The sequence below is a fragment of the Leucopleurus acutus genome (genome assembly GCF_964270905.1).
Source record: "Leucopleurus acutus genome assembly, chromosome: 7".
Taxonomy (NCBI): Eukaryota; Metazoa; Chordata; class Mammalia; order Artiodactyla; family Delphinidae; genus Leucopleurus; species Leucopleurus acutus.
In genome coordinates, this window is record NC_139150.1 from 112,870,245 (window position 1) to 112,931,192 (window position 60,948).

Here is a 60,948-nt window from a genome sequence, read left to right on the forward strand (position 1 = left end):
GAAGATTTCGAATCATGCCCTAGACAAATCAAAGAAATTAAAAAAAAAAAAAGATTGGGAAGTTAGCTGAGACATCATTGCAGAAATGCTAAATACAGCAGGGTGTTAAGGGCAGGAAGACTTGACTCCCTTAAGGGAAGAAGAAACTAATGCAAAATTAAGCTTAACCTTTGGAAAAAAATTGCTGTACAACAATATCTGTGTAAATTAATACATATTTGAATATTATATACACTAAAGACAAATGACTGGGGCTTCCCTGGTGGTGCAGTGGTTGAGAGTCCACCTGCCGATGCAGGGGACACGGGTTCGTGCCCCGGTCCGGGAAGATCCCACATGCCGCGGAGCGGCTGGGCCCGTGAGCCGTGGCCGCTGAGCCTGCGCGTCCGGAGCCTGTGCTCCGCAACGGGAGAGGCCACAACAGTGAGAGGCCCGCGTACACCAAAAAAACAACAAAAAAAGACAAATGATCAATTACTTGTTTTCGTTCCATATGCAAAAAGAGATCTCTTAACTGCCTGCTGCTTTACCTACTCACTCAAATACCTGAGCTGTATTTTCTTCTTAGAGCAGGCTGACTGCCCGTGACACATGGGTGCTTCCCAACTGGATCCCCTAGACTTTTCCTTTCATCCACCACTGCTTACCCATTTCATTGGTTCACAAAATTATATGTGTCACTAGACCTTGTTATAACTAACATTTTATTAAACATTATGTGAACCGATAACATGAACATGTAAAAGGAAGGGGTTTCTTCTCTCATTGAAAGCCAAGCTGAGCATAAGAAAAATCAGTAGAATTGAAGCCCTAAACATGCTATTATTTGATACCTGGCGGAGACCACTGACAGGGGCTCCACTGCACTTCGCTGTACGGTAGAAAGTAACACAACACTGTAAAACAACTCTACCCCAACAAAAATCAATTAATTAACTAATTTTTTAAAAAGCCAAACCAAACAAGCAGGCTGCCAAGGTGCAGAAAGGGCAGGATTGCAGCCCTGCCCAGTCACAGTGCTGTGTTCAGGGTATTAACTCTGCCCCCATCCTCCACCAGCTGAGCTGTTCATGACTAATCTTTCAACTGCTCCCTCAAAAATATGCAAAACCTGCTCTGAGGGCCTCCTCACCTAATTTCCCATCAAAGAAATAGAACTCCAGCCACTTGACTAACTTCTCAATCTATTGAATCTTGAGACATCAGAGTTGCTTCACGTATCTGCAATACTCAGGGAAATAAAACAGCTCACACTCGGTCGTATTTGATATTTCTATTAACAGCCCTTCTATTTTTAACAGAATTCACGTCTTTGGTTGCTATTTGATTTCCTCCGGTCTTAATTCGGAGACCAGGATTTCTCTTTTTTTAACCTAAAATATTAACCCACTATGACAATTCCAAGTATATCAAAGTGTAAAATTAATGCCAACCTCATTTACTGGGGGGTGGGGGGAGGTGTACGTTTGTATATGTGTATTATGTTTCTGGTTCAAATTTGAATTTTGCTGGGTGTTGTTTTGACAGTTTTGGAATTTGTGGGGTTTCCCAGCGATTTCTGTGTAATTATGCTTATGAAAAAAACCTTAAAACACTGCAGATTCACAATCATAGATCCTGTTATTTCTGAAATGGAAGAAACCTACTATCCTTACACTTGGGGAAAAGGAACCAGATGGGACTTGGTGAGTACACGTCACTTGATGACATGGCTGTGGGAAAGAGGAACCAGGGCAGGAAGGGAATCATGGTCGACGGGGTCCGCATCACACATCCACAGTATTGAAAGAAGAGAGTGTGGCTTCCTTAACTTGGGTCTACGAAGCAATAATACATTTCTGATAACAGACTGGGCACATCTTATATAAATTGAAAGAGGTATGTGCCTAGAGACTCAATAATCTACTCAAGGAACTCAAGGTAGATTTTAAGATGAAAAAGGAGAAACAGAGACTGGGTCACAAAAGAGCTGGGATTTGTACTCAGACAACTCAGCTCCAGGGTCTGTGCCTGTAACCACGAAACTAAGCTGCACAGAAATATAGGGCCTGGTAAGTAACAAAGTAAGACCATAAGCGCCATTTCAGAAACCCCATAGTTCAAAGAGAAGAGGTATCAAGAATAACACCAGGAATCCAGACAGGCTTCTGAAATTACAGGCAGACCTTGTCTTGTTGTGCTTTTGCTTTACTGCACTTGACAGATACCGTGTCTTTTACAAACTGAAGGTTTGTGGCAACCCTGCATTGAGCAAGTCTATCTGCACCATTTTTCCAACAGCACTTGTTCACTTTCTGTCTCCGGGTCACACTTTGGTAATCCTTACAATATTTCATACTTTACCATTATTATTATTAAGTGTTATGGTATCTGTGATCAGTGATCTTTGATGTTACTACTACGACTCGCGGAAGGCTCAGATGATGGTTCGCATTGCTTAGCAAGAAAGTATAATTAAGGTCTATGTATTGTTTTTTGAGACATAATGCTGTTGCACACTTAGACTATGGTATAGTGTAAACGTGACTTTTATATGCATTGGGAAACCAACAATTGCATGTGACACGCTTTATTGCGATATTTGTTTTACTGCGGTGTCTGGCACTGAACCTGCAGTGTCTCTGAGGTCGGCCTGTACTAAGCCCACACCCACACCTGGCCCATCACAGAGCACTTACCTGGGCTCAGGAACATAAAGTAGCTGAACCCATGATGACTGCCATGGCTTGAGAAGAATGTTCAAAACCATAAATCCTGACGCCAGAATCTGGAGAGTTTTCAGGTAACAGTCCCCAGAAAGGTGGTACAGAACTTCTCTGACGTCACAGAGACCACACAGCAAGGCAGTTCCCAGCCGGAACCTGCAGTCCCGAGTGATCCCGGCACACAGCACACCGGGAAAAGGCTAAGGGTAGAAGTGGGAAAGCTCAGGCGCCCATTTCTTTGTTTCTCCAAACTCACGGAGAGAAGTGAGCATCACAGCCTGCCTGCAAGTCATAGCTGCACACGTACGTTATTTACTCCCAGCCTGCTTACCTTTGTGGATTTTCTTTTATCACCCTTTGCAAATTCTCTACGGCCTGCAACGCTCACCTTAACTGAGATCCTTACCTCTGGGAATCTGCTCTGGACACCCTCACCTAAACTTCCTACTTATATTCGTCTGTCCAATTCCCACCCAGCCTTCAAGGAGAGTTTCAAATTCTCTCCCATCTCAAAGTCGTTTATGATAATTCTGGAAGTGATTCTATGGACTTAGAATCAAATGGACTTAATCAAATTAGCGGTGGACCACATCTGACTCTATACGTGACTTATGACGTTTAATCACGTACCTCATAGGGTAGTTGTAAAAATTAAATGTGTTGGTTAAGATAATTCATGTAAACTGTTTAGCACAGTTTGTGGCATATAGCAAGTGTTCAGTGTTAGCTATTATTATGATTATTTCTGATTTTTTATCATTATTACATTATTTTATGCTATTATGAAACCATATTTTATTTAATTTCATTAAACGTATCCTTGGCCTTTCCAACAAGGATAAAGGCAATGTTATATCTAGTTTACCCCAAATTCCAGAAACTCCTAACCCTGTACTAAACATAGAATGTACTGCCAATAAATACTTAGATGATTAAAAACGAAGCCCTAAAATTGTTAACAAATACTGCCTTTTTACACTCTGCAGTTTCTGAATCACGTTCAGGTAGTAAAACAGGTGGGACCATTCTTACCAAAGATTTACAGGACAAATAGTTGTTAAAAATCTCTGTCAAGGCAATCTGTCACTCTGAGAAAAAAAAGAGGTGGTCTTGACCCCAAGATCTCAGGTGAGCTGTAAATTCTCGGGAGAAGGTGGCTTATAGCCGACCATCAATGTGCAGACACGTTTCCACATACATTTCAGAAGCTCGTGTCAGCTCACAGATCTCCTCGTCAGGTGCAGCCCAGAAGATTCCAAAACCCTAAGTTAGCAGATCCGTTTGACAATGTATGTATTTGTGTTTTAGAAACGTCACCCTGGAAGCAGCTGAGAAGGAATGAGTTGCATATGACGGGTGAAACAAGGGTCGAATTAGAGGCTGCAACCAGGGCTACAGGAGGAAACTGCAGACCTGATGGAAGCCACGCAGGGGAGGACCCAGAGGTCCGGTACAGCCGCCTGCTACGACTTCCCCAGGGCTAGCTTCTCTGTGCTCAGCCCCCTCCTGCATGAAGCCCTCCAGTCTCTGGATTCTTCAAATGCAGTGAATTCTACCACCATGGAGGTTGCATGCCTCCTATCACAGATCTCACAATTTTTCTCACAGCTTACAAATTAATTGCTCAAACCTAGAGTTCGTCGTTATTACGCAAAGCACAATTCAGCAGCCTGAGAATTTCCATCTGATCTCTTCTCTCTTTACATTTTCAGCCTAGATTTCTCTTTTATTTTCATTTATTCTTCCTCAGAAGGCAAGATGAAATTAATTTATAAATAAACGTACGAGGAAAATATTCCATGCTGCTAGTAATCGAACAATTTGAGGTATCATTTAGGTGTGGAGCAAAAAGACAATTCTCTTCCAAATGACAACCAGTACTTCCAAAGGTGAAGTAAAGCTGCTAAGTTCACAGCGGCTGAAGGCACTGCAAGTTGATATAAACATTTTGGAAAACAGGTTAGAAAAAGCTATTAGGAGCCCGCCGCCCCCCCCCCCAAAAAAAAGAACTAAGCAGCATGTCCTTTGACCTTGTAATCCCACCTGTAGAAAATTATCCTTAAGAAATAATCAAAATGGAGGGAAAACATTCACAGAATATGTTCACTGCAACATCATTTAAAATAGGCAAATATTGGGAGAAATTTTAATGATTAGTTGAATTACCTGTTTCATGATAAAATAGCACCTGTGTTTTCCCTGACATCTCTAACTAAATATCTATATAAAATTTTCAAAGTAAAAATGATCAAGACAATGAAAAAATAAGTAAAAACAGATGTGTAGTGAACAAGACGCATGTGAACCCAAGTGTAATTGCTGTTGCTGAAGATGACAGTGCACAATCAAAGATAAATTAATGGTAAGTGTAGAACCCAGAGCTATGCCGCAGCTTGTACGCTCCAGAGGCCGGGTGTTCAACCACTTCTTCCTACTGCCCACCCATTATATGCCCTTCAAATTGTTCCCTATTTTAAAACATGACAGCTCAGTGTGATGCCAGACAGAAATCCCCATATACTGAGGTGGAAGTACAAAGTTTAAAACGTTTCTAGAAAGTAATATTTATCAAGATCCATATTGTTCAAGCAGTGAACATTCGCCTCTAAAAATCTACTTTCTAAAAGAAGTATCACATACTGAGGAACTATGGCTAATTTTTTTAGGTGTGATATGGTACAGTTGCCACAATTTTTAAAGAGTCCTTACTTTTCAGAAGCACCTCCTGGCGCGTTAATGATGTCTGGGATTTGTTTCAAAACAACCCAGGGACGAGAGCGTGCAGATAAAACAGGATGGGCCGTGAGTTTTTAATTGCTGAAGCTGGTGATGGGAGAAGAAGATTCCTGTAGTCAAATATTCTCCCCTCTGTTGTATCTATTTGACACTTTGCATAATAAAATGTTAAAAACTCATCAGAGATGCACTGATGGTGCAAGGATGAGAACTGCTGGGCTACGTGAAATAGTCACTGTTGCCAGTAACTAAAATACCCAGCCATAGGGAAATCATCATATGAATTATAGCATATCTATAGGTTCAAATATTATGCATCCGTTAAGAATTCCTGTTTCCAAGGGCAAATTCATGATATTACAAAAATGTTCATGATATACTAAGTGGGAAAATCTTGTATGAACACTAAAAACCAAGTACAATATGGTTTTTGTAGGGAGGACCCCTCAAAATCTGGGGGGAAGACCTTTTCCCAGAGAAGAAAGTTGGAAAGAAATTGTTATTAGAATATTAGCAATGGTTATCCCTTTGTAGTCTTGGGTGGTTTTTATTTTCTTTAAATTTTTTTTTCCTTTTCCAGTATTTCTACCATGACAATGAATTATTTTTATATTCAGCAAAAAGTCAGCATTTTCAGGAACTTAAAAAGCAAAATGAAACCTGAGTTTGCGCAGAGAGTAAAAGACTCTTGACCGGTGACACCACATCTTGGGTCACTGGTCAACCACTAGAGCCCTTGCGGTGGAGGCCCATGACCTCCCTGGCTGACGGGGCTGGTAGCCACTCACCCATGGGCATTCTGGAAGCCGGGGCTCAGAGGCACAAATTGGACCCTCGTCCATATCCCTCCCGCATGTGGGAAGACATGCACAGTGGAGTAACTATAAAAAGAAGAACTGTAAAGAGAAATGAACAACTGAGCAAAGTCATGAAACACAGAGGGGTATTACATGCTGTGTACAGAGGTAACAGCAGAGGTAAGTCGTGCTGATTCCAGGTGTCCCCAGGTAAAATAGAAAAACAATTTGAAATGCACCAAAAAACCCCACAACTTAGGTAGAAGATTTAGTAATTGTCCAAGGGTCATTATGAATTTTCCATTAGTGTAAAAATTCTTGAAACAAACAAAATTAAAGAAGTCTCAAATAAATCGGAAGATATCTTGTGTTCATGGATCAGGAGAATTAATATTGTTAAAATAGCCATACTATCCAAAGCCATGTACAGAGACAATGCAATCCCTAGCAAAATTCCATGGCATTTCTCACAGAAACGGAAAAAAAGCAATCCTAAAATTCACATGGAACCACAAAAGACCCTGAATAGACAAAGCAGTCTTGAGAACAAAGCTGGAGGTACCACATGTCCTAATTACAAACTATGCTGCAGACTAACCCCTGTATTTACAGTCAACTAATATTTGATGCAGAAGCCAAGAATACTCAATGGGGAAAGAGTAATCTCTTCAATAAATGGTCTTGGGAAAGCTGGATAATCGCATGCAAAAGAATGAAGCTGGACCCCATCTTACGTCACCCCCAAAAAATAACTTGAAATGGATTAAAGACTTTAAATGAAGAACCTGAAACTGTAAAACTCCTAGAAGAAAGCATAGGAAAACAAATCTTTCTTGACTTTTTTTGGATAGAACACCAAAAGCACAGGCAACAAAATCAAACATCAACAAGTAGAACTACATCAACAAAAAAGCTTCTTCACAGAAAAAGAAACAACTGACAAATGAAAAGGAAACCTGTGGAATGGGAGAAAATATTTGCAAACCATATATCTGATCAGGGATTAATATCTAAAATGTATAAGGAACTCGTTTAACTCAGGAGCAAAAGGACAAGCTAATTTAAAAATGGACCGAGGACTTGAATAGATGTTTTCCTAAAAGAGACATTCAGATGGCCAACAGGTACATGAAAGCATGCTCAACCTCACTCATCACTAAGAAAATGCAAATCGAAACCACAATGAGACATCACCTCCCACCTGTCAGAATGGCTGTTATCAAAACAACAACAAATAACAAACGCTGGTGAGGGTGTGGAGAAAAGGGAACCCTGTGCACTGCTGATGGGAATGTAGATTGGTGCGGTCAGTGTGGAGAACAATATGGAGGTTCCTCAAAAAAAATTAAAAATAGAACTACTGTATGATCCAGCAATCCCATTTCTATATATATATATATATATATATATATATATATATATATATATACCATATACAATGAAATATTATCCAGCCATGAGAAAGAAGGAAATCCTGCCATTTGTGGCAACACAGGTAGATCTTGAGGGCATTATGCTGAGTGGAATAAGTCAGGCAGAAAAAGACAAATACTGAACGATCTCAGTTGTATGTGGAATCTAAACAAGCAGAACTCATAGAAACGGAGAATAGAGTGATGGTAACCAGGGGCTGGGGGTAGAAGAAATGGGGAGAGGCTGGTCAAAGGTTATGAACTTCCAGTTATAAGATGAATGAGTTCTGGGGATCTGATGTACCACATGGTGCCTCTAATCAATAATACTGCATTATCTACTTGATGGGGGCTAAGAGAGTAGATCTTAAAAGTTCTCACCATGAAAAATAATAATAATAATTATGTGAGTTATGGAGGTGTTAACTAACCCTCCCATAGTGATCATTTCACAATATATAAGTGTATCAACTTATCACATTGTATACCTTAAACTTATAAAATGTTGCATGTCAATTATATCTCAATAAAGCTGGGAAATAAGTAAATAAATAGGTCTCTAATGCCGGGGGAAAAAGACAGCTCAGGTTGAAGACAGTAACCGACACAAGAACAATGTCAGTTTCCTACTAGCTTAAAAATTCCCCGTCCAAAATCTTCGTCATTCATCTTCACTTACATTCATAAGCACATCAAACGGAAGCTCCTTGCCAGGGTCCAGGTGACGGGGCTCATCTGATTGTCGCGCTACCAGGAAGGACACCACGCACGGAGTTGTTCGCACGCACCCTTGCTTGGGCATTAACTCTCAGACAATGTGAGTATTTGCTAATGCTGGATGCATCCTTGGACTTAAAGTGCATGAAAAAGTCCTTGATCCAAATGATTCTCTGGCCTATGAACATGTGAACTCAGCCAAATGTTTTTCAAGTCTAATCTCAAAAAAGTAGCTTTCTTAAGAGCGTGGACTTCACAATCCGTCTCTTGCTAGGTGTTAAAAACTTCACAGTGTCCCCACCAAACAGAAACAGCTCCTCCTTGTATATCAGTGCCTCGGCCCCTTGGAACACACTCAAGTCACATGCACAAACCATCTGGAATCATGAGAGGTAAAAAGCATTCTTAGCTTTCCTGATTCCTCAGCTTACAATCTGATGTCTTATCATCTTTCTTTGATTTTTTGGTCAAAAACATGTAACATCCCTATGCATTTTTCTCACGTGCTTTATAAAACTTCTAGTTAAATAAATTCTGATCTTCAAGGAACATTTCCATCTCCTATGCTCCTCAGGGAGCTACTGTCCAACGGTGCACATGATAATACAAGCGTGCACACTTCTGAAGAATGAAGCTTTAACTCCCCTATTGGCTGCTGTCTGTATGCATCTGTAGCAAATATAGCCCCCAAATAGGTTTATTTTTACCAAATGTCTTCAAATGGAATAATCTCAGTTTGCAGGTGATGTTTTTAATCTTGAAGGCTTTCTACGAGAAGAAAAAAGAGAGGAAAAAACCTACCTAATTATGGTTAACCTTTGAAGTAAAAATGAGAATTCTAGAATTCTAAAATAAACGTCCTTCTTAGTCACATGTGTGAGTTCCAGGAAAATCTTAAAAAAGAAACAGATATCTGAATCAGTAAATGAGTCAGAAATGCCCAGAAATATGCTTCACGTCATAATACCCAGCACCTTTGGAAATCATGAACACCTGTGCCACAGAAGATTTATATATTAAAGTTCACACTGTAACTAGAGTTTCCCTACAATATCAGTTTCCAATGACAGCCTGAGGTTTTTTGCAACAGCATTTGTCGAAGAAGTCAGCTCATTTCTTATTATTAATTCCATCTGTACTATAGTGTATTCGCTGGAAACTTTATTGATCCCTGCTCCATCTAATTTTGGCTTTCACAACACAGGCGACAAAACTTTAGTTTGCAAGAGAAATCAGTATTATAACCTACTCACTGCTAACGGTGACGACATTGACAAAATCATGGCTGGAGAGCTGCGGAACTGAGGCCAGCTGAAAAGAATTCCTGTTTCAGAATTAAAATGTCATCTCTTAGGTACACATACTCACATCTCCATAGGCAAGTGGGGCGCTTGGGACACGTCAGTATACACGACTTGCAGGAGGCCCTGCCCTCGGTCAGCTTACAGTCTCCCGGACCTTTCTTTGGAAGTAACAGCCTCCCAAAATTGCCCAAAACTTAACAGCCTTCTCCGTCCAAATGTGAGAATGGCAGCCCACCTTCTACACCTAACTAAACAGAATCTGTATTCTTTGGACAATCCCATTAGCCCATTCTGCCTCCTGGCACGTGGTGGCCGACACCCCTGGTCCCAGTTCCATGGATGGTGTTGCTACTGAGTCTGACTTTGATGCTGGTCAGCTGAGCTGATACGTATTCAGTTCCCGCACAGACCCAGGGGGCTCTTAAGGAGGATAACCCAACTCCCTCCAAATTAGAACGAGCCAGGACAGCCTATCCACTGCCTGGACTCCCACTGTTGCCAACCTCAGCTTGCCCCAAGGGGGCAAACCCAGGAGTGCTAGGCTGAGGCTGAGGCCTCCTATAGACCTTGAGGCACCACCCCTCTGCCCTTCTAAGACATCCACATCCCCAGACACCAGGAAGCCGCTCCCTTTTCACCTGGGGACCCAGAGTCTGAGTATACCTCTCTACTTAGAAATCAGAAGGACCCTCTCCAATCTCTGGAAGGCATTACACTATTCATTCACTCTTTCATTCACTTTCCAAACACTCACTGACGACCTACTCTGTGTCAGGCTCTACCCTCAGCACCAACTGCCCCCAGGAAGGCTCTCTGTGGAGGAAGCTGCCTTCACACCTGCAAAGGGTGACAACATGACTTTCTGACAGTTCCCTCCCTAGAATAAAAGGGGGAAGAACCACCATAAATGGTACAGTCAGCTGGGCATCCTATTACATATCATACACACACACACACACACACACACACACACACACACACACACACACACATACACATATGTATTATAAATTTTTAAAAATCCAGGTGATAATGAACACAGTGATGATGGAAATTACCATCAATTCCTTTATAAGAAACATTTCCACTAAAATTATTTTAGAAAGAAAATACACCTGAATTCTGAAACAAGCCAGTTCTGCAGCTGTTTTGTTTTGTTATTTTCTTTTCTAAAATCCTTGGTAAATAATTTTCTACTGACATGATCTAATCAGGTATGTATGTCTTAAGAAAACTTTCTGCTTAGGACAAATCATTGACTCAGAAGGTTAGAAGAGTCCACCCCACTCTCAGCCCTCGACCCCGTGTCTCCCAAGTGGCCATCAGCCTATGAAGATGCCTCCAAGTTCACGGCACTCCCTCTTGAGTCACCCTTACCCGGGTCTCAGCAGCTCTGGCAGGAACGAGCACTCACGCTGCATCAGGCTATCTGTCTCCCTCTAGCTTCAAGCTGTTGGTACTGTTATATTTTTGAGTCATATAATTCCTCTTTGTGACAGACCCTGAAATATGTGAAGCTTTGAATCCCCATTTTTTTTCCTCTTGCAATGATTTTCAATTATTCTCTTGCAACTGTTCTCAAATGGCATTGTTTCTAGTCCCTTCAAGAAACAGTTACTCTCTTCTGAACACACTTCATTTGTCCGTGTACCTCTTAAAGAATGATAGCAAAACCCTTGTTATCTGGTATTTACACTTCTAAGAGTTTTCTTGAAGGAAATGATCAGGTATATGAACAAATATTTGTCTATCATAATGTTCATCACAGCACTACTTACAGTTTTCAAAAATTAGAGTATGTATAGTATACCTACATAATAAAATTTGAAAGTACGTTGAAGAAGTAACTGAATGGCATTCAAATGTTTACTATGTTGTCCAGTAGAAGGAAAAGGAGATTACCAAAAATCGTGTCATGAGATCACTTGTGTATACATTATCTGTGTATGTTCATAAACCAGGAAGAATATATGATGAAATATTAACTGTAGCTCCTTCCAGCCGATGGGATCATAGATGACTTTTACTTGATGTATTTTTCTGTACTTTCCAGATTTTCTGCAGTGAAAATATACTACTTTTTAATAAAAGCAAATAATAAATGTTATTTTTAAAAGAAGGTTGTATTGCTGAAAACTAAAATCAAAAAACTGAAAGGCGTGAACTGATCGACTCACAGGATATGGATTCCAACTCCCTCACTCTGATCCACTTCCATTAAAACCACGGGACACACAGGTGGGTCTGCAGCCACATTACACAGTCGATTTGTTGAGAAGATTCTTCTTGATAACCTGTGAAACATTTTCGCAAATATTATTGCTCTCTCATTTTGTAGTTAAACATTAGCTTGTTTTTTGTTTTCTTTTGTTGCAATTCATGAAAATTTTTATTCTTAAAATAAGTGACCTCCATTCCCACCGCCTTGTGCCCCACCTGTCCCATGGCCTCCGCCAAGCCCAGCACGGCTCAGCTCAGCAGCAGCTAAGCCAGGATCTGTCCCGGAAACTGGTGAAGAGGTGGGTCTGGGTCTGAGCAAGGTGACCACCAAGGAGTTCAGCAACCAAGTTGCCAGTGTAGAGACTGTGAAAGTGTAAGTGTAAGTTTAAGAAGCTGTGTGTGTCTCATGGAGTGACTATGAGGAAATGAGGATGACTCAGGGGAACCTCTCATCATAATCGACACTTCCAAAACTGCAAATATTTTCTCCCATTCAACAGAGGTTAACATCCAAAATATATAAACATCCAATACAGCTCAATATCAAAAAAAATAACCTGATTAAAAAATGGGCAGAAGACTTGAATAAACATTTTTCCAAACAAAATATACAGATGCTCAACATCACTACTCATCAGGGAAATGCAAATCAAAACCACAGTGAGATAACACCTCACACCTGTCAGAAAGACAATCCTCAAAAGAACACAAATAGCGAAAGTTGGAGAGGGTGTGGAGGAAAGGAAACCCTCATATACTACTGGTGGGAAGGTAAACTGATACAGCCACCATGGAAGACCGTGTGGAGGTTCCTCAAGAAACTAAAAATAGAACTACCACTGTCTGAGTGGAAATGAAATAAAGGAAAACACTAACTCAAAAAGATATAGGCACCCTCATGTTCATTGCAGCACTATTTACTATAAGCAAGATATGGAAGCAACGTAAGTGTCCATCAACAGATGAATGGATAAGGAAGATGTGGTGTACATACACACACACACACACACACACACACACACATATATATACACACACATACATATATATACACACATATATACATACATATATACACATATATACACACGCATACAGACACATATATACACATACATATATACACACATACATATATACACACACACATATACACACATATATATACACACACATACATATACACACATACACATATATACACACATGCATACATATATACACACATACATATACACACATACACATATATACACACACACATATACACATACATACATATATATACACACACATACATATATACACACACACATATATATACACACGTACACACACATATATATACATATATATATACACACACACATATACATGTACACACACACACACGCACATATATATATATATATATATACACGATGGAATACTACTCAGACAAAAAAGAGAATGAAATAATGCCATTTGCAACAACGTGGTCGGACCTAATTATGCTTAGTAAAATAACTGAGACAGAGAAAGACAAATACTCTGTTATCACTTATATGTGGAATCTAAAAAATACAACAAACCTGTGAATATAACGAAACAGAAGCAGACTCATAGATGTAGAGGACAAACTAGTGGTTACCAGCGGCAAGAGAGAAGGGGGAAGGGACAATGTGGAGGAAGGAGATTAAGAGATACAAACTACTATGTACAAGATAAATAAGCAGCAAAAATATATTGTACAGCACAGGGAAATATAATGATTATTCTGTGATAACTTTAAATGGAGTAAAATCTATAAAAATGTTGAATCACTATGTTGTACACCTGAAACTAATACCATATTGCAAATCAACCACACTTCAATTAAAAAAAAAAAAAGAACAAAGAAACAAACACCAAAACATGACCCATGCTCTAATTTCTACAAAACTCGTAACCAGTATGATTTCAGTGACCGGGGCAGATACACACTTCTCAGATACAGGTATTTTTAAAATGTTCCTGTGGAGAGTTTACATGCAGAACCTACAGTCTCCAGTGGATTTGAGAAACTATTGCACAGTGGAAGAAATGGATCATTGCATCCTCTCAGGCAAGTGGTTCCAGAAGTGTTACCTAACTGCAGATGGATTCAATGCTGAAGTTACTTTGATTCACAAAGAGAGAAAGAAAGTCAATGGCAGGGGCAGGGCAGTTTTGTTTGGTGACGTTTACAAGTGTGTGACTGTCCTCGTGAATGACAAGACTGACATTTGCAACTGTCATGCTGCTACAGACAAGCTACTCCAGGCTGGAAGCAGGGAAGTTTAAGATATTCTTACTCATGCAGGCTTCCCTGGCCAGCTATTTTCAGAACAAATAAGGCTGGTTTTGAGGCTGTCGTCACCAAAACACAATTCTCAAAGAGGACAAAATCCAATAGTCCTCCAAGATTCAGGCCGTTGCTATTTGAATGACTGGTGACCTAGAACACACAAAGGAGAATCAGTGTCTCATCTATTTAGCCATGTCCCTCTGCAAAATACTGTGTTTTGAACTATAATATTAATATAATTATACAATTATATGTGTTTTAATAGTATAGTTATATGTGTTCATAAATATATGTGTTTGAACTATTATGTCCTGGTATTTTTTTGCTTGTTTTTGTTTTATTATGCTTCTAAAGTTAAGATTCAACAATACTAAAGCAAAAAAAAAAAAAAAAAATCACATAGCGCTTGGTATTTATTCCTATCAAACTTCTGTAAAAGTTTGCTTCATCTCTCTGTCATATTAAGACCTCTTTCATCATCTGATTCTGTCATTTCGTTTCTTTATTAAGCCTCTTAACTCTGCATCATGATAAGTGTGTCCCCCATATCTTTATCCAAATCCCTGATGAATGTATCCAACAGAATATGATCCAGGATAAAGCCAGGATACTTACCAGCAGAAAGCTGTCATCAGATTAATACCTTCTGGGTGCAGGTGTTCAACTAGAAACCCATCAAGCTAGCAGCCCATAATTCTCCCTCTGTGTAATATCATATGATATCAACAAAAAAGACTTTACAGAGGATATCTGACTTTTCCAAGAAATTTAGAAAATGACCTTTTTGCTTCACACATATCCCAAGAGCTCAGACAGGTCAAAAATGTATTAAAACAGAGTTGAGCCCTGTCTGAAGAGGGAAGAGACCTGCAAAATCTTAGTTGCAACGATTGTCTCAAGCAGTGCATCCACTCCCTGACCTGACACTGCACTGTGAACCCACCCTACTTCTTCTGCCCCATAAACAGAAGTTAAACAGAAGGGTCAAGTCTTATTCCTCTCCTTTTATTCCACAGTGCCGAGCACACAGCTCACACATGATACTGTGGTGTCTGCTCCCGGCAAAACAGAAGCTCTTGTCGCCGTTCATCCCATAAGTCGAGGGGTCACACGACCTTCCTATCTCCCCCGGTGTTGTAGAGAGAAGCATGTGTAGAGGTTAGTCAAAATATGTGTCACACTCAAGGCGTGGGGCATAACACTGACTCCCCGCTAAACAGATGATGGAGTAATTGGCTCAAAACATCTCTAGGTGTACGCAGGGCGATGAAGCTCCAACATGCAGTCACCATCTTAGTTGTGGTCATTAGCTGTAGAGGGCTTGGGATGAAGCATAATAATGCCTCCATTTAGTTACTACAGTGACCCCTGCCCAGCCAGGTCATCCCAGAGCCACAGGCCTTGGACTCACGACTGGGATGTCCACTCCCGGTGACGGATCCCTCGGGGGAAGGACCCGGCACTGCCTAGCCAAGCCCATCCTTTGCTGACTTCTGTTCTCCTGCAGTGGTCTCTTGCTGCTCTGGCCACACTCCCATTCTCCCACACAAAAGTCCTCATTCTCCTTCTTTTTCTCTCTCAATAGATGTCAATGTGTCCCCACTCCCCAGAGCACTAGCAACACAGAATGCAGTTATCCTTTCCGAAGGTAGAGAAGGCATATTTTTTAAATTGTCCAGCATACACACTCTGGTGGGTAAAGAGATCCTTTCCTATGTCCTGGGGAATTTCCATTTTCTCCAGAGTCTTCTAAACACACCAGGAATAAAACCTTGTGTTTTCCCACCAACGCGTCAGAATGAGGCTAAGCCACACACAGAACACAAACTCGAGAAACGTTCGCTCAGTGAATGAGTCAGCGACTCAACGTGCATCCTATGAGATATTCTGGATGGAGCGGGTTAAGAGGACTGGGTGGACATCAAGGAATGAGACAGTGCAGGACGCTTCTTAGAAAAGAAGAGCAAACGTGTGGGAACCTGGAAAGCAGTGACCTGGAGAGAACCGGGGGGTTGAGGCAGGAAGGAGGTTGGAGCAGAGTCACGGGTCAGTGGGAGGCGGGCACAGACATCAGAGAAGAACGTTTCAGTGCAGGGGACAGACTCAGAAGAATCAGACATCAAGTGCAGGTCGCAGCCCAAAGCAGCCTGGTGAGTCCGGGCTGAAAGCCAGCGCGGGAGAGACGCCTCGTGGCCAGCGCTCAGCACGCACACCTCCATCACCACGCAGGGGTCTGGGGAAGTTACCACGGCACTTTCACCCACACCTCCGTGAACCGGGGCCAGTCAACTCACCCCCCCACAGCAACACGGACCGGGGGGCCTGGAGAAGGTGAGACGCCCCCAGGGAAAGCCCTAGTGCGGCAGACTGCACAGGACGGAGTAGAAAGCAGATCTGCCGGTCACTGAGTCCTTTGGACATGATGCACACTCCACCCAGGACCCTTACAGAAGCCCTGAAATTCAGACGTTATTATATGTACATAAATTCTGTGAAAGGAAACCTCAAAGCACGTGAGTCACTCACACAGACGCACGGCTAAACGGCAGACTGGAACCCAGGTCTGTCTCCCCAAAGCTCAGGGGCCTCCAGCTGTGCCCTACGGCCTGCCCCTCTGCCCTATTTCAGTGCAAGGGTGAAACTGGTGTAAAAGAAACATTTCACGACGAACACTGCATTATCTCTTTATACGAGAGGCGTGTTTGTCTCTGAGTCACTGCACTTATTCTTTTATTCTCCAAATCGGTACATATCAAACATCATTTTAACAACTGTTACAATTTTACGAGCATTTATTTTGATACTCACTTTCAAATAAAATACTCAGTATCTCTTCTCAGTGAAGACGCCCTAATTTTCCGAAGAGGAATTCATTCATTCACACCACCTGAAGTCACAAAGCCTGTAAGGTACGTGACCAGGCCAAAAATACAATTCACCCTGCACGCTGCTGCCCACGTCTTTCCACGGACCGTGACTCTCGGGTGACTTTTCTGTCTAAGGCTCTAAGTTTCTCTTTGATGGGGTCTGCCCTACCTATGTGACCCAGTTGTTATTTTACAGCGTAAAATAGTTATTCATTTATTCCAGAAGTGGTTATGTATTACTCAGAGGCCCCAAGCACCAAGAAAGCAGTCCGTTCTGGAAACAGGAAAGGAATAAGAAAAGGGTGGCTACCTTCAAGGAATTTCCCAGCTGCGGGAGCGAGGCAGACCTATAAGTAATGTAACAGACTCTGTGATAAACCTGCAAAGGTGAAGGGTAGGAGGTGGTAACTTCAACCCAGGAAGGACAGGAGGATAAGCTTCAAAGAGGTAGGTGAACTGTGAGATAAGTCATTATGCACGTGTCCTTTGCTCCAGTAAGCCATCTTTCCGGGTCACCTCCCCACACGTACTTCTCGTCCACCTCCTTACACAAGCATCTCCCTCCTCTCCTCCGGCTCACACACATCCTGCCCATCTGTGTGCAATGAACTGCCGCCGTCATACGGGATAGTCTAAGACATTCCCCAGCACCTCTGATCTCCATCTTCAACCCCACACTACTGAGGGAGAACCTGTTCCCATGGATGAACGCCACGCTCACACCACCCGTTTTAATCTCCGCTGTTGCTTACACACAAACTCACTGAGGAGATGCACAATATACAAACAGGTCATCCTGCCTTTTTTTAATTTTATGATAATAAAATTCACAATATGTACTTCTGTCCTGCTTCTCACAGATGTTCTTAAAGCATTACCTTTTTAAAATATTTTATTCCAGGTTTTAGCATTTTTTTTCCTACATTAGCTAAGCAAGCTGTTTTTCAGCATCGAACCTGAAAATTCAGCCAAACACTACGAATCCACGTGACCAAGTCTGGTATCTCGTAAAATAACAGAACTGTAAATGGTTAACTCAGATGTTGGCCAACCCTCTCCTAATCAGCACACAGCGTTTTCTTCTGCTAAAAAAAAGGGGCATGCCTCATAAATATCTTTTGCACACAGAATTCTATTTCTTCCCAACTTTATTTCGATAAAATTGGCACATGACATTGTATAAGTTTAAGGTGTACCGTGTCATTAATTGATATACATATATATTGCAGAATGATTACCACAGTTAGGTTAGTTATATCCGTCACCTCATGTAGTTACCTTTTGGGTTTTTTGTTTAGGTTTTGGGGTCTTTTTTGGTTTGGGGGGGGTTTTTTGATGAGAACTTTAAAGATCTATTCTCTTAGCAACTTTTAAGTATACAATACAGTATTGTTAACTGTAGTCACCCTGCTGTACACTACATCCCCAGATCTTATTCATTTAATAACTAGAAGTTGGTACATTTTAACCACTTCCACCCATTTCCACCAGTTCCACCCCTGGCAACCACCAATCTAATCTGTTCCTAGGAGTTCAATGTTTTTAGATTCTGCATGTAAATCATACAATATTTGTCTTTCTCAGTCTGACTTATTCCACTGAGCATAAAACCCACAAGTTTCACCCATGTTGTCACAAACAGCAGGATTTTCCTCTTTCTGTGGCTGAATAATATTCCATTGTGTACATATACCATGTTTTCTTTATCGATTCATCCATCAGTGGATAATTAGGTTGTTTCTGTATCTTGACCATATAAATAATGCTGCAATGAACATGGGGATGCAGGTATAATTTTTGTGTCCTTCAGATAAATACCAAGAAGTGGGATTGCTGGATCACATGACAGCTCTACTTTTAATTTTTTGAGGAACCTCAATAGTGTTTTCCATAGGGGCATTCCCACCAACAGTGCACAAGGGTTTCCTTTTCTTCACATCCTGGCCAACACTTTCCTTCTCTTGTCTTTTTGATAATAGCAGGTGTCAGGTGATCTCTCATTGTGGTTTTGACTTGCATTTCCCTGACAATTAGTGATATTGAGCACGTTTTCATGTACCTGTTGGCCATCTGAATGTCTTTTTTGGGAAAATGTCTATTCAAGTCCTTGACTTGTTTTTCTTTTTGTTTCTTTTTTAACGTCTTTATTGGAGTATAATTGCTTTACAATGGTGTGTTAGCTTCTGCTGTATAACAAAGTGAATCAGCTATACAAATACATATGTCCCCATATCTCTTCCCTCTTGTGTCTCCTCCCACCCTCCCTATCCCACCCCTCTAGGTGGACACAAAGCCCCGAGCTGATCTCCCTGTGCTATGCGGCTGCTTCCCACCAGCTATCTATTTTACATTTGGTGGTGTATATATGTCCATGCCACTCTCTCATTTCATCCCAGCTTACCCTTCTCCCTCCCCGTGTCCTCAAGTCCATTCTCTACGTCTGCATCTTTATTCCTGTACTGCCCCTAGGTTCTTCAGAACCTTTTTTTTTAGATTCCATATATATGTGTTAGCATACGGTATTTGTTTTTCTCTTTCTGACTTACTTCACTCTGTATGACAGACTCTAGGTCCATCCACCTCACAACAAATAACTCAATTTTGTTCCTTTTTATGGCTGAGTAATATTCCATTGTATACATGTGCCACATCTTCTTTATCCATTCATCTGCCTTGACCAGTTTTTTAATTGGCTTGTTCTTTTACTCCTGAGTTGCTTGAGTTCCTTATATATTTTGATATTAATCCCTTATCAAACATATGGTTTACAAATACTTTATCCCATTATGTAGGTCTTCTTTTCATTTTGTTGATTCTTTCTTTTTCTGTGCTGAAGCTTTTTCGTCAATGTAGTTCCACTTGCTGATTTTTGGTTTTGTTGCTTGTGCTTTTGTTGCCATATCTAAAAACTTGCTGCCAAGACCAAGTCAAGGAGCATTTTCACTTGTTTCCTTCTAGGAGTTTTAAAGTTTCAGGCCTTACAATCAGGTCTTTAATCCATTTCAAGTTATTTTTTGTGGGTGATATAAGACAGGGGTCCAGCTTCATTCTTCTGCATGTGATTATCCAGTTTTCCCAGCATCATTTATGGAAGAGACTATTCTTTCCCCATTGAGAGCAGTTGCCTCCCTTGTCTAATATTGGTTGACTGTTAATGCAGGGCCTTATTTCTGGGCTCTCTGTTCTGTTCCATTGGTCTATGTGTTTTTAAGCCAGTATACTATTTTGATTACTATAGCTTTGTAATATAGTTTGAAATCAGGACATGTGATGCCTCCAGCTTTGTTCTTCTTTCTCATGATTGCTTTGGTTGCTCAGGGTCTTTTGTGGTTCCATACAAATTTTAGGATTGTTTTTCTATTTTTGTGAAAAATGCCATTGGAATTTTGAAAGGGATTGCATTGACTCTATTGACAGCTTTGGGAAACTTGGGCATTTAAACAATATTAATTCTTCTGATCTATGAACACAGGATGTCTTTCCATTTATCTGTGTCTTCTTCAACTTCTTTCATCAGTGGCTTATACTTTTCAGTGGAGAGATATTTCACTTCCTTGGTTAAACTTATTCTTAAGTATTTCCTTGTTATTGATGCTATTGTGAATGGGACTGTTTTCTTTATTTCTTTGTCAGATGTTTCACTGTTAACATATAGGTAGACAATTGATTTCTGTATGTTTACTTTGTATCCTGCAGATATACTGAATGCATTTTTAGGTGTAAGAGTTTTTGGTGGAGTCTTTAGGGTTTTCTACAAGTAACACTTTGTCATCTGCAAATGGGAACAATTTATTTCACCTCTTTCATTTTTTTGGATGCCTCCTATTTCTTCTTCTCGCCTGATTGCTCTGGCTTGGAATTCCAGTACTATGTTGTGGTTACCCTCACTTACACAAAATACCTTATAGTTATAACATCCAATTGTAAGTTGATAACTACTTAACTTCAATAGCATACAGAACCCTTATGCTTTTACTTCTCCCCCTTCCTCACATTTTACGTTATTGATGTTACACTTTACATCTTGTTTACATTGTGTATCCAATAACAAACTATTATGATTATATTTTTTAATCCATTTGTTTTTTAACTTTTAAGCTAGAGTTGTAAGTGAATTATGAACCACCATTACAATATTAAAGAATCTGACTTTGACTATATTTTATCATTACTAATGTGTTTTACGCATTCATACATTTTTACAATGTTAATTAACTTTATTTACACTTGAAGAACACCCTTAGCATTTCCTGTAAGGTGGGTCTAGTGGTGAGGAGCTCCCTTAGCTTTTGTTTGCACAAGTATCTCTCACTCATTTCTGAAGGACAGCTTTGCTGGGTAGAGTATTCTCCATTGATGATGGTTACTCTATGGCCCTTTCTGTCTTTACCAGAGATTGATGGCTATTTTGTGCCCCCAAGTTAAATTCTGAGGTCTCTAATATATGTGCTTCTTCTGGTATATATTGCCCACGGGCAGGGCTGTCCACATTAACTCAAAGAATTTTTCCTGGAACAGATGCCATTTAAAGATGGAAATTTTTCAAGTTACTAAGTATGTGATCTCATGATTATTCCCAGGTGAGGTGTGGGCTAGCATTAAAACTCAAATAGTCTGAACAGCAATTGGGATTGACTCTTACTGGTTAGTGGGAAAATGACTTAATATGTTCCCATCCATCATCCCACCCCAGAAACGTAATGATGATGGTAGAGTCTTTGATTTTATCTGGGTTCCTGGCCACACCATCTCTCTCTTTGGTTACTCATCAAAGTAGAAAATTTACCCTGAACAGACGTTTCATCTCTACCCAGGCATCATCTGCTCCACGCTCATCATGATATCGACATATTGTGCTAGATACAGCAGCAACTCAGATTGATATCTCTGTGCAAGTTTACATACTGGAAAGTTTGCATTTGCCTAGACAAACACAAAAATTAATATGACAAAAGGTATCTGCCAGGGTGGTTAAGCACAGGCTCTGAATCAGACTGTCTGGATTCAAATCTCAGCTCTGTTACATGTGAGCTTCTATGTCCCAATTTCCCAGTTTATGAAATGATACTAATAATTGTACCTACCTCACAGAGTTGAGGCTTCAACCCTGATTTTTAACTGGGTCTAAATATTTCCGTCATCTAAACCATGTTCTTAGGAGCACCTCAACACATAAGGCAACCGCTAACAGCTATAAAAGAGGAAATCGACAGTAACACAATAATAGTGGGGGACTTTAACACCTCACTTACACCAATGGACAGATCATCCAAAATGAAAATAAATAAGGAAACAGAAACTTTAAATGACACAATAGACCAGATAGATTTAATTGATATCTATAGGACATTCCATCCAAAAACAGCAGATTACACTTTCTTCTCAAGTGCACATGGAACATTTTCCAGGATAGATCACATCTTGGGTCACAAATCAAGCCTCAGTAAATTTAAGAAAATTGAAATCATATCAAGCATCTTTTTGGACCACAACGCTATGAGATTATAAATGAATTACAGGGAAAAAAACGTAAAAAACACAAACACATGGAGGCTAAACAATACGTTACTAAATAACCAAGAGATCACTGAAGAAATTAAAGCGGAAATCAAAAAATACCTAGAGAAAAATGACAATGAAAACACGATGATCCAAAACCTATGGGATGCAGCAAAAGCAGTCCTAAGAGGGAAGTTTATAGCTATACAAGCCTACCTCAAGAAACAAGAAAAATCTCAAGTAAACAATCTAACCTTACACCTAAAGTAACTAGAGAAAGAAGAACAAGCAAAACCCAAAGTTAGCAGAAGGAAAGAAATCATAAAGATCAGAGCAGAAATAAATGAAACAGAAACAAAGAAAACAATAAAAAAGCTCAAAACTAAAAGCTGGTTCTTTGAGAAGATAAACAAAATTGATAAACCATTAGACAGACTTATCAAGAAAAAGAGGGAGAGGACTCAAATCAATAAAATTAGAAGTGAAAAAGGAGAAGTTACAACAGACACCGCGGAAATACAAAGCATCCTAAGAGACTACTACAAGCAACTCTATGCCAATAAAATGGACAACTTGGAAGAAATGGACAAATTCTTAGAAAGGTATAACCTTCCAAGACTGAACCAGGAAGAAACAGAAAATATGAACAGACCAATCACAAGTAATGAAATTGAAACTGTGATTAAAAATCTTCCAACAAGGGCTTCCCTGGTGGCGCAGTGGTTGAGAGTCTGCCTGCCGATGCAGGGGACACGGGTTCGTGCCCCAGTCCGGGAGGATCCCACGTGCCGCAGAGCGGCTGAGCCCGTGAGCCATGGCCACTGAGCCTGCGCGTCCGGAGCCTGTGCTCCACAACGGGAGAGGCCACAACAGTGAGAGGCCCGCGTACCGAAAAAAAAAAAAAAAATCTTCCAACAAACAAAAGTCCAGGACCAGATGGCTTCACAGGTGAATTCTATCAAACATTTAGAGAAGACCTAACACCCACCCTTCTCAAACTTCCAAAAAATTGCAGAGGAAGGAACACCCCCAACCTCATTCTATGAGGCCACCATCACCCTCATACCAAAACCAGACAAAGATACTACAAAAAAGAAAATTACAGGCCAATATCACTGATGAACATAGATGCAAAAATCCTCAACAAAATACTGGCAAACTGAATCCAACAACACATTAAAAGGATCATACACCATGATCAAGTGGGATTTATCCCAGGGATGCAAGGATTCTTCAATATCCGCAATTCAATCAGTGTGATAAACACATCAACAAATTAAAGAATAAAAACCATATGATCATTTCAATAGATGCAGTAAAAGCTTTTGACAAGGATGCCACCACCACAGAAGCTGGGGGGAGTAAGGAAAGCTTCTGCCTAAGCCTTTGGAGGGAGCGCAGCCCTGCTCACATCCTGATTTTGACCTCAAGCCTCCGGAACTGTGAGAGAATAAATTTCTGTTGTTTCTGCCCAGTTTGTGGTAATTTGTTATAGCAGCAACAGGAAATTAACACACTGATTCACCCACCATGGCTGCCCCCCTGCATGCCCATCCATCACAAACCCTGATTCTACCCTCTGAGTGACCCTCACACCCTATGTTTCCTCCCTTCCCCTCCCGCCTCTCATATCCTTACTGTGCAAGCACCTAACTGGCTCCCCCTGTTGGTTTTTGCTCTTCTCCCATGCATTCCTACTCAGTAGCAAGGGTGACCGTTAAAGACACGTATCTGAAGGGGCCACTTCCTTGAACAAAGCACAGCTACCACAAAGAGGATAAAGTCCAACAGCTTCAACGTGGGTGACAATCCCTTCAGGGACCTCCTGCCACCTTCCTCACTGCTCTCTCTGCCCCATGGTGGCTTCATCAGGTTCCTCCGCCCCGCCATGCTGCCCCCTCTCTGTACTCCCCTTCTGGTGCCCCACACGCTTAGTCATGTCTCTAACACGTAAATCCCTCCATCACATCCACCAGCACCTGTCCAGCACCAAATGTGTTCCTGGAAGATACCAAGTGCTCAGTAAACACTCTTTGAAATAATGATACAATGTAATCAAATTTCCTCAAGTCACATCAGACCAAATGTGATCAGATACATCTTTTCAGGAATCCAAGTTTCAATTCAGAATCCATTTTAAGAGAAATAATGTTTGAAACATCCAGTCACCATTCAGAACATTGTTTCCAGGGGGACAAAATGTTGTGTCGTTCAATCAGCCAAAAGATGAACTCCCGCCCACCATCTCTTTAAAATTAGGAACTTGCCCACCTCAAAGCTTGTTCGTTAATTACCACTTGCCTTTCCTCAAGCCAAATCTTCAAGCAAAACATGCACCCATATATGCTCTGGGGATGCCAGGGGGAACCACGGGTCCCAGCCCTTCCTGAGAGAGGCTGCCACACCCAGAGAGAGTAACGACAGGAAGGACAAGGGAAAGAAAATCAATGTTCTCTGCCTGCCCGGGGACCCCTCTACTCCATCCCCCCTTCCTCCCATTCAGCCGGGAGCTGCGCACAAGCCCAATGCCCACTGGTAGCTTCGAGGACAAGTTCATCTCTGCAGTTGAATGTGGTCACACTCCTCCTCTTCTTTACCACCCCCATTCTAGGACTTGCCCAAATTAGCAACAAAAACCAATGGAAATCCACTTCTACATTCTCCCCCAATCCATTCAATACATTTGGGATTGCAGTGTCCACCACCATTCTTTCCTCTGGGACACTGATTTATGTAAAACTAATAGGAGTCCTGTCATTCCTTCTAGACCCACAATCGTCCCACCTGAATCTAAGCCTCTTCCCATGATCCCTACCTCAGTAAACAGCACCACTGTCCACCTACCTCTGCCAACCAGAAACCTAGGAATCACTTTTGTCACTTCCTTCCCCCTGGAACCCATTTCCAATCCATCAAGTACTGTCAGTTTTACCTCCTAGTTTGTCCGTTCCTCTCAATTTCCACCATCATAATTAATTCTCATCTAGATTATTATCGTAATCTCCTAATTGGTCTCCCTTCACCCACTTTTGCTTCTTCTAATTCATCCTGCGTGTCAAAGGCAAAAGGCACTTTCTGCAGCCCCGCCCCACCGCCATCCTGACCTGTATCCTTCAACTTGAACCTTTCAATAGCTCCCTTATTCTTGGGATAAGAATGAAGATGTTGCCTGTAGCCAACAAGGACAGTATTATTTGGCCTCTGCTCTTTCCTAGTTTCATCTCTTCTCACTCAGCTCTTCAGCCTCTAGCCTCCCTTCCCCTCCGTGAATTCACCGTGTTTCCTTCATCTGGGAAATCTTTGCACATTCTGTTCCTGCTGCTGGGAGTGCTCTCCCCTCATCCACTCTGTCTGCACCGACTTCTACTCAGCCTTTCGACCTCAGTGGAAAGATATCTTCCTCGGAGGACTATACCCCCCAAGACTGCACTCCTGTGTCATCCTATATCCTCAGGCACTGAGTGCCTTTCTGCTCAGCTCTCACCACTGCATCTCAAAGCACCAAACATTGGAAACGTAAAACAAACCTTGTCCAATTCAGTCTTTGCCCTGGAGGCTTCAACTTGCCAAGAAGAATAATACCTTGCTGCCCATCTTGAATCTTGTTTCCACTGCCACCTGCATACTTCTTCTTGCCCTTTCAACCCCCCACCCCCCAAAAAAAAGGCAACGGTAGGTGAGATAGTATCACATACCGCCCTTTACTACAGATATTAAGCCCAGAATGCTCACCAATAAGCTTGGTTGTCTAAAACTTAAATCTCTCTCAGATCATGGATAGATTCTGGGATAAACATGTTGGTGAGAAACAAGGATCTCTTTTAAAATTAAGCACTTGATCTTTGTGCTTTATATGTGCACTATGCTCAGACAATTTATACATTTCACTTTGTTCTCTCATTATTTTTTGACTTTTGGAAACCACACATATATTTACTCATCAATAATAGGAACTGTGTGTTATTTGTCTTAGTAAAATCAGTCCACAGTTTGCACTTGGTAAACATTTAATTATCATTTTTAATATAATGGATTTAGTCCCCTTAAGCTTGAGGGAAGAATTTGAGATACATCCTTCTTAAGTAGGATTTCTCAGAATATTCTGAGTTTCCCCTTTTATCATTATTAATATTGCCGATAAGAATGAAAACACCTGACATTTATTAGCACTTATATATCAGACACTGCAAAGCATATTATGCATTTAATATTCATAATAAGCCTATGAAATAGGTAACATTTTTCACCTATTTCACAGCCTAGGTGATATAAAGAGGTTAAGTAATTTGTCCAAGGACACACAGAGTGTAAGTGATAAAGCTAAGATCTGAAACCAGGCAGTCTGATTCCAAAGCCGTGATCACTCACCACACCACACTGTCTTCTATCACTTTACAAAGGCCACCACCATAGTTTTCCACTTTGGATAAAACCAACTATGCTCTTCGCTGACCCAAACTTCCTACAGATAACAAATATGAGTACTGTCCAAAGTACAAAAGAGAAAGAAGGAAGGAAGGGAGGGAGGGAGGGAGGTGAATTCTACCAAACATTTAGAGAAGAGTTAACACTTATCCTTCTGAAATTATTCCAAAAACTGCAGAGGAAGAAGCACTTTCAAACTCATTCTATGAGGCCACCATCACCCTGACCCCATAATCAAACAAAGATATGAAAAAAAGAAGAAAACGACAGGCTAATATCACTGATGAACACAGATGCAAAAATTCTCAACAAAATACTAGCAAATCAACTCCAACAATACATTAAAAAGATTGTACATCATGATCAAGTGGATTTATCCCAGGGATCCTAGGATTTTCAATATCTGGAAATCAATCAATGTGATATATCACATTAACAAATTGAAGAATAAAAACCATACGATCACCTCAATAAATGCAGAAAAAGTTTTTGATAAAATTCAATATACATTTATGAGAAACACTCTTCAGAAAATGGACATAGAGTGAACACACCTCAACATAATAAAGGCCATATAGGACAAACCCACAGCTAACATCATACTCAATGCTGAAAAGCTGAAAGCATTTCCTCTAAGATCAGGAACAAGACAAGGATGCCCACTCTTGCCACATTTATTCAACATAGTTTTGGAAGTTTTAGCCACAGCAATCAGAGAAGAAAAAGAAATAAAAGGAATCCAAATTGGAAAAGAAGAAATAAACCTGTCACTCCTTGCAGCTGACATGTTACTATAAGTAGAAAATCCAAAAGATGCTACCAGAAAACTACTACAGTTCATCAATTAATTCAGCAAAGTTGATGGATACAAAATATACAAAAATCTGTTTAATTTCTATACACTAACAACAAAATATTATAAAGAGTAATTAAGAAAACAATCTCATTTACCACTCCATCAAAAAGATTAAGATACCTATGAATAAACCTACTAAGGAGACAAAAACCTCTACTCTGAACACTTTAAGATGCTGATGAAAGAAACTGAAGACGACACAAACAGATGGAAAGATACACCAGATTCTTGTTTTGGAAGCATCAATGTTATTAAAATGATCATACTATCCAAGGCAATCTACAGATTCAATGCAATCTCTATCAAATTACCAATGGCATTTTCACAGAACCAGAACAAAAAATTTTTTAATTTATATGGAAACACAAAAGACCTCAAATAGCCAAAAGAATCTTGAGAAAGAAGAAAGAAGCTGAAGGACTCACGCTCCCTGACTTCAAACTACATTACAAAGCTACAGTCATCAAAAAAGTATGGTACTGGCAGAAAAACAGACATATAGATCAATGGAACAGAATAGAAAACCAGAAATAAACCCACTCACTTATGGTCAATTAATCTATGACAAAGGAAGCAAGAATATAAAATGGAGAAAAGACAGTCTCTTCAACATGTGGTGCCGGGAAACCTGGACAGCTACATGTAAAAGAATGAAATTAGAGCATTCTCTAACACCATATACAGAAATAAACTCAAAGGCACATGAAAAGATGCTCAACATAGCTAATTATTAGAGAAATGCAAACCAAAACTACAATGAGGTATCACCTCACAACAGTCAGACTGGCCACCATAAAATGTCTACAAATAATAAATGCTGGAGAGGGTGTGGAGAAAAGGAAATCTCCTACACTGTTGGTGGGAATGTGAATTGGTGTAGCCACTATGGAGAACAGTATGGAGGTTCCTTAAGAAACTAAAAGTAGAGCTACCATATGATCCAGCAATCCCACTACTGGACATATATCCAGAGAAAACCTCATTTGGAAAGATACATGCATCCCAATCTTCACAACAACACAATTTCCAATAGCCAAAACATGGAGGCAACCTAAGTGTCCATTGATGGATGAATGGATAAAGAAGATATGATATATATATATATATATATATATATATATATATATATATATATATATATATACACACACACAATGGAATATTACTCGGTCATAAAAACGAATGGAATAATTCCATTTGCAGTAACACGGATGGACCTGGAGATTATCATACTAAGTGAAATAAGTCAGACAGTGGATGACAAATATTATACGATATCACTTTATGTGGAATCTTTAAAAATTACACAAATGAACTTATTTACAAAACTGAAATAGACTCAGAGACATGGAAAGCAAACTTATGCTTACCAAAGCAGATAGCAGGGGCATAGATTAGGAGTTTGGGATTAAAATATATACACTACTATATATAAAATAAGTTCCTACTGTATAGCACAAGGATCTATACTCAATATTTTTTAAAACCTATAATGGAAAAGAATCTGAAAAGAATATATATGTTTAACTGAATCACTTTGCTGCACACTTGAAACTACCCAAAATTGCAAATTAAGTATACTTCAATTTTAAAAAAAGATACTTTGGAGTCTTAACTCCCAGTACCTAGGAATGTGACCTTATTTGAAGATAGAGTCCTTGCAGAGGTAACCAAGTTAACATGAGGCAATGAAGGTGAGCCCTAGTCTAATGTGACTGGTGTTCTTATAAAAAAACAGAAGTTTGAAAACAGGGACCTGCACACAACAGGGAGATGCCAAGTGAAGATGAAGACAGAGATCAGGGTGATGCAACACAAGGCAAGGAACACTAAAAATTACCAATGGGCTTCCCTGGTGGCGCAGTGGTTAAGAATCCGCCTGCCAATGCTTCTTGAGCTAATTTCTAGGAAAATGCAGAGGCAACACTTTTTAAAATAGATAAACTCACAAAGATTCTTAATTGTGTACACGAATTAACTACGGACATAATTTGCCTTAAAAATTTCCATTTGGAGGCTGAGTCCTTAAGTTTTGCTAAGAACATTGTTACTATCTGTAACAACAGCTAACAGTCACTGAATGTTTTTACAGTGAGCAGGTCACTGTGCTGAGAAGCTTCAGAGATTCTCTGATTTAATCCTGCCCACGGCCCTGTAAGCAAACGGATGCCCAGAAAGATTAAGTACCTTGTGCAAAATACCCAGCTGGCAAATCATTAAGCGGGATTTAAAACTGCGGTCCCCAACCTTTTTGGCACCAGAGACAGGTTTCGTGGAAGACAGTTTTTCCACAGAGTGTGGAGTGGGGTGGGAATTGTTTGGGGATGAATCAAGTGCATTACATTTATTGTGCACTTTATTTCTACTATTATTACATTGTAATATATAATGAAATAATTATACAACTCACCATCATGCAGAATCAGTGGGAGCCCTGAGCTTGTTTTCCTGCAACTAGATGGTCCCACCTGGGGCTGATGGGAGACAGTGACACCCGAAGTGTGCTGTTTATGTCCAGTCTACTCCATGATCTCATTTTGGTTGCTGTCACTGCAGAAAACCCCGCTTCTCAAGGATAGGGTGCTGGAAATGGAAGCAGGCTTTTCAGTGCTTTTGTGGCCATCTCAGGATACCCCACCTTGACTTTAATCCAGAACATATGGAGATTTGACATTGTCTCAAACACACTTTTAAGGCCACCGTCACTTGCGATCTCAAGCAGTTGATCCTCTTCTAGCACGGACAAAGTCGATTCACCTGGCTTATTCACAAATGGGTCGCGGATCCATTCCTTCCCAGTTCAGGGGTCTTTTGTGGTTGGGAGGTAAGGCTCAAACTCTTCTGAAAGCTGAGATTGGTGACCATGCACCAGGTGGGAGAAAGAAGGCCCTGGCTCAGTCTCCTTCAAAATCTCTGCTAATGTTTGAAACATGTCAAAAATCCCAGTGTTCACTCGCTGCCCCCACAATTCCAGCTGGGCTTTGAATGCAGCCACTTTATCTGCTGACTTGAACACAGTTGTCGTTCTCCCCTGAAGTGACAGATTGATGTCGTTGAGCAGGTGGAATATGTCACACAAGTAAGCAAGTTTTGTGACCCATTCTGTGTCACTGAAATGTGCTGCCAGTGGTGACTGTTCTTCTAAAAGAAATCTCTGGAGTGGCTCTCGTAACTCAGAAACTCTGGCCAGTGATCTACCTTTAGAAACCATCTCACTTCTGTGTATAAGAGAAGACGTGTGTGTTCTGTGTTCAAATCCTCACAGAGCTGCGTGAACAGACATGAGTTAAGGGCATGTACTTTAACGTGGTTGATAATTTTAATCACATCCTGCAAAACGTTGTTAAATTAAGGTGACATTTTTTAGCTAGCCGGCATTTCTCTACGATGACACGGTGTGTGGACTCACATTCAGAAGTGACCTCTTTGACCCGAGTAGTGAAACCAGAAAGCTGTCCAGTCATGGCAGCCGCTCTGTCCATACATATACCGATGCAAAATGACCCAATCAGTTTTCCTGATATGTAATCATTCAAAGACTTGACTAGTTCTGCAGCTGTGCTGTGGTGTTGTTTGTCAACAAAAGCGCACATAACACATCCTCAGGCACATCCTCCTGAAAAACATATTACACAAAAGCAAGCACTGTTGCCTTGTTGTCAACAGCGGTAGACTCGTCAACCTGGATTGCGTACCACGGTGACTCATTGATCCTCTCTAACAATTGTGCCTTAATATCCTCTGCTATTTCATCAATTTGTCTAGTTACGGTGCTAGCTGAAAGAGGAACACGTGCCACCTTTTGAACTGCAGCCTCTCCTAAAAGTTCACGACAAATGCCCTTAGCAGCAGGCAGGATCGACTCTGCACCAACAGTAAGGGGCTTCTTAGCTTGAGCCATGTGGTTAGCCACTAAGAACGATGCTCTCAGGGCAGACACATGGGATGAAGGGGTGGCCTTCAGTAATTGCTTCTGTTCTTCATGTTCATGTTTTTTCCTTTTGAAAAACTCCAAAGCCTTGTCTTTTAATGCAGGGTTCTTGGTCTCCATGTGGCAAAGCAGTTTTGAAGGTTTCATGGCTTCATTGGATAGCAGGTCACCACATAATATATAAAGCGGGCTTGGAGAATGTGAATCACCTGTTGCGCTGAACCCGTAATGTAAGTAGGACTCTCGGTATTTTCTTTTAAATGCAGCTTTCTTTTCGTTGGCAGTCTTAGAGTCTTCTGCTGTCTCATCATCGGTTCCTTCCCCCTTTTCAAAGAAGCTCTCCCGCAACGTTTGTTTTTTACTCATTTTGGCTAGGATTCGCTTGTGGGCTTACCAAAACTGTGACTGAGACGAGTGCGCAGTGCAGGAAAGAGGCACGGATGGAAGTGGTAAATAAAATAATGGGCGGGCCACACACGGACTAAAATAAGTGTCGGTTTCTGACTTAAAGCCTGCCACCAGATGCAGCTGAACAACTGAAGTACATCAACTCACCTGCCACTATAAAGCCTGCCACCAGATGCAGCTTGTCACTTGCCACTCACTAATAGGGTTGTGACCGGAGTCTGCAGTTGATTTATGATGGTCTCTGTGCCGTCAGACCTCTCTGCTAAGGATAATCTGTATTTGCAGCTGCTCCCCAGCGCTAGCATCACCGCCTCAGCTCCACCTCAGATCATCAGGCATTAGATTCTCATAAGGAGCGCGCAACATACATCCCCCGCATGCGCAGTTCACAGTAGGGTTCGCGCTCCTGGGAGAATCTAGTGCCACCACTGATCTGACAGGAGGCGGAGCTCAGGCGGCAATGAGAGCAATGGGGAGCGGCTGTAAATACAGATGGAGCTTCACTCGCTGGCCCGCCGCTCACCTCCTGCTGTTCCTAACAGTCCATGGACCGGTACTGGCCCGTAGGGAGTTGGGGACCCCTGATTTAAACCACTTGAAGTCTCTGAATCCAGAACTCCATCCCCGCTTGGGTTTCTAGTAGCTTTACTAATGATATTCCCTGTGTTCCTCAGCTGGGGGCATAAAGATTTCCCTGGGTTATCTTATCCTGTGCTTGCCAGGACCTACTAAGGGCAGAAGTGTCTCCAAGACCAAATTATTTATGTCTAAGAAAGCCCTTGGCCGAGGGTCAATACTCACTCGTGCAGGACCGAACGAATGAATCCAGGGTGGAATTTGGTGAAAAGGAATGATTCTTTAATACCCATTTAAGAATTGAAAAAGAGAGACTGTCTCCAAATCTTCTCTCATTCAGGGCTCACGTGGAACGCTGTGCATTCCATTTGGATTCAGGAAGGAGAAATCACGGCTAAAACTGGTGGGAGTCTGAGGAAAAGGATTATTCTGTGAGAAACGGGGACAAGGCGCTATTAGCCCCAAAGACAGGCATCTTTTTGGATGGACGCTTGCAACCTAAATCTACACTGAGTGGTCAAAAAAACCCAAGCGGAGGAAAGACGCTAAAATGTGAGGAGAGCCTCAGAGTGATTCTCCCTAAATTTCTATCAGCACTCCATCCTCACTCTAAAACGCTCAGATCTTGAAACCAGGGGCGCTGGAAATCACCCGCGACGCTTTGGTGACTCCCCAGGAGACTGTCTATAGTTATCCTTCTGAGAGGAGAGTTTTGCGCCCTGTTGCTCAGGCACCCAGGCCGTGCGGCTGGCCCTCGAGGACCTGGGCACAGAGGACTCAGGCCCCTCCACCAGCTCCTCAGGGAGATCCCCGCCGGCGCCCCGGCCAACCCGACGCTTTCCTGCGGCGACTCCAGCTGCAGGGTCAGGAGTCAGACCGGGTTTTGAATTGCCTCAGGCCCTGGTTCAGGCAGGCGGCCAGCCTTCCCGCACCTCCTGTGCCAAGACGGATGGCCAGGTTGGAGGCTCGTGGCCAGGTCTCCAGGCGGAACCGAGGCCTGGGGCGGAGACCAGTCTGCAGGCGTGGAGGGCGGGGCGCGCCGTGAGGCGCTGCTGGGGGCGGGGACACGCTGGATGCCAGGCCGGGGGTGGGGATCGGCCAGGAGGGCCGAGGCCAGTGGGTGTGCTGAAGGGCCTTGGAGGCGTGGTCACAGGGCTGGAAACCCGCCGGAGGGGCGGCCGGTGGCCATAGGCCGCGTCGCGCAGGGCGGGAGGGGCACGCATCCTAACCTGCCAGTGGACTTTGCCAGTCCTGCTACGCGCCAGGCCGGATCCTAACCAGGCTCTCGCGCGGCCACCAGCCGGGCCTTCGGCGGCCTCTCCTAGCTCCGCGCGCCAGACTACACGCGGGGGACAGCAGAGGTGGCCTTTCCAGGGCAGGGATTAGGGGGCAGGATTGACGCGGATCCTTGGTTTTCCCAGGCTTCAACCACCTAAGGCGGGGCTTGCCGCTTGGAATCCGAGAATGAATTACACACGGTTCATCACGGCTGTGAGCGCGGCCAGAAAGCCTTCTGCCATTCGAGTCATGAGTGAGTCCGGGCCCTGCTCTCCCACTGGAGGGGGCGGTCCCCGCAGAGCTGCTCCGGGCGGCCTGAGCCCGGCTCTGCGCAGACCTGGCACAGAAGGCGCGCTGGAACGGGCACGAGTGTGGGCCATCAGCAGTAGAGAGAGGGCAGGCCGCTGTGGACACGTCCTGCTTAGGCTCCAGAGGGCTCTTCCGGCCACAGGAGTCGGGGTTCGGCTCAGCGTGCGGGCGCGTGCGGAGTGGGGAGGGCGGGTTCGCCGGAGAGAGAGGGGTGCGCGCGGAGCCGGGCACCGACGGGCCGAGTGGAAGCCCGTCTTCTCTTACTGTGACCCTTGGCTTGTCTGCCTGATCACTCCGCCTTCTTAGATGCACGTGTCTATTCCTTAGTTCCTCCACCGGTGAGGTCGGCCCACAAAAAAGGCATCTTCTGTGTTTCTTTCGGACTAGCATTCTATCACTAGAAGTCGTACACTTTAAAGTTTTACTGACTTTAATGCAGCATGCTGAACCATCTCTGTTTAGGAAAGTCTTCACTGAAAGTGTTTCTTCTTCTCCTCCTTATTTGTTGTAGCTGAGATATTGGGCAAGTCATCGAAATCTGTCCTCTCCCTGGCGACTGGAGCACCAAACCCCAACACGTTCCCTTTCAAGACTGCAGTTATCACCACAGACAACGGAGAGACCATCCAATTTGATGAAAAGATGATGAAGAGAGCACTGCAGTATTCTCAGAGTGCTGGGTACTGATCAGTAGATAATGTAACCTTGTTGGTTCATTTTCATAAGCAATATTCTACAACCCGCTGATAGAGTGACGTGTGTGTTTTTTAACTGGGTATTCAGCAGTGAGGAAGGTTTGGGGAAGAGCTTTAGAAGGAAAAATAATTGCAGCAATGATACTGAATGCCTAAGATGCCAGGGACTGCTTCTCAACCTTACACGACTAGGAGAGGGAGAGAAGGCTTTTGAAAGTAGGTACCATTTGAGCTGAGACTGGAATAAAAGAGAGAGAGAGAATATAGCTAGGTGAAGAAGCAGGGTAGGAGAAAGGAGGAAAAGGATGACCCAGGAAGCAGCCAGTTTAGGTCCTGGGGAATTTTTTTATTGATTATGTTCCCTTTCTAAACAGGCAGCTATGTAAGTGTGTTGCCCTCAGTTCAGATGTGTTTAATTTCATAAAGGCAACTGGAACACATATTCTAAGGCTTTCCTCAGCTGGTCTTCTTCCAGTGATAAAGGGTAACTTGCAGAGTGTCTATGAATTATACTTTATTAAAGCCTGTTTGCTCTGTGATTGAAGAATAATGCATGTTGGGTGCATAAAAATTGTATTGTATATAATGTATACCTAGGCTTTTCTTTCCATGATGCGAAGAACTTACTGAACCTGCGCTTCTAGGTATCCTACAGAAATCTCCCTAAGGGAAACAAAAAATGAATTACTCAGTGAGTGCTCTAATGTGAAAGAAAAAGTACAGGCTTTGGAATGAGAAAGCTCTTTTAATCACCAACTGATTAACTTATGTGGATTTCTTAATCTCTAAGTCTGTTGCCTTGTCTTTAAAGTAAAGATGTTAATATTGGCGAAAAGCATTTGAGGACCTTTGAAGCGCCTGCTATAAAGCCACCATCTAGTTCCTGTCTACTATTATCATGACTTTCACTACTGTCGATTTTTAAATGCATTTTATGCTTTAGCCTCCCAGAGCTGTTATCCTGGCTAAAACAGTTACAAGTAAAATTGCATAATCCTCCCACCATCCATTATCCACCCAGCCAAGGACAAATGGACATGTGTGTCACCTGTGGCAGCCAAGAAGGTCTCTGTAAGGTAAGACTGGAAGGAAGGGCACCCGTGGGAAGCATCCAATACTACGTTCACCCATACAGCCATCTCTCCCTTAGCCACAGAGCATCATGTTCTGTGGGTTATGAAGGCTTCCTTGTCTTCACCTAGAATCATAAGTGGAACTTAAAGACATTCACCAACCTGATTTCTCTTAAACAGAGATCCCACCATCAATGACCCGGAGCTCTGAGTCATTAGGACAAGATTCCCATTCAGGGAGAACTCAACCCCTACCTGCAGCTTAGTGAGCGCTGCTTACTTTCATCTGACTCAGAGATTCAGGCTACATTTCAGTTATGTTTGTGGTTACGACATTTCAACGCATGACTTTTAAATTCTTTGAGGGTGTATCCTGATACTCCTGAGATGAAACGTCATTCCTTTGTGTGTCTGCTGGTGTCATCGTCCGTGCCGGCTGCCCCTTGTACCCCGACTCCTTCTTGGCTGTGTTTCTCCACGTCTACGTATATGTCTGTGTCTGTGGCTGACTTCTCCTCTGGGTTACTTTCTCTCTCTCCTTCTCTCTCTCTCTCTCTCTCTCTCTCTGCCTCTCTCCTGGGTTCCAGGAACTCCACAGAGGTAACCACCACTGGGGGGGTCCCCCGATAAAGAGACTGCATATATGGTTCTCAGTTTCATCTATTTGTTTCTTTTCTTTTTCATGAATAATTAGTCCTGGATAAGGAGGCTCTACATTCAGTCCTCACACCTAGATGAAAGTATGACTCTTGTTTATCTCAAAGCAGAGTAGCTTTCTTGCTCTTCTTTTTTATGTAAATGTGAAAGCTAGTTAGTTTTCATGAATTTCCATTAAATTATTATTACATAATAATGTATTGAAGTAATAAGACTATAATTTTCCTCCCTCTTTTTGGACTTAATTAGGAAAAACAAAAGGATTAGCTGCTGTTTCAGTTTTATTGTTGAAGAGAAGTATTTGTGATGCCCCAGACAAGTAGGGAAAAAAAAGGACTTCAGTGAATTTCTTTGCTTAGGTGCCTTTTTTGTTTTTCCAGAAAGATGCACAAGAAGTTTCTTCTTTGTCTCTTGCAACATCAGTCATATCAAAGAGGAAGAGAGCATAGATGGCCAAATGCATCAGTAACTCACTGGCTTATAGCCATGCTTGTTCCAGAGGCCTCCTGGGAATCCGGTTTACTATTTCTCCCACTTTGTTCCCCAGGATGGATATTATTTTAGGTGTCCGTGTCTCAGATAATAAACAGCCCTCCCTCCTCATTTAGGATATTTGACTTTCTCATGTCCCCTAATTGACATGGGAAATGAATGTGATGAGGTTTTCATCTGATCCACAGATGATACACAAGCCACCTCAGTGATCTGTTTGGTCCTAGGATGTCCTGTAAATCCTGAACCAATGAACTTGTCAGAGGAAGATACTGTTTGTCATAAAAGGCCAAAAGCCCATAAGGAAAAGTAAATCGAACATCCTAGTCCAAATTGGAAAAAGATGTCACATCTTCTGTCTCAATGGATAATGGCCGTGCTGTGTGTCAAGAGCTCTAGTTTGTTAAAATGATACAGGGAGGAGAGGCTTGACCTGGGGATTGTGAGATGTCACAGGCTGGGAAAGGATTATTCTCTGACTCGTGTAAGATTTAGTCAGAATGGACCCCTCTGACTTAGGCTGGAAAAATCTCTTGTGTGGCTCTCCTGATGTCACGAGGCATCACACTGTCCTCAAGCTCCCCCGAGACTTGTGGGCCTTATCCTCCCTGACCTCTGAGTCTCCTTTACCCTTGCTGAGCCCCCCTCCTTTCTGGAATGCTCCCTTCCTCCTTGCCCTGCCCCACTTGCAGTGTCCCTTATGTATGGGAGCCCCGTGAGGCTGGGCCCCCAAACCTCTTTCCCCTTCACACACACACACCTTCCCTGGGCATCACACCTGGGCGATCACGTCCATGCCATTAACTCCAGGCTCCCTGCACATCCACACGTCCACCAATCCACCTGATCCATCCCAGGCTGTTTCAAAGGCCCCTCACACCAAAACACACTCATCTGCTTCTCCCTCAGAACAGACAGCGTTGGGGGTGTTTTTCAGTCAGTGGCACTCCTCCCACCACCTCCCCACCTGCACAGCCAGAAATCCAGGGGTCCCTCCTGACACCTCTCCTTCCTCGTGCCCCCTCAGTCCACAGTTAGGTCTGCTGGTTCTGATTTCCTAAATGCCGCTCAGTTCTCTCCAGCCCCACCACCATCAACCCATCCAGACCACCCTTACCTTTCCCAAGGACTGCAGCAAATACCTCCCAAATGAGCCTAAAAACTTCCCAGCCTCCACCTGTACTCTCATTCCTTTTTGATACTTTGAGTTTGCAGCCAGAATGACTTTCTCAGATGCCTGTCTGGTCACCTGACTCCCCGGTCCCGCCCTCTACTTAAAATTCTCCCTGGGCTCACTTGGCCCAAAGGCCTCCCTGGGATGCTCTCTGCCCACTTCCCTCTGAGCTGCTTCCACTCTCCTCTTCACACTCCACCTCAAGCCACAGGATTCTTTCAGTTTCTCAAACTGTGTACGTATTGTCACCCCTCCTCCTACTCGTCACTTCCTCAGGGAAGCCCTCCCTGAATGCTCTAAGTTCCCTGAGTGCCCAAGTCCTCCTACAATGAGCACGTAGAGCCTTGGCATCTATACGTAACAGCGCGTATCACCGATTTTACATATGCATTTATCTGAGTAGTTATTTGATTAGAATCTAGCTTTCAATGAACTAGCACCTCCACGAGGATAAAAACCATCCCACTATACTCATCAGTTTGTCTCCATAGGTCCTGGCTTATAGCAAAGATTTTTAAATTATTCAAAGAAGGAATACATGAATTTTAGGAGCCAAACCAGTTATGTGTATATATATATATATATATTTTTTAAACCCAGAACGGAGGTTTGCAAACTGTGGCTTGAGAGCCAAGCCAGCCCTTGTCTGATTCTGTAAATAGAGTTTTATTGGAACTCAGCCACACCATCGGCTGACGTATTGTCTACAGCTTTCTCACCATAGAGGCAGAGATGAGTAGTTGCAATGGAGACACCAGGGCTCACAACATACATCCCATCTGGCATTTACAGAAAACTTGCCAACTCCTTCTCTAGAATCCTAGTGAGCCCAAACTAAAAAAAAAAAGGGGGGGGGAGGTGTTTTCTAAGAATGGAAACCAGACTAACGAAGCTAACCTATGCTTCTTTTGTTAGGTATTTGAGATGATCGTTAATCCTGGAGATAATATCCTCGTAAATGAACCCATTTATTCAGGAACAATTCATGCTGTGAGTACACATGTCTACAAAAGGCAACTCTCTTTTCTTCTAACAAATAAGAAACCACTGCACCTTGAGAATTCTCTGCCCACTGAAACATAAAATAGCATCTTTCTTCTTAAACAGGAGAATCATTAATATATGCAAAATATGTGAAATGTACCCTCTGCTTTATACATTTCTCCTTACAAAGTCTAAATGTAGAGGTGCTAAAATTGGGTTGTGCAAAATCATGTCCAGATTTGTTAATATTCCACCTGAAATGTGACTTAATTGACAAAGACATTTTTTCACTACCATCTATATTACCACATGCCTGCTCTGCTGTGCCCTGGTCAGAACACACCACTGTCGGGGGCACAATACTTTTGGGTCGATGTGAATACAGGCTGGAGCACAGTCGGAGAAAAGCGACCAGAGTGAACAAAGAAATGGAAATAATACCATAGGTTGAATTGTTTTAGGAACTATGCTCTTTTCCGCAGAGAGAGAAGACTCCACAGGGGCATGAGAATTGTCCTCAAGTACATTAAAGCTAGCCACGTGACAGAGGAGTTAGATTTGTCTGTGCATGTCCTCAGGTTCATAGAACTTGAACCAAAGGGTGGAAACTACAGGGAAACAGTTTCAACTCAATGTAACAACTGTCTAACCATCAGCCTTACCAGCTCTCTGAGGAGTAAAGCCCTGCCCATCACTGCAGGGGCCCAAAGAAAGAAGCCAGACACAAAAGGACAAATATCGTATGACTCCACTTGTACTAAATATCAAAAATAGGCAAATTCATAGAGACAGGAAGTTGATGAGAGGTTACCAGGGCCTGGGGGAGGGGGAAATGGGGAGTTGTTGCTTAATGACTACAGGGTTTCTGTTTAGAGTGATGAAAAGGTTTTGGAAATTGATAGTGAGAGATGCACACATTATGAACGTAATTAATGCCACTGAATCCCACACGTGAAAATGGCAGATTTTTTGTTATATACATTTTACCACAATTTTAAAAACTAAAGTAAAATAATGGCCTTAATCATTGGATACTAATTATTATTTTCCTGAACTCCAAAGATGTAAGATTACACAATGCCTGTAAATGTAGAACTTGTATCTGTGTAAACAGCACGATTAACACACGTTGTCACATGCCCAAACAGAAACCAGTGCCACGCTGTGAGGGAATATGCCGACGGTCTTGTGTGTTTATCTCGTGGCCCAATATGAACTTGCTTTATTCAAGTACCTGTGTTTTTAAAGCCTAAGGCCTTTTAGATTTGCCATAAGTAGGGTCTGGATTATTCTCACTTAGTGCATAAGTCTACGTTTGACGACTAATATGTGTGTTTGCATATCCTTTGAAAAATTTTTTTCTGAGAACTTCACTCAATTATTGGTTTTTTTTTCTTAATTTTTATTGAAATATAGTTTATTTACAATGTCATGTTAGTTTCAGGTATACAGTAAAGTGATTCAGATATATATATATATCTGTTCTTTTTCACATTTTTTTCCATGATAGTTTATTACAGGATATTGAGTATACACTTCCCTGTGCTATACAGTAGGAACGTGCTGTTTATCTATTTTATATATTGTAGTGTGTATATGTTAATCCCAAACTCCTAATTTATCCCTCCCCACCTTTCCCCTTTAGTAACCGTAAGTTTGTTTTCTATGTCTGTGAGTCTGTTTGTTTTGTAAATAAGTTCATTTCTATCCTTGTCTTAGACTCCACATATAAGTGCTGTTTGTCTTTGTCTGACTTACTTCACTTAGTATGATAATCTCTAGGTCCATCCATGTTGCTGCAAATGGCATTATTTCATTCTTTTTTATGTCTGAGTAATATTCCATTGTATATATGGACCATATTTTCTTTATCCATTCATCTGTTGATGGACATTTTAAGTTGCTTCCATGTCTTAACTATTGTCAATAGTGCTGCTATGAACATTAGGGTGCATGTATCTTTTTGAATTATACTTTTCTCCATATATATGCCCAGGAGTGGGATCACTGAATCATATGGTAACTCTACTTCTGGTCTTTTAAGAACCTCCATACTGTCTGTTCTCCATAGTGGCTACACCAATTTACATTCCCACCAACAATGTCAGAGGCCCTTTCCTCCATACCCTCTCCAGCATTTATTATTTGTAGACTTTCTGATGATGGGCATTCTGACTCATTTGAGGTGGTACCTCATTGTAGTTTTCATTTGCATTTCTCTAGTAATTAGGGATGTTGAACATCTTGTCATGTGCCTGTTGGCCATCTGTATGTCTTCTTTGGAGAAATGTCTACTTCAGTCTTCTGTCCATTTTTTGATTGGGTTGTTTTTTTTGTTTTTTGATATTGAGCTGTATGAGCTGTTTGTATACTTTGGAAATTAATCCCTTGTCAGTTGCACTGTTGGCAAATATCTTCTCCCAGGCTGTAGGTTGTCTTTTCATTTTGTTGATGGTTTCCTTTGCTTGTTATTAATAAGTCCCAATTTTTTCTTTATGAACATAAAACATAAAAATACAAGACTTTTATAAAACTATGTCTATAAGCAAGGCCACTACTTTCAACTTCAGCCTCTGCAGTTGGTACAGTATTGAAACACTTCCACATGCCTTGATGAGCCACTGCCACTATGCTCCCTGGCTCCCCTGGCTCCTCTCCTAAGACCACCCTGACCCCCCCATGGTACAGAGCTAATGCTGACCTGGCATGGGGCCCACAGGATGCACCTGAAGTGCCCATGCTACACCACCTGTCCAATATTTTGAATATCACCTCTGCTTATAACTATTTTATGTATTAGCATCACAGATGCTTTATGTGATGAATTTACTTTGTAAAATAATTCCTTAATAAACTCCTATTTTATGAAGCAGTTCTAACCATAATTATAAAGATGATACAGTCAGAAGAGGCTGGGTTATGCTGTGGAATAGCTGACTCCTTCTCTCGCTGGCCTATGGCTTCAAAGTCCTGTCTTTCTCTCACACGCCGTGTCCACGGTCAGGCCACCAAGCTCTGTGCCATGCCATCTTCATCCCAGGCCCCAGAGTGACAGAAGCAGCCTCATCTGGACCGCTGCCAGTCTTAGAGCAGAGGGAACAGGGAACGAGAAACCCAAGCTGGGATTTAAAGCTTCTGCTTGGAAGGAACACCCATCACTTCTGCACGCAATTTATTGACCAAAGCCAGACCCCTGGCCAAGCCTGACATATATGAGCAGGGATGTCTACCCTTCCTCTAGGAATTGACAGGGAATATTTTTGAACCATAATGGAAGCTTAACTGGGGCAACAGTGGAATCAGAAAATACCACCTCAGCCCTTGGGTGTAGGGCTGAGTGCAGGTTTGTGTTTAAAGGTATAAATGGTAACATTTTCGTTACTGTAAGAACCAGTGACTATGATATTTGGTATCATGTCTGAGTCTTGGGTTTTCTTTTCTCCTGTCCTCCACAGGTGCAACCACTGGGCTGCAACATTATTAACATTTCCAGTGACGAGCACGGGATTATTCCAGACTCCCTCAGAGAAATACTTTCCAAATGGAAACCAGAAGATTCAAAGAACCCCAAGAAAAACACCCCCAAATTTCTTTATACTGTCCCAAATGGCAACAACCCTGCCGGAAACTCATTAACAGCTAACCGCAAAAAGGAAATCTACGAGGTATTTTCAAAGATTGTGTTCCGTGGCTGTGTTCTTGTTTCTTTCTGACCCTTTAGAAGAGTGCTCTCAAGTTCCTTCTCTGATTAGCCTCTTGCTCTCAAGGAAGATGATTTTTTTATTTTATTTCATTTTTTGCGGTACGCGGGCGTCTCACTGTTGTGGCCTCTCCCGTTGCGGAGCACAGGCTCCGGACGCGCAGGCCCAGCGGCCATGGCTCACGGGCCCAGCCGCTCTGTGGCATGTGGGATCTTCCCGGACCGGGACACGAACCCGTGTCCCCTGCATCGGCAGGCGGACTCTCAACCATTCGCTACCAGGGAAGCCCAAGGAAGATGATTTTTAATAAAAGGGTCCCCATAAATTTAAACTCAAGAAACTATTACGCTCTTGCTATGAGGTTTTCCTTTCCCTTTAATTGATATTTTGGTTGAAAGAGACGTTACTGTTGGTGTAGTGTTAAACTCACCTCTTCCTCCCCTCTCTTCCTTCTGTCTTCCCCTCACCCCCACCTCCAATGCATCCCGTGGCTCCCACCACCAACGTTATCCAAACCCACCGTCTCCTTGGCCGCCCGCCCGCCCTCCCGGACCCCGTGACTGCCCCCCTCCTCACAGCTCCCGCCCCCCGGCTCGTGGCGTCCTTCCTGCTCAAGTGTAGATCTACAACCCCTCCTCCAGCTGCTTCCCTGCACTTAAAACAAGATCAGAGTCCTTCACCTGCCACACACAGTTATGCGACCTGGGCCTCGGTTCTCAGGTCTCTCACATCCTTCTTGTTGCAGCTACAGAGCCTTCCTTCTGTCCCTGACACACCTATGCCTTCTATAAACGTCTATCCCTTAAACATGCCAAGTATTTTCTCACCCCCAGGGCCTTTGCTTCTGGTCCCTCAGTCTAAAATCTTCTGCCCTGTCATCTGCACGCCTGGTCCTTCCTGCCGGCCTGAGCTCTCCTGGAGCTTCCATGTCACTCTCTCTCTCTCAGACATCCACCCTCTTTAACCTTCTGCCCAGCCCTCTAAACCTCCCTCCTGACCCTCTGTTCACTATCCACTGGCTCACGTTCCTTCTGTCTTTCCCACCAGATCGTAAGTTCCCTGAGGACAGAGCTTTTAGGGCTGGCTCCTGTCCTCCTAGGACACGGAGCCCTCAGTAGCTTCTTGGATGAATGAATGAATGAGTACAAAGAACTATGATTCCAAGTGACTTTCATCTTCGAGTGCTCTGAAGAAATAAATATGCTCCTTTAACCTTTTTTAGCTCGCAAGAAAATACGACTTCCTCATCATAGAAGACGATCCTTACTATTTTATGCAGTTCAACAAGGTAAGTGCAGTGTCAACTCAGCCCACAATCAGTAGACAAGTGGCTGTAAGTTACTGTGCTGATGTGAGTTTAGCCGGGCTGCCGAGCATTTTCATCTCTGGTATTACTTACTGCTCTTTCCAGAAATTCCTTTCCTTTAGAATAGCGGCTGGCTCTCTGTGCCAGGCACGTGGAGGGTCGAGTGAGTCAAGGGTGAGGGTCGTCTGGACTCCAAATCCAGGTCGTGGCTCCTTAGACATCGTGCCAGGGTTACGGAGTGGGTGTCTCCTTGGGTGTCAACCTCAGTCTCTCGGGGGTGGCTGACGGGCGGAGGACTTGGGAGGCGTGTCCAGGCGGAAGGAGAAGGACGGCCGCGCTCGGTCATGAGGCGGTGGTGGGCAGAGGAGGGGCGTGCCTAGCATCATGCTGCCCGCTCGCCATCCCTGTCACTTAGGGTCGGGGACTTTCCTGCAGAATCATGGGCTTTCAGATCCTTTCCCACTATATATGTACACCACTGTCCACGAGCACGGTTTCCTAGGAGACAACAGTAGTGGCACAGACTCCCAATGCCCAATTCCGCAAAATCCAACACTGTATTTGCTCTCAGGGCTGCACAGAACAAACACATGCACTCAGTCCCCACTCTATATCTACGGAGAAGAAACAGAACTCTTGGCTTTTTATCTAGTTTGCCTGAATACCATGTCTGCCTGCCGCGCACCTTCAACACGACCATGGCCCCCTTTCTTGTTGGCATTTACGTTTGAAGTAAATATGGAAGTTGCAGCATTGCAGACCCACTACACTGCTCGTCTTCCCTTGCACCTTTGTTGTGTTTCTAGTTGGTCTAAGGCTCAGCATCTCTTCCTAAACAGCCCTGAATGCTGACGGCCCTCTTCGCTTTGGTCTTTTCCAAACTAGTTTTTCTTGAATCCTTCCTCGAAATCTGTTCATCCTGGATCTCAAGCCTTGGGACGAGGAGGTCCTGTGTGAGGTTCCTCTAAACTCACGGGAGTGGCAGCGTGAGCAAGTGCGAGGACGTGTGTGTTTGGCAGAAAAGCCGTGAAGATCGGCAGATACGAATAGAAGAACGTGCATCTCTGGTTCTTACTCCATTTCAAAGGGCTGAGATGAAGACAAGGAAAAGGATGTTTGTCCTACTGTTCTCCAAATCCATTCCTGCCCAGTCTCTGCACAAAGTAGGGATACGGTCTCTAACAGACTTCCCAAACCAACAGTATTTTTCTTCCATTTCAAGCCCTGGGCACCGACTTTTCTCTCCATGGACGTTGATGGGCGTGTCATCCGAGCTGACTCTTTTTCCAAAGTCCTGTCCTCTGGGTAAGGCCCTGGCTGTGCCTGCAGGCTGCATCTAAAGGTGACAGAGGCTGCACCTCAGCATCTTTTACTGCAAACAGTTCTCATTTAAGATACCTGTATTCCCGTTTGATTTTATCTATTAATACCGGGCTTTTCTCCCCATCTGTCCCCAGTGGTCAAAGATAGTTGGCCATTAAATTTATAGCTGTAGGGGGACTGGTCAGGTTTTTGGTTACATATACGAAAGAGCACATTTAGAAATATGTGGTCTATTTTAAGTGTACAATTAAGTTTAAATGTGTATTTTAAATAAGTAGTTTTATTAGAATGTGTTAACTGTGTGTTTGTCCCCAGGTCACAACTTTCTTCCCCATGAAATCACTAACAAGGTATTAATTGTTAATGCAGGGTTGGTATTGTGCCTTTTCTCTCTTTGTGCAGGTTGCGAATAGGGTTTATAACTGGTCCAAAGCCCTTGATCGAGAGAATTGTTTTACACATACAAGTTTCAACAATGCACCCCAGCACTTTTGCCCAGGTATGGACAACTTAGGAAATAGGAATTTTTTTGAATCAGATCATAAAACAAAATAGATGTTGGCAAATAAGACTGAGTGAACATGACAGGGAGAGAAATCACTGATTGCATCTCTAGTTCCGCATGGACTGAATTAGGAGAGCACGCACAGCAGATGTTTGCTCTAAAAGCCAAGAGAGATTTGAATGGACCTGGTACTGTTTCACAGTGTAGACCAAACTCCTTGAGGGTCAGAGTTCTTATTCAGCTGTGTCCTGGCATCTAGCCCAGGAATCCCATAAAAACTGCGTTGGACTCAACAGGGCGGAAGAGGTTTGGTGAAGTAACGCACCGTTAGCTTCGCTGTCCTGGAATCTGAGAGCAAGGGTTCCAAACCCACATCGTGGCCCGATGTCTGCCTTCACTGCCCATGTGCTAAGCTCCCTACAGACACCAGCTGGAATGTATTTTAATTAAATACAGTAAAATTATTTGTGGCGAATGTATAAATTTCTTCACAAGCTTTGAGAAATGATTGGAGCCATCCCTAAGGCAATCTTGAGAACCAACCGTAAGGACAGGACTGCTACCTAACAACTCAGAAGGTGTAGTTTATGTAGAATGGACATTTCTTTGACATTATACATTCCACAAAGTGCACGTGTCCCCGTGTTTTATCAAGTTGGGGACTTTTCCATATTTTCTGTATCTGTTATCAAACAAATTTCACTATCCATTTACATTTAGAACTTCCATTTTGGATAGAAAATCTCTGAATATATTGTATAACTTCATGTATCGACTGTACATGGGGGGGGTTGTTTATTTTTTTGTCAATTTATCTCTTTATTTTGATCATAACGTTTGTTCAATTTCTGGAACTAATTTTTTTTTAATATCTTTATTGAAGTATACTTGCTTTACAATGTTGTATTAGTTTCCGCTGTATAGCAAAGTGAATCGGCTATATGCATACGTGTATCCCCATATCCCCTTCCTCTTATATCTCCCTCCCACCCTCCCTATCCCACCCCTCTAGGTGGACACAAAGCACCGAGCTGATCTCCCTGTGCTATTCGGCTGCTTCCCATTAGCTATCTATTTTACATTTGGTAGTGTATATATGTCCAAGCCTCTCTCTCACTTTGTCCCAGCTTACCCTTCCCCCTCCCCACGTCCTCATGTCCATTCTCTATGTCTCCATCTTTATTCCTGTCTTGCCCCAAGGTTCTTCAGAGCCTTTTTTTTTTTTTAGATTCCATATATATGTGTTAGCATACGATATTTGTTTTTCTCTTTCTGACTTACTTCACTCTGTATGACAGACGCTAGGTCCATCCATCTCACTACAAACAACTCAATTTCATTTCTTTTCATGGCTGAGTAATATTCCATTGTATATATGTGCCATGTCTTCTTTATCCAGTCATCTGTTGATGGACACTTAGGTTGCTTCCATGTCCTGGCTATTGTAAACAGAGCTGCAATGAACATTGTGGTACATGTCTTTTTGAATTATGGTTTTCTCAGGATATATGCCCAGTAGTGGGATTGCTGGGTCATGTGGTAGTTCTATTTTTAGTTTTTTAAAGAACCTCCCTACTGTTCTCCATAGTGGCTGTATCAATTTACATTCCCACCAACAGTGCAAGAGGGCTCCCTTTTCTCCACACCCTCTCCAGCATTTGTTGTTTGGAGATTTTTTGATGATGGCCATTCTCACTGGTGTGAGGTGATACCTCATTATAGTTTTGATTTGCATTTCTCTAATGCAAATGTGTTTGTTGGCAATCTGTATATCTTCTTTGGAGAAATGTCTATTTAGGTCTTCAGCCCATTTTTGGATTGGGTTGTTTGTGGGGTTTTTTTGATATTGAGCTGCATTAGCTGCTTGTATATTTGGAGATGAATCCTTTGTCAGTTGCTTCATTTGCCAATATTTTCTCCCATTCTGAGGGTTGTCTTTTTGTCTTGTTTATGATTTCCTTTGCTGTGCAAAAGCTTTAAGTTTCATTAGGTCCCATTTGTTTATTTTTGTTTTTATTTCCATTCCTCTAGGAGGTGGGTCAAAAAGGATCTTGCTGTGATTTATGTCAAACAGTGTTCTGCCTATGTTTTCCTCTAAGAGTTTTATAGTGTCTGGCCTTACATTTCGGTCTTTAATCCATTTTGAGTTTATTTTTGTGTATGGTGTTAGGGAGTGTTCTAATTTCATTCTTTTACATGTAGCTGTCCAGTTTTCCCAGCACCACTTATTGAAGAAGCTGTCTTTTCTCCATTGTATATTCTTGCCTCCTTTGTCAAAGATAAGGTGTCATATGTGCATAGGTTTATCTCTGGGCTTTCTATCCTGGTCCATTGATCTATATTTCTGTTTTTGTGCCAGTAATATACTATCTTCATTACTGTAGTTTTGTAGTAGAGTCTGAAGTCAGGGAGCCTGATTCCTCCAGCTCCGTTTTTCGTTCTCAAGATTGCTTTGGCTATTCAGGGTCTTTCGTATTTCCATACACATTGTGAAATATTTTGTTCTAGTTCTGTGAAAAATGCCAGTGGTACTTTGATAGGGATTGCATTGAATCTGTAGATTGCTTTGGGTAGTGTAGTCACTTTCACAATGTTGATTCTTCCAATCCAAGAACATGGTATATCTCTCCATCTGTTTGTATCATCTTTAATGTCTTTCATCAGTGTCTTATAGCTTTCTGCATACAGGTCTTTTGTCTCCTTAGGTTGGTTTATTCCTAGGAGTGTAAATTGGAGTGTTTCTTTAATTTCTCTTTCAAATTTTTTATCATTAGTGCATAGGAATGCAAGAGATTTCTGTGCATTAACTTTTTATCCTGCTATTTTACCAAATTCATTGATTAGCTCTGGTAGTTTTTTGGTAGCATCTTTAGGATTCTCTATGTATAGTATCATGTCATCTGCAAACAGTGACAGCTTTACTTCTTCTTTTCCAATTTGGATTCTTTTTATTTCTTTTTCTTCTCTGCTTGCTGTGGCTAAAACTTCCAAAACTATGTTGAATAATAGTGGTGAGAGTGGGCAACCTTGTCTTGTTCCTGATTTTAGAGGAAATGGTTTTAGTTTTTCACCATTGAGAATGATGTTGGCTGTGGGTTTGTCATATATGGGCTTTATTATGTTGAGGAAAGTTCCCTCTATGCCTACTTTCTGAAGAGTTTTTATCATAAATCGGTGTTGAATTTTGTCAAAAGCTTTTTCTGCATCTATTGAGATGATCATGTGGTTTTTCTCCTTCAGTTTGTTAATATGGTGTATCACATTGATTGATTTGCGTATATTGAAGAATCCTTGCATTCCTGTTATAAACCCCACTTGATCATGGTGTATGATCATTTTAATGTGCTGTTGGGTTCTGTTTGCTAGTATTTTGTTGAGGATTTTTGCATCTATGTTCATCAGTGATATTGACCTTTAGTTTTCTTTCTTTGTGACGTCCTTGTCTTGTTTTGGTATCAGGGTGATGGTGGCCTCGTAGAATGAGTTTGGGAGTGTTCCTCCCTCTGCTATATTTTGGAAGAGTTTGAGAAGGACAGGTGTTAGCTCTTCTCTAAATGTTTGAAAGAAGTCGCCTGTGAAGCCATCTGGTCCTGGGCTTTTGTTTGTTGGAAGATTTTTTATCACAGTTTCAATTTCAGTGCTTGTGATTAGTCTGTTTATATTTTCTATTTCTTCCTGGTTCAGTCTCGGAAGGTGGTGCTTTTCTAAGAATTTGTCCATTTCTTCCAGGTTGTCCATTTTATTGGCATAGAATTGCTTGTAGTAGTCTGTTAGGATGCTTGTATGTCTGCGCTGTCTGTTATAACTTCTTTTTCATTTCTAATTTTATTGATTTGAGTCCTCTCCCTCTTCTTCTTGATAAGTCTGGCTAATGGTTTATGAATTTTGTTTATCTTCTCAAAGAACCAGCTTTTAGTTTTATTGATCTTTGCTATTCTTTTCTTCTTGTTTACTTGAGATTTTTCTCATTTCTTGAGGTGAGACTGAACTTAGTATTATTTTAGGCAACCTCTCTGCTAATGGGAGGGGCTTTGCCCCTGTCTTTCTAGTTGTTTGGCATGGGGCATCCAGCACTAGAGCTTGCTGGCCATTGGGTAGAGGTGGGTCTTAGCATTGAGACAGAGATCTCTGAGAGAGCTCTTGCCAGTTGATATTACGTGCAGCCAGGAAGTCTCTGGTGGTCCAATGACCTGAACTTGACTCTCCCACCTCAGAGGCTCAGGCCTGACAACAGGCCAGAGCACCAAGACCCTGTCAGCCACACGGCTTAGGGAAGCCTTCAGCCAAACAGAAACATGGTGAATGGAGCACATGCCTGTAGAAACCCTCCGCGACTGTATGTGTTTTATATTTAGAGACCATCCAGGGCGGCAGTTATTGGGTGGATCTCGGACTGGACAGTCTGACTTAAGTCCAGGCTCTTTGAGGAGCAGTGACCTCAGGAAAGTTAACTTCATCTCGTGCCTCAGTCTCTTCCTCAGTATATTAGAAATCATGACCTGCCTAATAAGGGTATTACGAAGATCAACTTAGCTTAAATACGTTCATATGGTACAGCAGTTTCCGGCACATAGGAAGGACCACATAAATACTTTGTTATTTTTACTATTATTCTTGTCATTGTTCATAATCAATCTCATTATAAATCGCTGGCTCTACAAAGCTTGGTACAGCCTGTAGCATCCTCTTAGGGTGGTTTGCACATGATCAAGAGTGGTTTGCTTTTATGTTTGGGCAAAAAACACATTTCAGAGGATGAATGATGACCTTATTACTGTCTCATCCCGTTTAGCTCCTGGTATCACAGCTTCTGTACCAGTGGGGAGAAGAGGGCTTCCTGGCTCATGTAGACAGGTATTGTATTTTAGGTTCCATACTTCACATAGAAATGGACTTCACTCTATTAATTTTCATTTTTGAATTATTCCAAAATAATGGAAAAACCACAATGGTAAAAAGTTAACCACCCAACAGGTCAAATAAATATGCTCTATTCCCTCATCAAGAATTCAACATTTTCATCAAGATAGAAAATAGATTCTTACAGACTGGACTTCAGAGCCTTTTAATTTCTTCAATCAATGTACTAAACACATCCTTTGCATTTTATTGTTCTTCTAGGGTTATTGATTTCTATAGGAAGCAGAGGGATGCATTATTGGCAGCTGCAGACAAGTGGTTAAGTGGTGAGTGGAACTTACATCCTGTCCTGGGATGAACAGTAGCCCTTATATGAGTGAGTGATACACACCAGAGTATTGTTAATAACCCTGGGGAAGGAAACAGGGTCCAGGAGTATTCTTGTCAAGAAAATGTTACCCTATGAATGATCTCAGAAGTAAGAGCATAAACCCTGGCACAATTCTATGCATTTCTACTATAACTGACTGCTGCAAAGAATCTGTGGTTTGAAGAAAAACGGCCAATTAGTCTAACAATCAACCAGCAATAACCTACTTAAAGCTAAATAATATCTGTACTCTAAAGGTTTTCAAAATTTTGCTCCAAGTAGAAGAGGAATTGTGACATAACATATTCCTTTTCTAACTAGACTCTATAAAGACAAAACAGTACAATAGTACAAACTAAGTACAGTCTAAGGTGGATTTCTCATTACAGATGATTTGCCTTTTAATCATTAACCTCATTAATCAGTAGTATTTCTATTGCTAATTTGATTTCAAAATGCTTTAGATTTTTTTTTGCCATTTGTTTTTTTTAATTTTTAAATTACTCTTTTTTTTTGTTAGTTTCTGCTTTATAACAAAGTGAATCAGTTATACATATACATACGTTCCCATAACTCCTCCCTCTTGCATCTCCCTCCCTCTCATCCTCCCTATCCCACCCCTCCAGGCGGTCACAAAGCACCGAGCTGATCTCCCTGTGCTATGCGGCTGCTTCCCACTAGCTATCTACCTTACGTTTGGTAGTGTATATATGTCCATGCCTCTCTCTCGCTTTGTCACAGCTTACCCTTCTATTAAGGAAGAAAGTAAAATGAATTACCCGGCTTTAATTACACCACTAAAAATGCCTTTTGTAGGAATAATAGTAAATACAAAGTATTCACTTATTTCCCTCATATCTTGTTCCCTATGTAGTCCTGGTAAAAACACAATTACTATCTTTTTGATAAGAGTACTATACTACCATTTCCTATAGTGAAGTTGAAAAACAGGTTTTAATCAACATCAAGGTTTTTTTTTTTAAAGGTAAAAATCAAAATAACTCTTGTTCCTTCTTGGTTTCTCTATCCTTATGTTCAATGAAATATAAAGTCTACAAATACACCAGGAATTCCTGAATTTTAAGTACTTCTTAATTACATTGCAATAAAAAGTTCAATTCATTGGACTTTTGAACGATTATGTAAACGACAGGATTTATTGAAACACTAGAAGGCTCTAGAAAGGGTTGAGGAATCCTCTTCTAAAATTGAAAGAGCCGCGTTTGGCTTAGGGACAGTTCTAAGAAAGGGAGGTGGGCATGGCACTGGATTTCCTGCACTGCCCTGAGACCCACTAAAATCAGAAATATACACGAGTCCCCTCTCTCCCTTTCAAACCCTCCTCTCACTTTTTAAAATGAAACTCAGAACACCAATTTTCATGACTCCTAAAACTATATTTTTAAAAAATGCTATCACCAAAGGAACTTTTTTGGAAATACTAGTTAACTGCAATTTGTCATTTCAGCGATATAGCTGACATCATCAAAAATGGTCTCGGGAAACATTTCTTCTCTTCTTTTGTTTGTAGGTTTGGCAGAATGGCATGTTCCTACTGCTGGAATGTTTTTATGGATTAAAATTAAGGGCCTTCATGATGTAAGAAAACTGATTGAAGAGAAAGCCTTTAAGAAAGAGGTAAAACAGGAAGAAAAGCTATATTTTTTCTTTAAAGTAATAATAAAAATGGCAAGAGATGTTTATCACTGCCCGCCAACCCAAGGCATAATGTTTGCCTATCAGATACATTATCTCCTTACTAAGAACATAATAGATTTTGGGTTACGGAATTAGTCTCCTGGTCTAAACCAGGGGAAATACAGTCATTCAGCTCAGCTACTGATTAGCTTAGTGGCTAAGAGCACAGTCTCTGGAGCCACGTCCTTGGGTGTGAATCCCAGCTCCAGCCCTGCCCCGATATGTGGCACTGGATGAGCTGCCCTTCCTGAGTTTCATCTGGAAAATGCAGATAATAAGAATCCCTCCCTCTTAGGGTTGGTATGATGAAAGCAGTCAATATGGATAAAGCACTTAGACTAATACCTGGCACATAGTAAATGCTTGATAAATATAAGCCATTAGTATTTACAATAGAAGGATTTTTTTTCCTGATTATGAAAGTAAAGCATACTCATGATAGCATTATACTTCATTAAAGCATAATGAAAAAATTTTAAATAGCCCATAATTTTACCACCCAGATTTTATGACCACTTGTGAAACATTTTCTTGAAGAGGTTGTATACATCTAGTATTTTGGCTATGAAATTATTTTTTTATTAAAGCATAGTTGATTTACAGTATTACATTAGTTTCAGGTATATAACATAGTGATTCAGTATTTTTAAAGATTAGACTCCATTTAAAGTTATTATAAAATATTGGCTGTATTCCCTGTGCTGTATAATAAATCCTGTATCTTCTTTATTTTATACATAATAGTTTGTACCTCTTAATCCTCTACCCTTATTTTGTCCTTCCTCCCTTCCCTCTTCCCACTGGTAACAACCAGTTTGTTCTGTATTATCTGTGAGCCTGTTTCTTTTTGTTGTATTTATTCATTTTATTTTTTTAGATTTTGCATATATGTGATAACATGTTATTTCTCTTTTTCTGACTTATTTCACGAGGCATAATACCCCTCAAGTCCATTCATGTCACAAATGGCAGGACTTCATTCTTTTTTATGGCTGAGTAGTATTCCATTGTGTGTGTGTGTGCGCACGCGTGTGTGTGTGTGTGTGTGTGTGTGTGTATACACACATACCACATCTTCTTTATCCATTCATCTGTTGATGGACACTTCGGTTGTTTCTATATCTTGGCTATTATAAATAATGCTGAAATGCATATTGGGGTGCATGTATCTGTTCAAATTAGTGTTTTCTTTTTTCCGGATATATACCAGGAGTGGATTGCTGCATCATATGGTAGCTCTAGTTTTAGATTTTTAGGAACCTCAATATTGTTTTCAATAGTGGCTGCACCAATTTGCACTCCCACCAACAGCGGAGGAGGGTTCCCTATTCTCCACATCCTTGCCAACACTTGCTATTTGTGTTCTTTTTGTTAATACCCATACTTACAGGTGAGAGGTGATATCTCTTTGTTTTGATTTGCATTCCCCTGTTGATTAGTGATGTTTAGCATCTTTTCATATACCTGTTGTTCATCTGCATTTCTTCTCTGGAAAAACATCTATTCAGGTCTTCTGCCCATTTTTTAGTCTGGGTTTTTTTTAAATAATGCTCTGCAATTATGTTACATGATTAAAATTACACAGAAAAGTTTATATCCTGTTTTTTTCACTTAAAATTAATCCGCAAGGATTTCTTCTAGGTTTTTTTTCTCCTTTTGTACTTAAATCATGTCTACTTAGATTTCATTCAGAGGCACTAATTAAGCTGAGACGTCTAAATATGCTTCTGTGTCGCTTTCCAATTTAGCAAATCAATCAACCGTTCTCCATTAATTAATTCCTTTATCATGTTCGTCACTCTTTTGTAAACACCAAGTTCTGTTTCTAGTACCACTTCTGTCTTGAGGCAGTGAGTACAAAGAACAGATCCTGTTGTTGGCAAACTCCTGTGCTAGAGCATAAGAGACAGTCTAGAGGTCAGAGCTGAGAACTGGCTGCCTGGACCCAAGAGCCAATCCACTCCCCTGGGAAAGTCACTCATTCCCTGTAATCATCATACTTGACCGCGGGACTCATGCTTTATTAATTGTTTTAATGCTAATAACAGCACATAGAAAGTGCTTAATAAATACTTAAATGACTTAACTCATATAAGTGCATTTTAGTACAATAAATCAATTTTATTACTTTTTTTTTTTTGCTTTCTTATCAATGCCATTATTCTCCAGAACATTTGATGTGTGTATCCCTGAACTAGGAGCTAAGGATACAGACTTCATATTTATTGTCATTTTTTTTCAGTCCCTTTCTTTTATTCCATATACCCTGTTGCACATACCTTTCTTTACCTTTTCTAAGTAATCTCTAACACTGCTGCCTTAGCCCAAATTTTGGTTATCTTGCCAGGAGATTATTACCATCCCCTCCTTCTCTACAGAAACTTGCTTCTGGCACATCCCTAAGCTGTTCCACAATATTGGTAGAAATTATGGTTTTCATTTCATTGTTAATCAGGACAAAAAAAAAAAAAAACTCATCTTCTGCCTTGAAATTTTCTCCCCAGAATGCCCCCAAATCATTTCATTCCCAGTTCATCTAACTTCAACAACCAGGGGCCAGATTTACACCATGAAAAAAGAAGCAGTTTCTTAAAGTTCTGAATGTCATGATTTAACTAGACAACAATCTCAAAGATTTAACACAACCCAGCTTAGTTCTGACTCATGCACAGTTTTCAAAGACGTGGTCTATAACCTCTTCTGCTCCTGCCGTGAGTCAGAGACCCAAGTTCCATTTTAGTTTCATTGATCTTTTCTATTGTCTTCTTAGTCTCTATTTATTTCTGCTCTGATCTTTATGATTTCTTTCCTTCTACTAACTATGGGTTTGGTTTGTTCTTCTTTCTCTATTTGCTTTAGGTATAAGGTTAGGTTATTTATTTGAGATTTTTTGTTTCCCAAGGTATGACTGTATTACTATAAACTTCCCTCTTAGAACTGCTTTAGCTGCATCCCACAGGTTTTGGATCATCATGTTTTCATTTTCATTTCTCTCTAGGTATTTTTTGATTTTCTCTTTAATTTCTTCCATGATTCATTGGTTGTTTAGTAGCATATTGTTTAGCCTCCACGTTTGTATTTTTTGCAGTTTTTTTCAATATCCACAAATCAATCTGTGTGACACACCACGTTAACAAATTGAAGAATAAAAACCATATGATCATCTCAATAGAGACAAAAAAGCTTTTGATAAAATTCAACATCCATTTATGATAAAAACTCTCCAGATAGCGGGTATAGAGGGAATACACCTTAACATAATAATGGCTATATATGAAAAACCCACAGCTAACATCATACTCAACAGCGAAAATCTGAAAGTATTTCCTCTAAGATTGGGAGCAAGACAAGGATGCCCACACTCACCACTTTTATTCAACAAAGTTTTGGAAGACCTAGACACAGCAATCACAGAAGAAAAAGAAATAGAAGGAATCGAAAGTGGAAAAGAAGAAGTAAAACTGTCACTGTTTGCAGATGATGCTATACATAGAAAATCCTAAAGATACTACCAGAAAACTACTAGAGCTCATCAATGAATTCAGTAAAGTTGCATGATACAAAATAAATACACAGAAATTTGTTGCATTTCTATACACTAACAACAAAAGAGCAGAAAGAGAAATTAAGGAAAAAATCCCATTTACCGTCACATCTAAAAGAATAAAATACCTAGGAATAAACCTACCTAAAAAGGCAAAAGACCTGCAATCGGAAACCTATAAAATGCCGATGACAGAAATTGAAGACAACACAAACTGATGGAAAGATACACCGTGTTCTTGGATTGGAAGAATCAATTTTGTCAAAATGACTTTACTATCCAAGGCCAATTACAGGTTCAGTGCAATCCCTACCAAATTACCAAGGTCATTTTTCACAGAACTAGAACAAATAATTTTAAAATTTGTATGGAAACACAAAAGTCCCCTAACAGCCAAAGCAGTCTTGAGAAAGAAGAACAGAGCTGGAGGAATCACATTCCCTGACTTCAGACTACACTACAAAGCTGCAGTAATCCAAACAGTATTGTAGTGGCACAAAAACAGAAATATAGATCAATGGAACAGTACAGACAGCCCAGAAATAAACCCACACACCTATGGTCAATTAATCTACGACAAAGGAGCAAGAATATACCATGGAGAAAAGACAGTCTCTACAATAAAGGATGCTAGGAAAACAGTACAGCTACATATCAAAGAATGAAATTAGAACATTCTCAAAGATCATATACAACAATAAACTCAAAATGGTTTACAGACCTAAATATAAGACTGGATATTATAAAACTCCTAGAGTAAAACAGTCAGAACACTCTTTGACATAAATCATAGCAATATCATTTTTGCTCTGTCTCCTAGAGTGATGGAAATAAGAACAAAAATAAAGAAATGGGACCTAGTTAAACTTAAAAGCTTTTGCACAGCAAATGAAACCATAAAGAAAACAAAAAGGCAACCTACAGAATGGGAACAAATATTTGCAAATGATGTGACAGACAAAGGATTAATTTCCAAAGTATAGAAACAGCTCATACAGCGCAATATAAAGAAAAAAAAATACAAATAACCCAATCCAAAATTGGGCAGAAGACCTAAAAAGACATTTCTCCAAAGAAGACATACAGATGGTCAACAGGCGCATGAAAGGATTTTCAATATCGCTAATTATTAGAGAAAATCAAATCAAAACTACAACGAGGTATCACCTCATAGCAGACAGAATGCCCATCATCAAAAAGTCTACAAATAATAAATGCTGGAGAGGGTGTGGAGAAAAGGGAACCCTCGTACACTATTGGTGGGAATTTTAATTGGTGCAACCAGTATGGAGGTTCATTAAGAAACTAAAAATAGAGTTACCATATGATCCAGGGATCCCACTCCTGGGAATATATATATGGAGAAAGGTATAATTCAAAAAGATACATGCACCCCAATGTTTCATTGCAGCACTATTTACAATAGCCAAGACATGGAAGCAAACTAAATGTTCATCGAAAAATGAATAGATAAAGAAGATGTGGTACATATATCCAATGGAATATTATTCAGCCATAAACAAAGAATGAAATAATACCATTTGCAGCAACATGGATAGACCTAGAGATTATCACACAAAGTGAAGTCAGACAGAGAAAAAACAAATATCATATGACATCACTATATGTGGAATCTAAAAAAATTATACAGATGAACTTATTGACAAAATGGAAATAGACCCACAGACATAGAAAACAAACTTATGGTTACCAAAGGGGAAGGGGGAGAAGGGATATATTAGGAGTTTGGGATTAACATATATACACTACTAGGTATAACACAGATAACCAACAAAGTCTTACTGTATAGCACAGGGAACTATACTCAATATTTTATAATAACCTATAAGGGAAAAGAATATGAAAAAGAAAAGATAGATAGATAGATTGATATACATATACATATACACATATGTATAACTGAATCACTATTCTGTATACCTGAAACTAACACAACATAGTAAATCAGCTATAGTTTAACTTAAAAAAAGAAATAAAATAAATTTTTTTAATGATATTTCATTGTTTGGATTTATATTACTTTTCTAGTTATGTTAAACATTTATTCATGTTTATTACCATTTCTATTTCTTGAATAAGCTGTCCTTGTCCATTTTAAAGTTTTTCCTCTGTGTCTGTGCATTTTTTATAATATGTGGAGAAGAAGTAGAATTGCTATATTTATTGTAAACACTGATTTCTATGCTTTTAGTTTTATTGTACGACATGCAGTAATTTTATATAAATTGATTTTTCGCTTGTGATTTCTTTCATTGCTTTTTAAGTTTAAAAGTCATCCTCCACTCTGAGATTAGATTCACCTATATTTTCTTTTAGTTTTCTTTAATGGTACATCACCTGTTTTCCATAAACTCTCTTAGATATTCATGCTTCCTGGATATCATTTCTACCTTGATAGTTCAGCTCCTTGCCCCTACTTCAGAGCATCCTTCTCTTTAGCTTCTCCAGAGCAGATGGACATGGTGAGTACAATATTCTCTTTAGAGTAAAAGTAGATATCCATTTATTTTTTGTGTTCATTCTGTGAGTTACAACATTATTTGATATCTTCTTGGGTTTCTGCAAAATGGGTATTGGTTGGAAAGTCACAAACTACCATTCAGAGAAGTTGCCAGGCTTCTATAGACAAATGATGCGACCAAGTTGGAGTTGAATTTTATTGCTTTCATGAATACATGACAGACCTGTTCAACAGTGTTGGCAAATTATCAACACGTTACAAAGAGAAACTCTTGCATTTCTTCATAGAATTAACATGAGCCACAGTACAAATTCATGAAGCCATCCATCTCTATCTCTGGTGGAAGGGTCAAATAGAATAATATGAATGATTAGAGTTAAGTAATTGCTTAATCACAAAGTCCAGCTTTAACCAGGATTACGGGAAACCAAGAAGCAAGTTCCTAACAACTGTGTGTCGGGAACTCACAGAAGAGCCATAAACTGAAGAGTCCAGGAAGTGTAAGAAGAGTGTATACTTATCCCTGGAGATGGGTTGTCTCTGGCTGTGTTCTTGATTGACTTCCTTTCTCATGTCATTAAATATGCTTTTCATAAGTTATATATGCATAGAGCTGGACAACTGAAACTATACAGAAGGCATGTGCAGGTGAGAGAGTATATGAAAAAAATAATTCGTGTTCTGGGAGAAGATGATGATCTTGAGGGAATAAGGATTTGAAAAATTTCCTGCGCCTCTGATGTGCTTCCGTCTACGTATATTAGTGGACATGACGGCCTCTGACCCAGATAAAACTGAGGTTAATCCTGACTTTTCACTGTCTGATCTCAACCTAAGATGGATACTCTTTGTTTAAATTTCTCAAGTTATGACAGACTTTTCCTAAACAGCATCCTAATTTTATTAATTCTTCTCTCTGTTCGCTTTTAGGCCTTCCAGGGATTAGCCCAACTTATAAAGGAATCTTTATGAAGAAATCGAACTCTTCATAGCACTCACGGTTTTCAGATAAATTATTTCTATGTTTTAGCAGGAAGAAATGATTGTTGGTGTCAGACTTACAGATTGGGTTTCACCAAATACGTCATATCTGTAGTAATTTAACTAGACAACTTTTAAAGTGCCCTTGAATGCATCAGATTGCCAAAATATATTTATAATCCACATATACATGTTGATAAATTTTCAATCCACAAAAAAATATTTTTATCCTGGATTTTATGTAAAGATTTTTGTAGTTGCTTTATCATTTCCCATAAATTTTCTTTGAAAATAACATTTTTACAGTAAATTATTTGTAAGCAAACAATCATGTTCAAAATGGTATGTAATGTGAACTTCTCCTATTTTGAAGAAAATGTAATGAGAGCTTGTTGCAAAAATTGTTAGAATTTGACCGTTATACATAATTTTTAGTAAGAGTATCACAGACGTTATGTTATGGCACAGAAATCTATTTAAAATAAAATTCTGAATCTAAACATACCTAAACGTCTGCCTATTAATTCTAAGTAAGGAGGAGAGATTAAGGACTGAGAAAAAGGTACTACATTGTATTTTTATGAAACTACACAACTTTCAAAAGCACGTTCTTATCAGTTACGTAATTTCACTCTACTAGACTCCTTTGAGGTACTTAGGAAATACTTTTAATGATTTCCTTTCTCACCTTTAAGATCTTTATTTTCCCCATCTGATTATTAAATATATGCTCACTTAATCTTTTTCAAACAACCCAA

The 60,948-nt window shown here is 40.9% G+C and overlaps 1 protein-coding gene across 1 annotated transcript; it reads left to right on the plus strand.

Annotated features, from left to right (window-relative positions):
* Nucleotides 1–33,975: 33,975 nt before the first annotated feature.
* On the plus strand, nucleotides 33,976–60,656 carry LOC309964524 (kynurenine/alpha-aminoadipate aminotransferase, mitochondrial). The gene is made up of 13 exons (XM_082843617.1): nucleotides 33,976–34,289; nucleotides 34,857–35,025; nucleotides 35,984–36,116; nucleotides 39,352–39,426; nucleotides 42,876–43,085; nucleotides 44,344–44,409; nucleotides 45,650–45,732; nucleotides 46,153–46,249; nucleotides 51,048–51,109; nucleotides 51,377–51,441; nucleotides 53,017–53,123; nucleotides 59,109–59,210; nucleotides 60,140–60,656. The coding sequence occupies exons 1-13, from the start codon at nucleotides 34,223–34,225 to the stop codon at nucleotides 60,179–60,181; spliced, it is 1,278 nt and encodes a 425-aa protein (XP_082699743.1). The 5' UTR covers nucleotides 33,976–34,222; the 3' UTR covers nucleotides 60,182–60,656.
* The last annotated feature ends 292 nt before the right edge of the window (nucleotides 60,657–60,948 follow it).

Excerpts from the sequence above, each read along its gene's own strand:
- LOC309964524 (XM_082843617.1), top strand. The coding sequence starts at position 34,223 with ATGAATTACACACGGTTCATCACGGCTGTGAGCGCGGCCAGAAAGCCT. Across the intron at positions 43,086-44,343 it reads GCAAAAAGGAAATCTACGAG|CTCGCAAGAAAATACGACTT; the intron begins GTATTTTCAAAG and ends AACCTTTTTTAG. Across the intron at positions 51,110-51,376 it reads TTCCTGGCTCATGTAGACAG|GGTTATTGATTTCTATAGGA; the intron begins GTATTGTATTTT and ends TTGTTCTTCTAG.